This window comes from Salmo salar, chromosome ssa04 (assembly GCF_905237065.1).
Source record: "Salmo salar chromosome ssa04, Ssal_v3.1, whole genome shotgun sequence".
NCBI classification, from domain to species: Eukaryota; Metazoa; Chordata; class Actinopteri; order Salmoniformes; family Salmonidae; genus Salmo; species Salmo salar.
Window position 1 is genome coordinate 86,530,081 of NC_059445.1, and position 72,089 is coordinate 86,602,169.

Here is a 72,089-nt window from a genome sequence, read left to right on the forward strand (position 1 = left end):
TTGACTCTGTACCGGTACCCCCTGTATATAGCCTCCACATTGACTCTGTACCGTTACCCCCTGTATATAGCCTCCACATTGACTCTGTACCGGTACCCCCTGTATATAGCCTCCACATTGACACTGTACCGGTACACCCCCTGTATATAGCCTCCACATTGACTCTGTACCGGTACCCCCTGTATATAGCCTCCACATTGACTCTGTACCGGTACCCCCTGTATATAGCCTCCACATTGACTCTGTACCAGTACCCCCTGTATATAGCCTCCACATTGACTCTTTACCGGTGGCCCCTGTATATAGCCTCCACATTGACTCTGTACCGGTACCCCCTGTATATAGCCTCCACATTGACTCTGTACCAGTACCCCCTGTATATAGCCTCCACATTAACTCTGTACCAGTACCCCCTGTATATAGCCTCCACATTGACTCTGTACCGGTACCCTCTGTATAGAGCCTCATTATTGTTGTTCTTATTGTGTTACTTTTTATTATTACTTTTTATTTTAGTCTACTTGGTAAATATTTTCTTATTCTTGAACTGCACTGTTGGTTAAGGGCTTGTAAGTAAGCATTTCACGGTAAAGTCTGTATTCGGCGCACGTGACAAATAAAATGTGATTTGATATATTATATTATATCAGTATTATATATTATATCTGTATTTTATATCAGTATTACATATATCAGTATTTTATCAGTATTAAATATTATATCAGTATTATATATTATATCAGTATTATATATTATATCAGTATTTTATATTATATCAGTATTTTATCAGTATTATATATTATATCAGTATTTTATATCAGTATTATATGTTGTATTATATATTATATCAGTATTATATATTATATCAGTATTTTATATCCGTATTACATATTATATCAGTATTTTATCAGTATTATATATTATATCAGTATTATATATTATATCAGTATTTTATCAGTATTATATGTTATCAGTATTTTATATCCGTATTACATATTATATCAGTATTTTATCAGTATTATATATTATATCAGTATTTTATATCCGTATTACATATTATATCAGTATTTTATCAGTATTATATATTATATCAGTATTATATATTATATCAGTATTTTATCAGTATTATATATTATATTAGTATTTTATATCAGTATTATATATTATATCAGTATTATATATTGTATTATATATTATATCAGTATTTTATCAGTATTATATGTTTTATTAGTATTATATATTATATCAGTGTTATATATTGTATTATATATTATATCAGTATTTTATCAGTATTATATGTTTTATTAGTATTATATATTATATCAGTGTTATATATTATAAACTACTGGCTCAGAGGTCAATGACTCTACGCTCTTGGAAAAAAAGGTGATAAATATTACTATATAGGTTCTCCACAATCACCTGACCTCAACCCAGTTGAGCTGGGCTGGGAATGAGTTGGACAGCAGAGTGAAGGAAAAGCAGCCAACAAATGCTCAGCATATGTGGGAACTCAGTCAAGACTGTTGGAAAAGCATTCCAGGTCTGAAGCTGGTTGAGAGAATGCCAAGAGTGTGCAAAGCTGTCATCAAGGCAAAGTGTGCCTACTCTGAAGATTCTCAAATATAAAATATATTTTGATTTGTTTAACATTTCTTTGGTTACTACATGATTCCATATGTGTTATTTCATAGTTTTGATGTCTTCACTATTACTCTACAATAAGATTTTTTTTTTTTTTTTTTAAATAGAAAAACCCTTGAATGAGTAGGTGTTCTAAAATGTTTGACTGGTACATAATCCTTATAAGGATCCATTATACCCACAGGTACCTGCACACGTGCGAGCATACACACACACACACACACACACACACACACACACACACACACACACACACACACACACACACACACACCACGTCTGCTGGTTTTCTTGTGGGTTCATAACTTTCTAATTCAGTCTCTCTCTCTCTACCTCCCTTCCCCTCCTCTCCATCGCTTTCCTCTCTCTCTACCTCCCTTCCCCTCCTCTCCATCGCTTTCCTCTCTCTCTACCTCCCTTCCCCTCCTCTCCATCGCTTTCCTCTCTCTCTACCTCCCTTCCCCTCTCTCCATCGCTTTCCTCTCTCTCTACCTCCCTTCCCCTCTCTCCATCGCTTTCCTCTCTCTCTCGCTCTCTCTCGCTCTCTCTCTCTTCTTCCTGCCTTTTTCCCTCTCTCCCTTCCCCCTTCCCTCCCTCCCTCCCTCCCTCCCTCCAGGCGATCCTGTTGAGTAGTGACGGTCAGAACCTGGTGACTGGAGGAGACAACGGGGTGGTAGAGGTGTGGCAGGCCTGTGACTTCAAACAGCTCTACATCTACCCAGGCTGCGACGCTGGCATCCGCGCCATGGACCTGTCTCATGACCAGAGGTGGGCAGGACGGGAGGTTATCAGTCTCTACGTGTTTCTGTTTTGTTTCTGATCCAGACTGACCGGGTCATGCTGGTCTGTCGTGGTCTGTCGTGGTCTCTTTCTTATGTATATTTATGTGGTCCTCTGTTGCTCAGTTGGTAGATCATGGCCTTTGCAGCACCGGGATAGTGGATTAGATTTCCAGGACCACCCATACGTAAAATGTATGCACACATGACTGGAAGTCACTTTGGATTAAAAGCATCTGCTAACTATATTATGGTTTGACGTGGTCTGTCTGTCTGTCTGTCTGTCTGTCTGTCTGTCTGTCTGTCTGTCTGTCTGTCTGTCTGTCTGTCTGTCTGTCTGTCTGTCTGTCTGTCTGTCTGTCTGTCTGTCTGCAGGACTCTGATCACAGGCATGGCGTCTGGCAGCATCGTAGCTTTCAACATCGACTTCAACCGCTGGCACTACGAACACCAGAACAGGTACTGAGGAGGACAAGCACGAGACGAGGAGGGAGGGAGGGAGGGAGGGAGGGAGGGAGGGAGGGAGGAAGAGAGAGAGAGAGAGAGAGAGAGAGGTCAAGCTGTAAACAACAGAAAGCTGGCACTACGAACACCAGAACAGGAACTGAGGAGGACAAGCACGAGACGAGGAGGGAGGGAGAGAGAGAGAGAGAGAGAGAGAGAGAGAGAGAGAGAGGTCAAGCTGTAAACAACAGAAAGCTGGCACTACGAACACCAGAACAGGAACTGAGGAGGACCACCACGAGACGAGGAGAGAGAGAGAGAGAGGTCAAGCTGTAAACAACAGAAAGCTGGCACTACGAACACCAGAACAGGAACTGAGGAGGACCACCACGAGACGAGGAGAGAGAGAGAGAGAGAGGTCAAGCTGTAAACAACAGAAAGGAAGAATAAGAGGTTGGAAAGCCACTAAATCTCTACTTCCTGTGATGATTTCACTTGAGAAGGAAGAGAGAGAGAGCGCATCACAGCTACTGTAGGACATCTTGTCTGCCATTTCAACCCTAACACTACAGCCACACAACACCCACCCCGAAGGAATCCTTATAATAATGAACTAAGATGAATTAAGGAGAAGATCAAATCTACCGCTAGACTTTGACTGGGGTTGAACAGATCCATATTAGGACTTTTAATGTTTGAGAACATTCAGTGTTAATGGCTAGAACGCTTATCGCTTCACAGGACAAAGTAACATTACTAAAAATGGGTTTTGTTGCTTTTGGTTTAGTTATTTTGTTATTTTATTGTTATTTTATTTCTCTTTTGTTAATAATTTTAAAGGGTGGGAGATGTGGTCACTACCACAGAAAGTTCAAACTGGTCGAAACTGTATTGAACTGGTTTAAAACTGTATTGAACAGGTTTAAAACTGTATTGAACTGGTTTAAAACTGTATTGAACAGGTTTAAAACTGAATTGAACAGGTTTAAAACTGTATTGAACTGGTTTAAAACTGTATTGAACTGGTTTAACCCTGGTTTGCACTGGTTTGAAGCAGTACTTCCCATTGAAGAAAACAGATGCTGTTGGCTTAAACTCATATCGAGTAAATTATATATTTTTTGGTTTCATATTATTTTGTTTTGTTTTGATTTAATTTCTTACGTTTTATTTATTTTATTTCAGTTCCTTTTTTTTTGTTCATTTTTTATTTATTTTTACCCCCAGGAGGATGAATATGATTTCTGTAAATACTGTTCTGTTTCCTACTCTTGTCAATGATTGACAAGCAGGAATAGATCACAGTTCTATCACCTTTCATTTATTAATGACTTTCTGTGTAATAATAGCGATGATGATGATGAAGAAATGTTTTGCTAACGCCATCAAACGATGAGATCTACCAGATATCCACAAGACAAGTCTGATTTTCTTTGTATATTTGGTGATTGTTTTGTCAAATATGTACATATAGGTTTCAGGCTACGACGGACAGACGTTCCGAGTTTAATCAACTGAATAAGACTGATAACGAAAACTTCACTCACATTTGTCAGATTATTTAAAGAAAAGAAGAAGAAAAAAAAAAGAATTGAATCGGTGTCAAACGTTTTGTTTTTGTATTCACACTTTACACCAATCACGTATCATTATTTATTAGCCTGGTGATTATTTCCTGTCACATGACCGTTTCGGGTTTTTCTTTTCCGGAATTATTTTTTCTTCTGCAGGATTATTTGTGCATTGATGTTTTGTATTTAAAGACAATGAAATCACGTGTGATTTAATTAATTAATTAAGTTAATTAAGACCAGGGAGAGGGGGAGGAGAGAGAGAGAGGGAAGGAAGTACGAAGGTAAAACATGAGATGTACCGTTAGTGTGTGTTAAAGCCATCTCAGTCAAATACACTCACACAAACTCTAACAACAGGTTCAATTTATGGATCCAAAGAAAAGGTCAAATATTTTTGGATCTATGAAATACCCCCCCCCCCCAAAAAAAAAAAAATAATAATATTGTATTCATGTTTTATTGCAAAGATGTAAAATATGACCATGTGTGAGTTGAAAGTTGGAAGAAAATAAAAATCAAGAAAATACAAATAAAATATGCAAAGAATTTGTTGATCTGCCTTTTCATTTGATAGATTTTTTATTTTGTTAACAAAATAAAACATTTCAGGTTTGTTGCCATTTTGTTCTGTAAATATGGGTCAGTGTAAGCAAATGACAGGGCAGTAAAGCAATTATCTTCATTACCTCATACTCATCACCTTTATCTGTTAATCTTTGGTAAGGAACATTTGATTTTAGATTTTCCAAGGAGTTCCTGTGATCGGCGTTTCATTATGACCATAGACATATTTAGCAGATGTTATTGCGGGTTTAGCGAAATGCTTGTAAATGGATTTATGGCTGGGCGGGACAGCAGAGGACAACTTCCAACAAGAAACATTGAAGGGATTTTATTTGCCTATACATGATGTAGGCCTGTATGTAGAACTGGTAGGATAAAGGTGGTATGAATGTTTCATTAAGCTTTAAACATTATTCTTAAATCTGCCTCTGAAAAACACCCCACAGCATGATGCTGCCACTACCATGCTTCACTGTAGGGATGGAACCAGGTTTCCTCCAGACGTGACGCTTGGCATTCAGGCCAAAGAGTTCCATCTTGGTTTCATCAGACCAGAGAATCTTGTTTCCCATGGTCTGAGAGTATTTAGGTGCCTTTTGGCAAACTCCAAACAGGCTGTCATGTTCCGTTTACTGAGGAGTGGCTTCCATCTGGCCACTCTACCATAAAGGCCTGATTGGTGGAGTGCTGCAGAGATGGTTATCCTTCTTGAAGGTTCTCCCATCTCCATAGAGGAACTCTACCTCTGTCAGAGTGACCTTCGGGTTCTTGGTCACCTCCCTGACCAGGCCTCTTCTCCCCCGATTGCTCAGTTTGGCCGGGCAGCCAGCTCTAGGAAGAGTCTTAGTGCTTCCAAACTTCGTCCATTTAAGAATGATGGAGGCCACTGTGTTTTTTGCTGCAGACATTTTTTGGTACTCTTCCCCAGATTTGTGTCTCGACACAATCCTGTCTCGGAACTCTACAGACAATTCCTTCAACCTCATGGCTTGGTTTTTGCTCTGACATGCACTCTCAGATATAGGACCTTATATAGACAGGTGTGTTCCTTTCAAATTATGTCCAATCAATTGAATTTACCACAGGTGGACTCCAATCAAGTTGTAGAAACATCTTAAGGACGATCATATGGAAACAGGATGGACCTGAGCTCAATTTCGAGTCACATAGCAAAAGGGTCTGAATACTTATGTAAATAAGGTATTTCTGTTTTTATATTTAACACATTTGTCAAAATTAGCTTTGTCATTTTTTGGGGTATTGTGTATAGATTTACAAGGAAAAATAATAATTCAATCCATTTTAGAAGCTGTAACGTAACAAAATGTGTAAAAAAGGTGAAGCGGTCTGAATTTTTTATTTTCTTTTTGTAGATGGTCCATGAATCAGCATATGCAAACAGGTACGGGTAGCTGCAGCCCAATATGGCGACCGGCGAGTGGGCGAGTGGGTGTGGAAAGGAGTATGGAAAGTGAATCGGCTAATTGGGTGAAATTGTTGCCACTTTGACCGTTTTGCGTTGCTGATTGGGCTGCATGAAAAGTCACTAACCCGGCGACCAGTGCACCGGTGTTGTATGAGCATTGCCTGCCGACCTGAGACCTTAACATGAAATAAAATCATTGGAGAAGAAGCCACATTAGGTACCACTGGTGACACAACCTGTCACGACTGTCGAAAGGAGCGGACCAAAGTGCAGCGTGGCTGTAGTTCCACATTTTATTAAATCTGTGAAACTTTGCAAAACATAAATAGCTGAATATGACAAAACAACAAACCGTGACGCAGAGGTGAAACAAACACTACTCAAAATATAATAACCCACAAAACCCAGGAAGAAAAACCCTTACTTAAATATGATCTCCAATTAGAGACAACGAGGACCAGCTGCCTCTAATTGGAGATCAACCCCCCCCCCATAGAAATAGAAAAACTAGAACTTAAACATAGAAATACAAAACATAGAAAAACACAAAACACGCCCTGACCTACTCTACCATAGAAAATAACCACTTACTATGGTCAGGACGTGACACAACCATTATACTCAGCTGGAAGCTTCCGGTTGTGTCGCCGGTGGTAACTAAAGTGGCCATTTTGTTTTTGTTGTTGTTCTCCCATTATTTTATTTCAATTAAGATAACAACCTACACAACAAATACATTCCAATGAGAACCATCTACAGTAGATGTCACCTTGGTGTGGGTATGTGGGAGTTAATGTAATGTAGCTAGGTGCACACCCGTTAGCAACTACGGCCCTTCCAGATGAGTTTAGATTTGTTTTGTGGCCCCTATCAAAGTTGCTCATCTCCGGTCTAACCTAACCTACTGTTGAGATATTAACTGGAATTTGATGTAATTGATGTATTTCGGGTTCAATTACTTGAATTCCATTTTCTTTCTCTTTTCAGTAAACTCAGTCACACAGTTTCTCTAGATGTGTAACGTAGTAGGAACTTGTAGTTTCCTACAGGTCAATAATCTACATAGTTTAGTGGATAAAACGTGGTAATTAACTACAATGACCATAATCCATTGCGTATCTACTTGTTCTTATCTGGGTTTCTATTTGGCCTGCTACTGAAGAGACAAGAATGCGCGATCGTGAGTGGATCGTGAGTGGATATAGTGAACCGCGTTGCTTCGTGATTAATCTGTACCTGAAAACACATGATCAAAGTGATTGATAGTTGACATTCAGCGGTCATAAAAGTGCGCCTTATTTACTTTGAAGAAGTAGAAAATAGAGATTTTGTCAGACGGCGTATACAGCAGCAGAGATGAGCGGATGACTTGGAATGAAATAATAAAGTCAGCAAATAAAACCAATTTAATAAAAACACAACTGAAATATCGTATTAAATGAATGTAAATAAATGATGGTTAATGAGCAGTAATCGGAAGTCACTAACTATGATGGGACTTGTATTAATTGTTTTATTCTGTGTTGTTACAACATTCAACTCAAATAATCAAAACCGAAACTGTGATTACAAAAATAAATGATTAACGGAAACCCCCAAACCGACTCAAAGCACTAATTATAATATAATTGCTCAGCACTACCTATAGCAGAGCTCTTTCCCACCCCCACTCCATTTTCACATTGTCCACGCTATCCAGAATTATTGGGATGGCCTTACCCCATTGAAGTTTACATTTTAAACGGTTAGGGTTAGTTTTAGGTTAGGGTTAAGGGTTAGTTTTAGGTTATGGTTAAGGTTAGGGTTTAGGGTTAGTTTTAGGTTAGGGTTAAGGTTAGGGTTAGGGTTTATGGTAGGGTTTAGGGTTAGGGTTTAGGGTTAGGGTTTATGGTAGGGTTTAGGGTTAGGGTTTAGGGTTTATGGTTTATGGTAGGGACGTGCCAAGGGCCCCTGATAGCACTGATGCTTTCCACACAGAATTCAACCCAAATAATAAAAACATGAATCGAAAACCGTGATTTTTGTATTTATTATAATGAGCCGAAACTAAACCCTGTCCACACGCCCAGTATTTTCCTTTCGACACACCCAGTTGACCATAGTCCAGTCTCCATATTGAGCTGCAGCTAACTACCTCTCTATGTGAACGTGAGTAAATTACCTTGAAAACAACGGCCGGACATCTAGGAAGCAGTCTCCGGTTTGTATTATACCTCGGTGGTGGAAACGGAACAAATATCGACCGGATCTTATTCGGACGACAACAACATGTAATTAAAGGTACAATATGCATTTCCTAGTTGCAATAATGCTAATAGTTGGCCTAATTTCAGGTTATGTGACAAAACAAGCCCTCTGAGTGTAGTGAATCATTGTATTATCTAAACCGTTGTGAAATCCTATTTTAAATAACCACAAATATTATGGTTTCAGATGTTTTGAAGCCGGTGTACAAAACCGAAAGTAAACGACGCAAAGAAGCATAGAAATAGCAGATCTACCGCTTCTCAGACTTGCTTTCAATGAGAAGACCTCGATCTATAAAGGATATTATTATTATTTTATTCTTTATGAAAGGTGTAACCAAGTCTTCTGAGAACACAGAGAAACATGGCTACAGTCTTCATCTGTTCCGTCTGTACCGAGATTTTCACCGGACATATATCGCTGAGCTGCCAACACATCTTCTGTAGTCGATGCCTCCAGAAGAGTGTGGACGCTGGTCGCGTCATCTGTCCAGTGTGCGGAGATCTAATCACGTCGGAGAACTTCAGAGTCAACAGAATACTAAGGGACATGGCAGATGAAGTGAGACGGAGAAGAGTTGATCTCAGAGTGTTGAAGGGGAATGAGGACGTTGATGTGAATATCTGGGAAAGCTACAAGAAGAAGAAGAAGAAGAAGAAGAAAAATGTTAAAATATCAAAGTCCTATATGAAGGAAGGCCTGGCTGTCAGAAAGACAGAGGGGAAGCTGAAGTCTTCTCTGACCACTGGTCCCTGGGAAGGTATACTTTTTGGTATTATGGCCTTTTGTTGCTTTATTTCTGTACTGCCTTGTGTTGTCCTTCCTTGTGTGGAAAATGTGTCTGTAACGATGTCAGGAAATGCAGCCAAGGTGTTCGGATCTCTTTTGGTGTTCATTTCTATGTTTGTTGTCTTCGGAGTTGTTGCTCATTCGGTGGATTTTGTGTTGAAAAAAGTTTAGACTTAAAGGATTTTATTATAGTAATAAGTGATTGATTGCTTTTATGCAGTGTTGGAGAATCACCGGATGCCGCTAAATACCTTTCCCAGAAGTTTGGTGGTAGTTTAACAACTTTTTGAAATGAATTACCTTATTGAGTTGACCACATCTATAGGTTTATGCCCAGTTTATTGTTGCTATAAGTGTAGTAGATTTTACTATCAGTTGTAAAATGATATGTTGTGAAGTTAGCTTTAAACTGCTAACTGGTTATATGGAAGGAAAGGACGATGGGTTTATTGTTGTAAAACTTTCCCCTGTAAATTTACCAGCATTATACTGGTACCAGAGTTGCCAGCGTAATACTGTAATTTTGCTTTACAGCAGAGATGCTGTAATATATTTTACAGTACCTATTTTCCTTACTGTAAAACATATTACAGCATCCCTGCTTTAAATTTACAGCTGTAAGGTTTTACAGCTGTAGTATTCAAAGTTGAGGTTCGTGACCCCCACAACTGCAGTCGTGTTGCCAACAATTTTATTTTAAATTGTTAATATTATTATTTAGTGTTATTCTTTTTTTATGAACAAAAAAATAAAATATTAGACAATATAGAAACATTTTTGAGAAAAGATCATCTGAATTTTTAATTTAAAAAAAATGTATTACACTACATGTATTTATTGGTTTCTTTTCAGTTTGATAACAGATTAAAATGTAATGAATTTAATGTTATTTGTTTATGTAAAAATAGAAATGTAGCTAATTTTAAGGTTGTGTCATTATATTTGGAAATTCTTGCGAAAAAAATGGGGTCCCCGCTGAAAACGTTTAAATACCACTGTTTTACAGTAAGGAAAATAGTACTGTAAAATATATTACAGCATATCTGCTGTAAAGCAAAATTACAGTATTAAGCTGGCAACTCTGGTGCCATTACAATGCTGAATATTTACAGTGAAAAACTACCTGAAATCTAAATACAAAGAAATATATATATACATTTGTACATAAAATACATGAATTCAAATAGCTAACAACATTAACTACAAACTAACAACATAATTGACAATAGAAGTAACAGCAATTAACACGTATGTAACCAAATAAGAGCATCATTACAACACTAATTTAAAACTATATTGTGTGGGGAGGGGGGTGTGTGTGGGGGGCAAAAGAGAGAGAGAGGGAGATTTAGATTAAATTGGGATTGGGTACAATCCTAGATCTATGATCAGGGACTACTCTATTCCGGGTTATTGGGGTTCAGAGGCGGTCAAACACACAGCGGAAAGTCGGCATCATGTGTTCCTCATGGGGCTCCGTAACAAACGTCCTCGGGTTCTGATTGGTCAGCTCTTCTCAACCCTAGGACAAGCATAGAAAAATAAAGAATAGAATGAAAGACGGAGAGCACCAGGGCTGTTACTCTGGGGGTAAATAGAGAGACAGAGAGCACCAGGGCTGTTACTCTGGGGGTAAATAGAGAGACAGAGAGCACCAGGGCTGTTACTCTGGGGGGTAAATAGAGAGACAGAGAGCACCAGGGCTGTTACTCTGGGGGGGGTAAATAGAGAGACAGAGAGCACCAGGGCTGTTACTCTGGGGGGGGTAAATAGAGAGACAGAGAGCACCAGGGCTGTTACTCTGGGGGGTAAATAGAGAGACAGAGAGCACCAGGGCTGTTACTCTGGGGGTAAATAGAGAGACAGAGAGCACCAGGGCTGTTACTCTGGGGGGGTAAATAGAGAGACAGAGAGCACCAGGGCTGTTACTCTGGGGGGGTAAATAGAGAGACAGAGAGCACCAGGGCTGTTACTCTGGGGGGGTAAATAGAGAGACAGAGAGCACCAGGGCTGTTACTCTGGGGGGGTAAATAGAGAGAGGACAAGGGACATATCAAGCTTGTGTTGTGTGTACGTACTTAACTACAAATCTACAGGAGGCATAATCTATTACTGTAAAGAAATTAATACAGAATGTTTTGAGTCATTCCTCCAGGAGGCTTCCAATTACAGTTAATAACAGTATTTTTCAGCATTTTACCCATAATGCAGTGCAATCTATAGCATTAATGCTGTAAACACACGTATGGTAATTTACTGTGCATTCTACAGTGTTTTAATGTTGAAATGACAGTCTTACACTATATAGCTTTTCTCCATTTGAAAAGACACTAACCTATTTGTATTGAAATGTAATAAAAATATAATTCTGTTAAGACGTTTTTTTGTTTTTCCATCACTAATACCCTTTTTCCTTCACTACTTAAATGATAATTGCTCTTGTGTTTGCAACAGAGAGATCCTTTTTAAGAAAAAAACATTATTGTCACAACCTGCTAAAGTGGCTGTTCATCTCTTCAAAGGAGCTCTGCGGTCTAAGGCACTGCATTTTAGTGCAAGAGGTGTCACTGCAGTCCCTGGTTCAAATCCAGGCTGTATCACATCTAGGCTGTGATTGGGAGTCCCATACGGTGGCTGTACAATTGGCCCAGCGTCGCCGGGGTAGGCTGTCACTGTAAATAAGAATATGTTCTTAACTGACTTGTCTAGTTAAATAAAGGTTATAAAATAAAATGTAAAAAAGGAGGTGTTTAACCAATCCAATAACCATCCATTATAGTTCAATACCTCCATGATAATCAAATACATGAGTTCTGGTTTACGATATACAGTACTTCACAGTTAGTTCAGTTTAACTAGGTTAGTCCAGTTTAACCAGGTTAGTCCAATTTAACCAGAATGGGGGGAAATCTGAATAGAACACTACTGTTTGCCAGTGCCAATTATATAGGGGATAGGGTGCCATACTGGACATAGCCAGAGAAAGAAAGTGTGTGTGTGTGTGTGTGTGTGTGCCTCTCCTCACTGCTGCAGTCAGCTACAGAGGAGGAGGATGTAATGATGTTCTCCAGCCTGAGGAGGGTAATGACGAGCAGGAACACCAGCAGGCTCCACGGCTGCCATGGAAACGGAGGTGGGGGAGAACTTCAGGAAGGTTCCGTTGTCAGGGGAGATTCCGGATCCTTGGAGCTCGTCCAATGGGAGGTCCATCCCTGACATCCTGACGATCGGAATTAGACGGATCTTAGGGAGAGGAGAAATAGGTTGTTACAGTAAAGTGAATTCAAAGCCTGGTATGTGGGAACCAATACATTTAGTTTGCAAAGCAAGAACATAATTAAATGCTAAACTTTCAATTTTTTTGTGTGCAAATATTCAGGATCAACTTTTTGCGTACCTTATTGTAGTTCTTGCGTTGCGTACTGCATAGGGTATATTTCAGGCTTTCCTATATCACAAAATATTCCCAGGATATTCCTGATTTCCACGAATCAATCCCGTACAAACCCACAAATTGTCAAAGCTAAAACACCTACCTTGCAGGATTAACAATTCTACTGGGCTCTGCCTATCCAATGGCAATTCTATTATTTATTGTCCCTAGTCCCTACAGATCTGATAGAATCCGCTCTGCCTTACCACTGAGCTAGTATACAGCTAGGGACTGTTCCTCAAACTCAAGGGTCTTACAGTAGAGTGGGCTATCCCCTAGGTCGAGCTCCTATACTACCTCACCCTGCAACCCAGCACCTTCTCAGGATCGTCCAGGCCAGATAGTCGACCTTACGACACTATGAGTGGACACTCTCTCCTGGGTTGGTTTAGTCCAGAATCACCCCTCATATGACTCCTACCAATGCACTCAGTACCTTTAGTTGGGTCTCAGGTTCCTTCATACCAGCAATTCAGGTTCCCGATGGACTAATTAACCAGATGCTATAAATCCTCAATTAATCCAGTGTGTTTCAGAAACCAGGAGTAAAACGACATGCACTCCTATGACTCTTTGATGACACCGAGTTTCAGAACAATAAAACAAGTTTATTCAAAATTCCAGAAACAGGCATTAAAAATCACAGATCAATCAATCAATCATAAATCAATATCCCCAATCGATGATAAGCAAAAATATAACTTGGATTAAATTGAGAGATGCCTTCAGCGCCCATAACTAAACCCTTATCTAAACCCTTATTAGTGTGTGTCAATAAAATATGTTTGGTCTATAACAATTTTATGAGAAGCACAGTGTTCAATAACAAGAAAAACAAGTTCTTACCTTCTACAAATTATAAACAGATTTTTGTCTCCCCCTTCAGGTTTCTCAGTCCCTCAGTTGGTGTCTAAAAAACTAACAGCTACTAGAACACTCCTATCAGTGAGGTAACCTTTAGGGTTCCTCCTAGAATGTACTAGAACATTCCTATCAATGAGGTAACCTTTAGGGTTCCTCCTAGAATGTACTAGAACACTTCTATCAATGAGGTAACCTTTAGGGTTCCTCCTAGAATGTACTAGAACACTCCTATCAGTGAGGTAACCTTTAGGGTTCCTCCTAGAATGTACTAGAACACTCCTATCAGTGAGGTAACCTTTAGGGCTCCTCCTAGAATGTACTAGAACACTCCTATCAGTGAGGTAACCTTCAGGGTTCCTCCTAGAATGTACTAGAACACTCCTATCAGTGAGGTAACCTTTAGGGCTCCTCCTAGAATGTACTAGAACACTCCTATCAATGAGGTAACCTTCAGGGTTCCTCCTAGAATGTACTAGAACACTCCTATCAATGAGGTAACCTTTAGGGTTCCTCCTAGAATGTACTAGAACACTCCTATCAATGAGGTAACCTTCAGGGTTCCTCCTAGAATGTACTAGAACACTCCTATCAGTGAGGTAACCTTCAGGGTTCCTCCTAAAATGTACTAGAACACTTCTATCAATGAGGTAACCTTCAGGGTTCCTCCTAAAATGTACTAGAACACTCCTATCAATGAGGTAACCTTTAGGGTTCCTCCTAGAATGTACTAGAACACTCCTATCAATGAGGTAACATTCAGGGTTCCTCCTAGAATGTACTAGAACACTTTCAGAATAAAAAACCAAGTATATTAAAAATCTAAATGAATCTGAAGTTAAAAAGCTTCAGTAAAAGTCTTTCTCCAGCAGACGACAGGTTCTTCTAGCAAACTCAAAGAGAGTCATTCCCTTCCCATGAAACCTGCTTCCTTTATACCCTTAATGCCTCTTCTGATAAATCATCAGGATGACCACCTGCTCCACTGATGCCTTCGGTGGTTAACACCTAATGAATGCATCCATCTTCTCAAAAGGTGCTTTTTCAGCCCCCACTAACCTCCACGTTTTCCCACCTAGGCAGAACGTACGCTTCAACCTACTTGCTGCTCTGACCTGGGGATTTCCAGATCAAGCTAGCACCCTTAATATACTTCATGAACATCAACTTCTTAAAACATACATTTTTCAAACATGAAACTTTCCTATTCCCTTCACCCTCCTACCTTTAACTAAATTATAGTCTTTCTACAACCTAATTTATTACTCAAGTTATATCTCAATACATCAATATTTTAAACATTTCAACATTATAACATTTTACCATTATAACGTCTCATTATCAACCTCCTAAGGCCTTGTCCTCTAAGCCTAATCAAACACAGTCTATATGATTCACACCTTAAGGAAAACAACATTATATCTCCCAATGTTTAATAACCTGTCTACAGGAAAGAACCTCAGTCTACCTTTGTACATTACCAAACAGGAAAGAACCTCAGTCTACCTCTGTACATTACCAAACAGGAAAGAACCTCAGTCTACCTCTGTACATTACCAAACAGGAAAGAACCTCAGTCTACCTCTGTACATTACCAAACAGGAAAGAACCTCAGTCTACCTCTGTACATTACCAAACAGGAAAGAACCTCAGTCTACCTCTGTACATTACCAAACAGGAAAGAACCTCAGTCTACCTCTGTACATTACCAAACAGGAAAGAACCTCAGTCTACCTCTGTACATTACCAAACAGGAAAGAACCTCAGTCTACCTCTGTACATTACCAAACAGGAAAGAACCTCAGTCTACCTCTGTACATTACCAATCATATTTATGTTGCATTTCTTCTTGTAGACATAAATCATTTACTTTTAAATCATTCAACTAACATCCAGTAAGACGTAGTGTCAGTTAATTCAACTAATCTTGGCAACCCACAGGAGATTATTACAAATCAACCGTATTCTGTCATTATAAGGAATCACTCCTTCTTCAAAAGAACTATCTGCAGAATCAGAACCAGGAAGAAAAGACAAGTAGAAGTGAAGAAAGTCGAGCTGATTTCCTGTTCCTCCCTCAGGGACTGATGTCATGAGTGGCTAACAGGCGTAGCGTGAAGTCCCCTGGCAGCCCTAGTCTGATCAGTTCCTCACGGAGCTGGAAACAGAACACACACAGTGATTATCAGGTAGAGCTGAGGAGAAACCTGTCTGATCTGACAGTGACACTGACCTGCTGAAACACCATGTTTCTGATGTAATTATCTGTCAGTGGGATCAGAGCGGACACTTTTGTCCTCAGTACAACAACGTCTCCTGTGGAAACACAGTTAGTCCACATTATTACAACACACATACACACATTTTATTTTATTTTAATTTGAGACTAGGAGACTAGCAGAACACCAGGAAGGGGATCATTAACCTCTTCCTGTAGTGAAACTGTACCCACCGCTTGTGTTTCCAACCCTGACGATCACACAGCGCAGCTCAGAGTGGTACGTGGAACTGAGAAGATCAACAGAACAACTGTTACACCATTCAGATCTTTGTTAAACAGCATTTAATAAAACATTACAAAACCAAACCAACCACATACCATTGGTTTAATGAAACATGTTAAACCAAACCAACCACAGACCATTGAAGGGAAATGCAGGTTAAAACCTAGTCAGTTCCACAACTGAATGCATTTAACCAAAATGTGTCTGAATGTACATTTAACTGATAGTCTTGATAGTAGACTACAGAAATGATGGATTATGCTAGTTCACTAATCAGGTTAGTCATGCTAGTTAATTAATCAGGTTAGTCATGCTGGTTAATTCATCAGGTTAGTCATGCTAGTTAATTAATCAGGTTAGCCATGCTAGTTCATTAATCAGGTTAGCCATGCTAGTTAATTAATCAGGTTAGTCATGCTAGTTAATTCATCAGGTTAGCCATGCTAGTTAATGAATCAGGTTAGCCATGCTAGTTCATTAATCAGGTTAGTCATGCTAGTTAATTAATCAGGTTAGCCATGCTAGTTAATTAATCAGGTTAGCCATGCTAGTTCATTAATCAGGTTAGTCATGCTAGTTAATTAATCAGGTTAGCCATGCTAGTTAATTAATCAGGTTAGTCATGCTAGTTAATTTTGTGCCTTTATTTAATCAGGTTAGTCATTATGTTGTGCTATAAGTTTCCAGTTGAAGTGGCTGCAGACTGACCTGTCGTTCACTCCCTGAGCGATGAAGCACACAGGATAGTACCCTCCCTCCTCATCCTCAGTGGGCGTCCATCTTAGAAGGTACTCTCCTGGATCAGTGGTGTTCTCTGTGATACCGGAAGGTCCACTCACCAACAGCTCTGAAACCCTTAAACACACAGGGAGAAAAAAATACAGTCATTTTAATTTTTTATTATGAACCCCATTAGCTGTTGCTGAAGCAGCAGCTACTATTCCTGGGGTCACACAAAACATAAAACATGACATTATACGTTACATTAATAGACAAGAAAAGCTCAAGGACAGAAATGCATCACTTCAAAATCTGAATAAAATAAACAAAAATCTCCTTTCTTGAAATGGAATGTGTTAAAAATGTCTTGAATAAAGTTGACATGTCAGTTTATGTATTGACTGTAGATGCCAGATCAGGAACCATATCAGTTTATGTATTGACTGTAGATGCCAGATCAGGAACCATATCAGTTTATGTATTGACTGTACATGCCAGATCAGGAACCATATCAGTTGATGTATTGACTGTATAGTTGTATTTGTGTTTATTATGGATCCCCATTAGATGCTGCCTAGGCTTCACAGTCCCGCTGTTCCATAAGATGTATTTGTATCTGTTTTTTAAATCTAATTCTACAGCTTGCAAGGGAGGAGCGAAAACCCGCTGACACACTGGTTCGTCTAACTATTGCGTTTAAAACCCCTGATTTAGTCTATACCTATCTGCTATGTGTTCCCACGTTTCCTTTCTCTTACGTGGAGTTGGTAGCCTGTGCTCTGACAGTGATTTCCAGGGGTTGGTCTGCAGAGGCGTACAGCAGTGCACCCTGGGCTGGTGTTGGAGACAGGAACATGGGTAGGTACAGCCCCTCCATACAGGATGTCACCGGGGGGTCCACTGAGAGACAAACCATGGAGTTGAGATACAACACATAGCGTCATGTTTTTCAGTATAAATCATTACCACAACTCCTCTACTATGCTACAGGGTTGGAAACTGCATAAAATGTAATGACAATCAAATTCACTACTTCTAATACTACTGAAAACAAGCCATAGGCATTATCTTATTCTCTACAGAGAAACGACTTATTAGAAACTACCTAGATATAAAGATAAACTACCTAGTTATAAAGAAACTAGCTAGATATAAAGATAAACTACCTAGATATAAAGATAAACTACCTAGTTATAAAGATAAACTACCTAGTTATAAAGATAAACTACCTAGATATAAAGATAAACTACCTAGTTATAAAGATAAACTACCTAGATATAAAGATAAACTACCTAGTTATAAAGATAAACTACCTAGTTATAAAGATAAACTACCTAGTTATAAAGATAAACTACCTAGATATAAAGATAAACTACCTAGATATAAAGATAAACTACCTAGATATAAAGATAAACTACCTAGATATAATACCTAGATATGAAGATAAACTACCTAGATATAATACCTAGATATGAAGATAAACTACCTAGATATAATACCTAGATATGAAGATAAACTACCTAGATATAATACCTAGATATGAAGATAAACTACCTAGTTATAAAGATAAACTACCTAGATATAAAGAAACTAGCTAGTTATAAAGATAAACTACCTAGATATAAAGATAAACTACCTAGTTATAAAGATAAACTACCTAGATATAAAGATAAACTACCTAGATATAAAGATAAACTACCTAGTTATAAAGATAAACTACCTAGATATAAAGATAAACTACCTAGTTATAAAGATAAACTACCTAGTTATAAAGATAAACTACCTAGATATATAGATAAACTACCTAGTTATAAAGATAAACTACCTAGATATAAAGATAAACTACCTAGATATAAAGATAAACTACCTAGATATAAAGATAAACTACCTAGATATAAAGATAAACTACCTAGTTATAAAGATAAACTACCTAGTTATAAAGATAAACTACCTAGTTATAAAGATAAACTACCTAGTTATAAAGATAAACTACCTAGTTATAAAGATAAACTACCTAGTTATAAAGATAAACTACCTAGATATAATACCTAGATATGAAGATAAACTACCTAGATATAATACCTAGATATGAAGATAAACTACCTAGATATAATACCTAGATATGAAGATAAACTACCTAGATATAATACCTAGATATGAAGATAAACTACCTAGTTATAAAGATAAACTACCTAGATATAAAGAAACTAGCTAGTTATAAAGATAAACTACCTAGATATAAAGATAAACTATCTAGTTATAAAGATAAACTACCTAGTTATAAAGATAAACTAGCTAGTTATAAAGATAAACTACCTAGATATAAAGATAAACTACCTAGATATAAAGATAAACTACCTAGTTATAAAGATAAACTACCTAGATATAAAGATAAACTACCTAGTTATAAAGATAAACTACCTAGTTATAAAGATAAACTACCTAGTTATAAAGATAAACTACCTAGTTATAAAGATAAACTACCTAGTTATAAAGATAAACTACCTAGTTATAAAGATAAACTACCTAGTTATAAAGATAAACTACCTAGATATAAAGATAAACTACCTAGTTATAAAGATAAACTACCTAGTTATAAAGATAAACTACCTAGTTATAAAGATAAACTACCTAGTTATAAAGATAAACTACCTAGATATAAAGATAAACTACCTAGTTATAAAGATAAACTACCTAGTTATAAAGATAAACTACCTAGTTATAAAGATAAACTACCTAGTTATAAAGATAAACTACCTAGATATAAAGATAAACTACCTAGTTATAAAGATAAACTACCTAGTTATAAAGATAAACTACCTAGTTATAAAGATAAACTACCTAGTTATAAAGATAAACTACCTAGTTATAAAGATAAACTACGTAGTTATAAAGATAAACTACCTAGTTATAAAGATAAACTACCTAGTTATAAAGATAAACTACCTAGATATAAAGATAAACTGTATAGATCATATATGTACCTCTCACTGCAAACTGAACAGGCAGTTTGCAGAGTGTATTGTTTGAGGTCCTGTTAGATTGAGATCCGTCAGTATAGGAGAGAGAGATGGACTGAGTCGGGAAATCCTCCATCACCATCTGAACTACATATGTTCCAGTGGTATTACTGTTGCCCCAAAATGACAAGGTGCAGTTCTGAGGGAGACAAGATAAAAACAAGATTAAAGGGGCAATATGTTATTGCTACATCCATTTTTTACTTTAAAATGATGTATTTAAACCCATAGATTCTTGAAGGATGTAAATTGTCAATGCCTTATGAAATGTTCAAGAAAGTCAATAGGTAGTCTAAGGCTCTCCTATCAGAATGGAAGCCTGCTGCTACCTGGTTCTCCTATCAGAATGGAAGCCTGCTGCTAACTGGTTCTCCTATCAGAATGGAAGCCTGCTGCTAACTGGTTCTCCTATCAGAATGGAAGCGTGCTGCTACCTGGTTCTCCTATCAGAATGGAAGCCTGCTGCTACCTGGTTCTCCTATCAGAATGTGAGCCTTCTGCTAACTGGTTCTCCTATCAGAATGGAAGCCTGCTGCTAACTGGTTCTCCTATCAGAATGGAAGTCTGCTGCTACCTGGTTCTCCTATCAGAATGGAAGCCTGCTGCTACCTGGTTCTCCTATCAGAATGGAAGTCTGCTGCTAGCTTTAGCTAGCTAATCTGATCTGCATCTGAAATAAAGTGTTTTCATCAATAACCAAATACCCCTTACGGGGAAAAACCTGAATTTCACATGATTTAAAATGTGACAACGTGATAACATGACAACTTTTTTTCCCCAAGATGGCGTAGCAGTGCAGACGTGGTTTGTCATCCTCTTGTTTACTTTTTGTCTTTTTTTTGTCTTTTTTGTATATATTTCAAATTTTTTCAATATTTTTATTCCATTTTTAATTGAAATATACCTTCTGGTAACCCGCCTCACTCAATGTGACACGAATCCACACATTTTTTAATATTTTTTTTTAGACCTTATAGTCAGAACCTCCATCACCAGCTAGCCATCTGGAGCTAACCAGCTAATTAACTACTACTTGGTTCACTCCAGACCTGACTGCCCTTGACCAGCACAAAATTATCCTATGGCGGACTGCAATAGCATCAAATAGTCCCCACGATATGCAACTGTTCAGGGAAGTCAGGAACCAATACACGCAGTCAGGAAAGCAAAGGCTAGCTTTTTCAAACAGAAATTTGCATCCTGTAGCTCTAACTCCAAAACGTTTTGGGACACTGTAAAGTCCATGGAGAACAAGAGTACCTCCTCCCAGTTGCCCACTGCACTGAGGCTAGGTAAAACGGCCACCACCGATAAATCCAAGATAATCAAAAATGTCAATAAGCATTTCTCTACGGCTGGCCATGCTTTCCTTCTGGCTACCCCAACCCCGGCCAACAGCTCCGCACCCCACGCAGCTTCTTCCCCAAGATTCCCCAGCTTCTCCTTCACCCAAATCCAGATAGCAGATGTTCTGAAAGAGCTGCAAAACCTGGACCCATACAAATCAGCTGGGCTAGACAATCTGGACCCTCTCTTTCTAAAATTATCTGACGCCATTGTTGCAACCCCTATTACCAGTCTGTTCAACCTCTCTTATGTATCGTCCGAGATCCCTGAAGATTGGATAGTTGCCGCGGTCATCACCCTCTTCAAAGGGGGTGACACTCTAGACCCAAACTGTTATAGACCTATATCCGTCCTGCCCTGCCTTTCTAAAGTCTTCGAAAGCCAAGTGTCAAGTCCTGACCATAGTAAGTTATTATTTTCTATGGTAGAGTAGGTCAGGGCGTGACAGGGGGTGTTTGTCTATGTTTTGTATTTCTATGTTAAGTTTCTAGTTTTGTATTTCTATGTTGGTTTTGTTTGGTATGATCTCCAATTAGAGACAGCCGGTTGTCGTTGTCTCTAATTGGAGGTCATATTTAAGTTGATGTTTGTCCCACCTGTTTTTGTGGGTGATACATTTTTGAGTAGTGTGTTTTCTCTCTGTGTCACGGTTTGTTGTTTTTGTGTATTCAAGTATTTATTGTATTGCATTTAGTTTCACGGTAAATAAAATATGTGGAACTACGAACACGCTGCATTTTGGTCCGATCCTTTGAACAGCCGTGACACCAAATTAATAAACAGATCACTGACCATTTCGAATCCCACTGTACCTTCTCCGCTGTGCAAATTCCTGAGCTGGTCATGGGTGCACCTCAGCCACGTTCAAGGTACTAAACAATATCATAACCGCCATCGATAAAAGACAGTACTGTGCAGCCGTCTTCATCAACCTGGCCAAGGCTTTCGACTCTGTCAATCACCACATTCTTATCGGCAGACTCAATAGCCTTGGTTTCTCAAATGATTGCCTCGCCTGGTTCACCAACTACTTCTCAGACAGAGTTCAGTGTGTCAAATCGGAGGGCCTGCTGTCCGGACCTCTGGCAGTCTCTATGGGGGTACCACAGGGTTCAATTCTCGGGCCAACTCTATTCTCTGTATATATCAATGATGTTGCTCTTGCTGCTGGTGATTCCTGATAAACCTCTACGCAGATGACACCATTCTGTATACATCTGGCCCTTCTTTGGACACTGTGTTATTTGGAACAAAACCAACATTTGTTGTTTAAGTAGAAGTCCTGGGAGTGCATTCTGACGAAGAACAGCAAAGGTAATCCAATTTTTCTTATAGTAAATCTGAGTTTGGTGAGTACCAAACTTGCTGGGTGTCAAAATAGCTAGCCTGTGATGGCCGGGCTATCTACTCAGAATATTGCATAATGTGCTTTCACCGAAAAGCTATTTTAAAATCGGACACCGCGATTGCATAAAGGAGTTCTGTATTTATAATTCTTAAAATAATTGTTATGTTTTTTGTGAAAGTTTATCGTGAGTAATTTAGTAAATTCACCGGAAGTGTTCGGTGGGAATGCTAGTCACATGCTAGTCACATGCTAATGTAAAAAGTTGGTTTTTTATATAAATATGAACTTGATTGAACAAAACATGCATGTATTGTATAACATAATGTCCTAGGATTGTCATCTGATGAAGATCATCAAAGGTTAGTGCTGCATTTAGCTGTGGTTTTGGTTTTTGTGACATTATATGCTAGCTTCAAAAATGGGTGTCTGATTATTTCTGGCTGGGTACTCTGCTGACATAATCTAATGTTTTGCTTTCGTTGTAAAGCCTTTTTGAAATCGGACAGTGTGGTTAGATTAACGAGAGTCTTGTCTTTAAAATGGTGTAAAATAGTCATATGTTTGAGAAATTGAAGTAATAGCATTTCTAAGGTATTTAAATATCGCGCCACGGGATTCCACTGGCTCTTGACTAGGGTGGGACGCAAACGTCACACCTAGCCCAGAGAGGTTAACTAACCTCCAAACGAGCTTCAATACCATGCAACACTCCTTCCGTGGCCTCCAACTGCTCTTAAACGCTAGTAAAATCAAATGCATACTCTTCAACTGTTCAATGCCCGCGCCCGCCCGACTAGCATCACTACTCTGGATGGTTCTGACCTAGAATATGTGGACAACTACAAATACCTACGTGTCAGGCTAGACTGTAAACTCTCCTTCCAGACTCATATCAAACATCTCCAATCCAATATCAAATATAGAATCGGCTTTCTATTTCATAACAAAGCCTCCTTCACTCACGCCGCAAAACTTACCCTAGTAAAACTGACTATCCTACCGATCCTCGACTTCGGCGATGTCATCTACAAAATAGCTTCCAATACTCCACTCAGAAAACTGGATGCATCTATCACAGTGCCATCCGCTTTTTTTTACCAAATCACCTTATACCACCCACCACTGCAGCCTGTATGCTCAAGTTGGCTGGCCCTCGCTACATATTCGTCGCCAGTCCCACTGGCTCCAGGTCATCTATAAGTCTATGCTAGGTAAAGCCCCGCCTTATCTCAGCTCACTGGTCACCATAACAACACCCACGCATAGCACACGCTCCAGCAGGTATATCTCACTGGTCATCCCCAAAGCCAACACCTCCTTTGGCCATCTTTCCTTCCAGTTCTCTGCTGCCAGTGACTGGAACGAATTGCAAAAATTGCTGAAGCTGGAGACTTACATTTCCCTCACTAACTTTAAACATTAGCTATCTGAGCAGCTAACCGATCGCTGCAGCTGTACATAGTCCATCTGTAAATAGCCCACCCAATCTACCTACCTCATCCCCATATTGTTTTTATTTACTTTTCTGCTCTTTTGCACACCAGTATCACTACTTGAACATTATCATCTGCTCATCATCATCTGCTCATCTATAACTCCAGTGTTAATCTGCTAAATTGTAATTACCTCGCTACTATGGCCTATTTATTGCCTTACCTCCTCACGCCATTTGCACACACTGTATATAGACTTTCTTTTTTTCTGTTGTGTTATTGACTGTACGCTTGTTTATTTCATGTGTAACTCTGTGTTGTTGCTTGTGTCGCACTGCTTTGCTTTATCTTGGCCAGGTCGCAGTTGTAAATGAGAACTTGTTCTCAACTAGCCTACCTGGTTAAATAAAGGTTAAATAAAATGTTTAAAAAGTTAAAATATGTAAGTTGAAAATATCATGATAAAAGCACTCTGTGTGTGCCATGACACCTACATTTTGTGTTCACATGTGAAGAGTTCCAAAACCAAATGTTCTCAAATGTTTTCACATGTGACTTTCCACATGACATCATGTGGTTTTTCTGTAAGAGCCCAGTGACTACTGAAGCACCCTCAGCATGGTATTCTGTAGTAACATGGCGCCGGAGCAGAAGGCAGATGTTTTAGGTGCCCCCAAACGATTGTGTTTTTATGTATTTTATCTGGTTTGTAACTTATTTGTTTACTCATTTTGTACATAATGTTGCCGCTACCGTCTCTTATGACCGAATATAACTTCTGGACATCAGGACTGCTATTACTGCTATTACAGGCCCCGACCTCCGTGATCTGCGTGAAGAGGAGGCGGAGAAAGAGGAAGCGGAGAGCGAGCTGCCTGCTGAGAAGTCGAAGGCGATCAAATAAACCCCCACTTCCCTCAATTCTGCTAGCAAATGTGCAATCTTTGGAGAATAAAAATTGTAACATCTTAATGCTTCACGGAGTCATGCCTGAACGACGACAACATCAACATACAGCTGGCTGGTTATACGATGTACCGGCAGGATTGAACAGCGGCATCTGGTAAGACCAGGGGCGGCGGACTATGTATTTTTGTAAATAACAGCTGGTGCACGATATCTAAGGAAGTCTCGAGCTATTGCTCACCTGAGGAGGAGTATCTCATGATAAGCTATAGACCACATCACCTACCGAGTGTAACGCCCTGGCCATAGAGAGGGGTTTTTTGTTCTTTATTTTGGTTAGGCCAGGGTGTTACATTGGTTAGGCCAGGGTGTTACATTGGTTAGGCCAGGGTGGGCGTTCTATGTGCATTTTTCTATGTTGGTTTGTTTCGTTGATTTTGGCCGTGTGGCTTCCAATCAGGCACAGCTGTAGAGTGTTGTTGCTGATTGGGAGTCACACATAAGTGCCTGTTTTTCCGTTGGGGTTTTGTGGGTAATTGTTTCTGTTTAGATCATTTCCGAATAGGACTGTTTTGCTGTCGGTTATCTTGTTTTTGTATAGTGTTCTTACGTTAATTAAATACAATCATGATGAACACTAACTCCGCTGCGCCTTGGTCTACTCTCTCTCCTGACAGCCCTTACAGAATTACCCACCAACAACGGACCAAGCAGCGGAGGAAGGAGAAGCGCCAGGACAGGAGCGTTCAGGATTCGTGGACTTGGGAGGAAATCCTGGATGGGAAAGGACCATGGGCTCAAGCTGGGGATTATCGCCGCCCGCAGTGGGAGATAGAGGCGGCGAGAGCTGAGAGGCGCTGGTACGAAGCAAGGGAGCGCAACAGGCACGAGAGGCATTGGGGGAGCACACGGGGAGTGTGGCGGAACCAGGAAGGAATTCTGGGCCAACTCCCCGTGCTTACGGCAGGCAGCGCAGTACTGGTCAGGCACCGTGTTAGCGGTAAAGCGCACGGTGTCTCCAGTGCGTGTGCATAGCCCGGTGCGTTATAGGCCAGCCTCCCGCAAGTGCAATGCGAGTGCAGGCATCGAGCCAGGGCGGATGGTGCCAGCTCAGCGCGTCTGGTCTCCAGTACGCCTCCTCGGTCCAGGTTATCCTGCGCCGGCGCTGCGCACTGTGTCTCCAGAGCGCTGGGAGGGCCCAGTTCGCCCAATGCCTGCGCTCCGCCCGTGCCGGGCCAGAGTGGGCAATCAGCCTGGAGTGTGGATAAAGAGCGTCCATACTAGAACTCCAGGGCTCCCCCACAGCCCGGTTTATCCTGTGCCTCCTCTTTGGACCAGGCCTCCAGTGGATCTCTCCAGCCTGGTCCGTCCTGTGCCACCTCCCAGGACTAGGCCTCCAGTGGGTCTCCCCATCCTGGTTAACCCTGTGCCTCCTCCTCAAACCAGGACTCCAGTGGGTCTCCCCATCCTGGTTAAGCCTGTCCCTTCTCCACGGACTAGGCCTCCAGTGGGTCTCCCCATCCTGGTCTCACCTGTGTCGCCTCCACGGACCAGGCCTCCAGTGGGTCTCCCCAGCCTGGTGAGTCCAGTGCCTGCGCCCAGAGCCAGGCCTCCTTCATGTCTCCCCAGCCTGGTGAATCCTGGGCCAGAGCCGCCAGAGCTGCCCGCCTGTCCGGAGCCGCCAGAGCCGCCCGCCAGTCCGCAGCCGCCAGAGCCGCCCGCCAGTCCGGAGCCGTCAGAGCCGCCCGCCAGTCCGGACCCGTCAGAGCCGCCCTCCAGTCTGGAGCCGCCAGAGCCGCCCGCCTGTCAGGAGCCGCCAGAGCCGCCCGCCTGTCCGGAGCCGCCAGAGCCGCCCGCCAGTCCGGAGCCGCCAGAGCTGCCCGCCAGTCCGGAGCCGCCAGGATCGCCCGCCAGCCGGGCGCAGCCAGGGTCACCCACCAGTCCTCCGGCGCAGCTAGGTGCGCCACCTAAGTGGCCGAAGCCAAGGGTGGAGCGGGGTCCACGTCCCGCACCCGAGCCGCCGCCATAGGAAGGCCCACCCGGACCCTCCCCTTCAGAGTCAGGTTTTGCGGCCGGAGTCCGCACCTTTGGGGGGTACTGTAACGCCCTGGCCATAGAGAGGGGTTTTTTGTTCTTTATTTTGGTTAGGCCAGGGTGTTACATTGGTTAGGCCAGGGTGTTACATTGGTTAGGCCAGGGTGGGCGTTCTATGTGCATTTTTCTATGTTGGTTTGTTTCATTGATTTTGGCCGTGTGGCTTCCAATCAGGCACAGCTGTAGAGTGTTGTTGCTGATTGGGAGTCGCACATAAGTGCCTGTTTTTCCGTTGGGGTTTTGTGGGTAATTGTTTCTGTTCAGATCATTTCCGAACAGGACTGTTTTGCTGTCGGTTATCTTGTTTTTGTATAGTGTTCTTACGTCAACCTCTTACATCTAGACATTCCGCTAGCGGAACACCTGCTCCAATATCCAATGATAAGCGTGGCGCGAATTACAAATTCCTCAAAAATACAAAAACTTCAATTTCTCAAACATATGACTATTTTACACTATTTTAAAGACAAGACTCGTTAATCTAACCACACTGTCCGATTTCAAAAAGGCTTTACAACGAAAGCAAAACATTAGATTATGTCAGCAGAGTACCCAGCCAGAAATAATCAGACACCCATTTTTCAATGTCACAAAAACCAAAACCACAGCTAAATGCAGCACTAACCTTTGATGATCTTCATCAGATGACACCCCTAGGACATTATGTTATACAATACATGCATGTTGTTCAATCAAGTTCATATTTATATCAAAAACCAGCTTTTTACATTAGCATGTGACGTTCAGAACTAGCATACTTCCAGTGAATTTACTAAATTACTCACGATAAACGTTCACAAAAAACATAACAATTATTTTAAGAATTATAGATACAGAACTCCTCTATGCACTCGCATGTCCGATTTTAAAATAGCTTTTCGGTGAAAGCACATTTTGCAATATTCTAAGTAGATAGCCCGGCATCACAGGGCTAGCTATTTAGACACCCACCAAGTTTAGCCCTCACCAAAGTCAGATTTACTATAAGAAAAATGTTATTACCTTTGCTGTTCTTCGTCAGAATGCACTCCCAGGACTTCTACTTCAATAACAAATGTTGGTTTGGTTCAAAATAATCCATAGTTATATCCAAATAGCGGCGTTTTGTTCGTGCGTTCAAGACACTATCCAAGGGTGACGAAGGGTTACGCGTCCGACGCGTTTCGTGACAAAAAAATTCTAAATATTCCATTACCGTACTTTGAAGCATGTCAACCGCTGTTTAAAATCAATTTTTATGCAATTTTTCTCGTAAAAAAAGCGATAATATTCCGACCGGGAGTGGTTGTTTTCGTTCAAAGAGAGAGAAAGTAAACATGGAGTCGACTCGTGCACGTGCCTCAGTCTCATAGTACTCTGACCGACCACTATCCAAACGCGCTAATGTTTTTCAGCCAGGGCCTGCAAAGCCACCATTCAGCTTTTTGCCGCCTTCTGAGAGCCGTAGGAAGTGTCACGTAACAGCAGAGATCCCCTGTTTTGGATAGAGATGATCAAGAAGGCCAAGAAATGGTCAGACAGGGTACTTCCTGTACAGAATCTTCTCAGGTTTTGGCCTGCCAAATGAGTTCTGTTATACTCACAGACACCATTCAAACAGTTTTAGAAACTTTGGAGTGTTTTCTATCCAAAGCTAAAAATTATATGCATATTCTAGTTTCTGGGCAGGAGTAATAATCAGATTAAATCGGTAAGTTTTTTTATCCGGCCGTGAAAATACTGCCCCCTATCCATAACAGGTTAATTAAATACAATCATGATGAACACCAACTCCGTTGCGCCTTGGTCTACTCTCTCTCCCGACAGCCGTTACACCGAGAGAGTTTTCATCTGTATTCTTTGTAGCTGTTTACATACCACCACAGTCAGAGGCTGTGTGAACATTGCTGTATTCCGCCATAAGCAAACAAGAAAACGTTCACTGAGGCGGTGCTCCTAGTAGCCGGGGACTTTAATGCAGGGAAACTTAAATCCGTTTTACCAAATTTCTATCAGCATGTTAAATGTGCAACCAGAGAGAAAATAACTCTGGATCACCTATACTCCACACACAAAGAACCATACAAAGCTTGCCCTCCATTTGGCAAATCTGACCAAATTCCACCCTCCTGATTCCTGCTGACAAGCAACAATTCAAGCAGGAAGCACTAGTGACTAGATCAATAAAAACTGGTCAGATGAAGCAGATGATAAGCTACAGGCCTGTTTTGCTAGCACAGACTGGAATATGTTCTGGGACTCCTCCAAAGGCGTTGAGGAATACACCACATCTGTCATCGGCTTCATCAATAAATGCATCGATGACGTCGTCCCCACAGTGACCGTACGTACATACACCAACCAGAAGCCATTGATTTCAGGCAGCATCCACACTGAGCTAAAGGCTAGAGCTGGCTCTTTCAAGGAGCAGGACTCTAACCCGGAAGCTTATAAGAAATCCCGCTATGCCCTCCGACGAATCGTCAAACAGGCAAAGTGTCAATACAGGACTAAGATCGAGTCGTACTACACCGGCTCTGATGCTCGTCGGATGTGGCAGGGCTTGCAAACCATTAGACTACAAAGGGAAGCACAGCCGAGGGATGCCCAGTGACAGGAGCCTACCAGACGAGCTAAACTACTTCTATGCTCGCTTCGAGGCAAGTAACACATGCATGAGAGCACCAGCTGTACCGGAAGACTGTGTGATCACGCTCACCACAGCCGATGTAAGATCTTTAAACAGGTCAACATTCACAAGGCCGCAGGGCCAGATGGATTACCAGGACGTGTACTGCGAGCATGCGCTGACCAACTAGCAAGCTTATTCACTGACATTTTCAACCTCTCCCTGTCCGAGTCTGTAATACCAATATGTTTTAAGCAGACCACCATAGTGCCTGTTCCCAAGAACACTAAGGTAACCTGCCTAAATGACTACTGACCCGTAGCACTAACATCTGTAGCCATGAAGTGCTTTGAAAGGCTGGTCATGACTCACATCAACACCATCATCCCAGAAACCCTAGACTCACTCCAATTTGCATACCGCACCAACAGGTCCACAGATGATGCAGTATCTATTGCACTCCACACAGCCCTTTCCCACTTGGACAAAAGGAACACCTATGTGAGAATGCTATTCATTGACTACAGCTCAGCAATCAACACCATAGTGCCCTCAAAGCTCATCAATAAGCTAAGGAACCTGGGACTAAACACCTCCAACTGCAACTGGATCCTGGACTTCCTGATGGGCCGCCCCCAGGGTTTAAGGGTAGGTAACAACACATCTGCCATGCTGATCCTCAACACAGGGGCCCCTCAGGGGTGCGTACTCAGCCCCCTCCTGTAGTCCCTGTTCACTCATGACTGCACGGCCAGGCACGACTCCAACACCATCATTAAATCTGCCGATGACACAACAGTGGAAGGCCTGATCACCGACAGCAACGAGACAGCCTATAGGGAGGAGGTCAGAGACCTGGCCGTGTGGTGCCAGAACAACAACCTCTCCCTCAACGGGATCAAGACAAACGAGATGATTGTGGACTACAGGAAAAAGAGGATCAAGCAAGCACGCCCCCATTCTCATCAACGGGGCTGCAGTGGAGCAGGTTGAGAGCTGCATGTTCCTTGGTGTCCACATCACCAACAAACTAACATGGTCCAAGCACACCAAGACAGTCGTGAATCGGGCAAAACCTATTCCCCCTCAGGAGACTGAAAATATTTGGCATGGGTCCTCAGATCCTCAAAAGGTTCTACAGCTGCACCATCGAGAGCATCCTGACTGGTTGCATTACTGCCTGGTATGGCAACGGCTCGGCCTCCGACCGCAAGGCACTACAGAGGGTAGTGCGAGCGGCCCAGTACATCACTGGGGCCAAGCTTCCTGCCATCCAGGATCTCTATACCAGACGGTGTCAGAGGTAGGCCCTAAAAATTGTCAAAGACTCCAGCCACCCCAGTCATAGACTGTTCTCTCTACTACCGCACGGCAAGCTGTACCGGAGCGCCAAGTCTAGGTCCAAGAGGCTTCTAAAAACTTCTACCCCCAAGCCATAAGACTCCTGAACATCTAGTCTGATGGCTACCCAGACTATTTGCAGTGCCCCCCCCCTCTCTACACCACTGCTACTCTCTGTTGTTATCATCTATACATAGTCACTTTAATAACTCTACCTTCATGTACATACTACCTCAACTAACCGGTGCCCCCACACATTGACGCTGTACCGGCACCCCCCTGTATATATTGTTCTTTGTTACTGTTGCTCTTTAATTACTTGTTACTTTTATCTCTTATTCTTATCAAACATTTTTTTAAACTGCACTGTTGTTAAGGGGCTCGTAAGTAAGTGTTTCACTGTCAGGTCTATATGTAAGGTCTACATTGTTTTCGGTGACTGTGGAAGCACCCTCAGCATGTTCTATAGGTTCTGTCAGGGCCCTGTTGAAGCACCCTCAGCATGTTGTTCTATAGGTTCTGTCAGGGTCCTGTTGAAGCACCCTCAGCATGTTGTTCTGTCAGGGTCCTGTTGAAGCACCCTCAGCATGTTGTTCTATAGGTTCTGTCAGGGTCCTGTTGAAGCACCCTCAGCATGTTGTTCCATAGGTTCTGTCAGGGTCCTGTTTAAGCACCCTCAGCAGCATTGCTGACCAAACTGTTGTTCAATAGGTTTTTGAGCATCTATGTAAAGTATTTCCAGATGTTATTAGACAGACAAACAGAGCAGCATATAGCAGGGAGGTCCAATATGATCAGACAACTACACACAGGTTATTTAGATCACTGAAAACCACTGGCCATATTTTGTTTTACTAGTCATCTCAGTGACGCTTCTGGTCTACGTCACACAGAAGTAGTTTCTGGTTTTACTCCTCACTAAACAGTCAATAGATTAGAAATCAGAAAATAAGAAAAAAAAATAGGACATCACTAAATACTTTACAATAACAACACAAATGTTAATTTTCGTGGAATTGACCTGTAAAAAGTCTTTAAAATATAGTTTTGATATCATGGACCCACTGGGCACAGATGTCAATTCAATGTCTATTTCACTTTGGTTCAACGTAATTTCATTGAACTAACTTTGGACCGCCACCTCTGGACAAGAGGAATACCTATGTAAGAATGCTGTTCATTGACTATAGTACAGCATTCAACACCATAGTACCCTCCAAGCTCATCATTAAGCTTGAGGCCCTGGGTCTGAACCCCTCCCTGTCCTACTGAGTCCTGGACTTCCTGATGGGCTGCCCCAGGTAGTGAAGGTAGGAAACAACCACTCCACTTCGCTGCTCCTCAACACTGGGGCCCCACAAAGATGTGTGATCATCACCCTCCTGTACTCCCTGTTCACCCATGACTGTGTGACCACGGACGCCTCAATCATCAAATTTGCAGACGACACAACAGTAGTAGGCTTGATTACCAACAATAACGAGACAGCCTACAGGGAGGAGTTGTGGGCCCTGTGAGTGTGGTGCCAGGAAAATAACCTATCACCCAATGTCAACAAAATAATGGAGCTGATTGTGGACTTCAGGAAACTGCAGAGGGAGCACCCCCCTATCCACATCGACTTGACCGCAGTGGAGAAGGTGGAAGGAAAGCTTCAAGTTCCTCTGCGTACATATCACTGACAAACTGAAATGGTCCAACTACACAGACAGTGTGGTGAAGGCGGCGCAACAGCGCCTCTTCAGCCTCAGGAAGCTAAAGAAATTTGACTTGTCACCTAAAACCCTCACAAACTTTCACAGATGCATATTTGAGAGCATCCTGTCAGGCTGTATCACCGCCTGGTATGGCAACTGCATCGCCGGCAACCGCAAGGCTCTCCAGAGGGTTATGCGGTCTGCCCAACACATCACCGGAGGCAAACTAACTGCCCTCCAGGACATATGTATATACTGTATTCTATACTATTCTACTGTATCTTAGTCTATGTAATACTCATCTCATGTGTATATACTGTATTCTATACTATTCTACTGTATCTTAGTCTATGTATTACTCATCTCATATGTATATACTGTATTCTATCCTATTCTACTGTATCTTAATCAATGCCGCTCTGACATTGCTCGTCCAAATATTGACATATTCTTAATTCCATTCCTTTACTTTAGATTTTGTGTATTGTTAGATATTACTTGTTAGATAATAACCTGTTAGGGCTAGGGGGCAGTATTGACACGGCTGGATAAAAAACGTACCCGATTTAATCTCGTTACTACTCCTGCCCAGTAACTAGAATATGCATATAATTATTGGCTTTGGATAGAAAACACCCTAAAGTTTCTAAAACTGTTTGAATGGTGTCTGTGAGTATAACAGAACTCCTATGGCAGGCCAAAACCTGAGAAGATTTCAAGCAGGAAGTGGCCTGTCTGAGAAGTAGTGTTTCATCTTGGCTCTTTTTGTTGAAGACTCAGGATCTGTGCAATAACGTGACACTTCCTACGTCTTCCATAGGGTCTCAGAGCCCGGGAAAACGTTGAACGATATCGAGGCAGGCTCTGGCTGAAACACTTTATCGCTTTTGGCAAGTGGCCACTCAGAGTACTATGGGCTTAGGCGCGTGCCCGCTTCGACCGAATGCTTTCTTTTCCTTTGTCTGTTTATCTAAACGCAGATTCCCGGTCGGAATATTATCGCTTTTTATGAGAAAAATGGCATAAAAATTGATTTTAAACAGCGGTTGACATGCTTCGAAGTACGGTAATGGAATATTTAGAATTCTTTTGTCACGAATTGCGCCATGCTCGTCACCCTTATTTAGCCTTTAGGATAGTGTCTAGAACGCACGAACAAAACGCCGCTGTTTGGATATAATGATGGATTATTTTGGACCAAACCAACATTTGTTATTGAAGTAGAAGTCCTGGGAGTGCATTCTGACGAAGACAACAAAGGTAATAACATTTTTCTTATAGTAAATCTGACTTTGATGAGTGCTAAACCTGCTGGGTGTCTAAATAGCTAGCCCTGTGATGCCGGGCTATCTACTGAGAATATTGCAAAATGTGCTTTCACCGAAAAGCTATTTTAAAATCGGACATATCGAGTGCATAGAGGAGTTCTGTATCTATAATTCTTAAAATAATTGTTATGCTTTTTGTGAACGTTTATCGTGAGTAATTTAGTAAATTCACCGGCAGTGTTCGGTGGGAATGCTAGTCACATGCTAGTCACATGCTAATGTAAAAAGCTGTTTTTTGATATAAATATGAACTTGATTGAACAAAACATGCATGTATTGTATAACATAATGTCCTAGGGTTGTCATCTGATGAAGATCATCAAAGGTTAGTGCTACATTTAGCTGTGGTTTGGGTTTATGTGACATTATATGCTAGCTTGAAAAATGGGTGTCTGATTATTTCTGGCTCGGTACTCTGCTGACATAATCTAATGTTTTGCTTTCGTTGTAAAGCCTTTTTGAAATCGGACAGTGTGGTTAGATTAACGAGAGTCTTATCTTTAAAATGGTGTAAAATAGTCATATTTCTGAAAAATTTAAGTAATATCATATCTAAGGTATTTGAATAACGCGCCACAGGATTCAACTGGCTGTTGAGTAGGTGGGACGCAAGCGTCCCACCTAGCCCATAGAGGTTAATTCACAGTCGGAGCTAGAAACACAAGTATGCATCTGCAAAACACATTTATTTGACCAATAAAAAATCTACCTGGAACATTATAGCAATCACATGATTGTCATTCAACCATCAACTAACAATGTACTATAGAACACTTAACACTAGACGCGCCGAGACAGTCATTTTGAACCACTGTTCTTCTGCACTCCAGAAGTGAGCACAAGGCAGCAGATACATAAACTAATGAAAATGCTACTGTTATCTTAGAAATATATATATTTTTGTATTCTAATGTCACCCAAGACCTTCATAAACACACCTACGGTGTTTTTTCCCCCAGATAGAATATGGACGTGACTGGACGGCGTGCGCTGTTATGATTCTGAACAGTCAGATAGCTCGTAACAACGACAAGAAGCTGCCATGTGGGGAATCATAGATGGCTCGTTTCAGCTCGTTGTATCTTATTATAAATACCATGTCGTGTTTTGATGTGTTTTGACTGATGTCATGTATATGCTAATATGGCAAATAATTGCTAGCTATCTAACCAAAAACTGTAATGATAATTTGAGAGACAACAAGCGCTCATTGAGAAAGTGTATTTATGTTTTCAATAAACATTGGAGAGTAAATATAGTTTACATGTTGTCAACAAGCTAAGCCAACCCCGTCGGTTTTGCCCCATAGCTGTGTATTGTCAGTTTTGTTGCTAAACAACCAACCCATCAGTTTTGTTGCTAAACAACCAACCCATCAGTTTTGTCGCTAAACAACCAATCCGTCAGTTTTGTTGCTAAACAACCAACCCATCAGTTTTGTTGCTAAACAATCAACCCATCAGTTTTGTTGCTAAACTACCAACCCGTTAGTTTTGTTGCTAAACAACCAACCCGTCAGTTTTGTTGCTAAACAACCAACCCGTCAGTTTTGTTGCTAAACAACCAACCCGTCAGTTTTGTTGCTAAACAACCAACCCGTCAGTTTTGTTGCTAAACAACCAACCCATCTATATGGTAATAATTCAGAAAGTCATATTTATGTTAACTAGGGTCGGCGGGACGAAATCGTCCCACCTACGTAACAGCCAGTGGAATCCTGTGGCGCGTTATTCAAATACCTTAGAAATGCTATTACTTCAATTTCTCAAACATATGACTATTTTACACCATTTTAAAGACAAGACTCTCGTTAATCTAACCACACTGTCCGATTTCAAAAAGGCTTTACAACGAAAGCAAAACATTAGATTATGTCAGCAGAGTACCCAGCCAGAAATAATCAGACACCCATTTTTCAAGCTAGCATATAATGTCACAAAAACCCAAACCACAGCTAAATGCAGCACTAACCTTTGATGATCTTCATCAGATGACACTCCTAGGACATTATGTTATACAATGCATGCATGTTTTGTTCAATCAAGTTCATATTTATATCAAAAACCAGCTTTTTACATTAGCATGTGACGTTCAGAACTAGCATACCCCCCACAAACTTTCGGTGAATTTACAAAAAATGTACTAAATTACTCACGATAAACGTTCACAAAAAGCATAACAATTATTTTAAGAATTATAGATACAGAACTCCTCTATGCACTCAATATGTCCGATTTTAAAATAGCTTTTCGGTGAAAGCACATTTTGCAATATTCTAAGTAGATAGCCCGGCATCACAGGGCTAGCTATTTAGACACCCAGCAAGTTTAGCACTCACCAAAGTCAGATTTACTATAAGAAAAATGTTATTACCTTTGCTGTTCTTCGTCAGAATGCACTCCCAGGACTTCTACTTCAATAAGAAATGTTGGTTTGGTTCAAAATAATCCATAGTTATGTCCAAATATCCTCTGTTTTGTTCGTGCGTTCAAGACACTATCTGAATGGTAAAGAAGGGTGACGAGCACGACGCATTTCGTGACAAAAAAAATCCTAATATTCCATTACTGTACTTCGAAGCATGTCAACCGCTGTTTAAAATCAATTTTTATGCCATTTTTCTCGTAAAAAAGCGATAATATTCCGACCGGGAATCTGTGTTTAGGTTAAAAGACGAAAGAAAATAAAAGCATGGGGTTGACTCGTGCACGCGCCTCAGCCCATTGTCCTCTGATAGAGCACTTACCAAAAGCGGTAATGTGTTTCAGCCTGGGGCTGGAATTACATCATTCAGCTTTTTCCCGCCTTCTGAGAGCCTATGGGAGCCGTAGGAAGTGTCACGTTACAGCAAAGATCCTCAGTCTTCAATAAACAGTCAAGAAGCTCAAGGAATGGTCAGACAGGCCACTTCCTGTAAGGAATCTTCTCAGGTTTTTGCCTGCCATATGAGTTCTGTTATACTCACAGACACCATTCAAACAGTTTTAGAAACTTTAGGGTGTTGTCTATCCAAAGCCAATAATTATATGCATATTCTAGTTACTGGGCAGGAGTAGTAACCAGATTAAATCGGGTACGTTTTTTATCCGGCCGTGCAAATACTGCCCCCTATCCCCAACAGGTTAATCTAACATTGCCGTTATGACAGATACCTGCTTTGGCCAACTTGTTGCTGCCTTGGCATGTTAAATGACAGATACCTGCTTTGGCCAGCTGGTTGCTGCCTTGGCTGTCACACCCTGATCTGTTTCTCCTGTCTTTGTGATTGTCTCCACCCAGGTGTAGCCCATCTTCCCCATTATCCCCTGTGTATTTATACCTGTGTTCTCTGTTTGTCTGACAGTTTGTTTTGCTTCGTCAAAACAAAAGTGAAGGTTTCTTCACTTTTCAGACAGTTCTTGAGTCTTATCTCCTTTGTGTCACCAATGGTGTTTCATGATTGCGGGGGAATCTGTGAACATTTTCATGCAGTTTGGGGTAGTCACTTAGCTGTTGTTGTCAGAAGAATTAATGTGGTCTTCCAAAATGGATTGTTAGAATATCACAGTCAAAATGGCTGCTCATTGGCATGGTAAGGGGGCAGCGAGGACTGGCAGTTTAAGTTTTAATTAGCTATTCACTACTATCTTCATCACAGTCCATCGTTGTCTGTGTTGTTCTACTTGGATACTAACCTCTCGTAGAGTGAAGTCATTAGGAAGGTCACTTGATGTGTAACACTCATCCGTTGGTACTGCGTATCTGCATCTGACCATATCCCCATCTGGATCAAACAGCAACAGGTTGAAATCTCTTTGACAATTAGCAGGGACACTGAGAGAGAGAGAGAGAGAGAGGGAGAGAGAGAGAGAGAGAGAGAGAGAGAGAGAGAGAGAGAGAGAGAGAGAGAGAGAGAGAGAGAGAGAGAGAGAGAGAGAGAGAGAGAGAGAGAGAGAGAGAGAGAGAGACTATTATTGCAGTGTTTCAGACCTGTTTTATATTGACTGAATGCAACACACAGATTTATAAATTCACTTGTTCATTGAACTAAATCACTTAACACTGATAAGTAGGAGAATTTACCTCATCAGAGGTATGACAGTGGTCTGTGGAGATCGGTTGACTGTCCCCGTGTCAGACCTGACCCCAAGATCCACATGAGTCAACAGCCTCCAAAAATAAACATCATTATCATTGTCTATCCAGCAACAGCTATCCAATCTGTAATGATTTAGAGACAAAGGTGAAAGGTGAGTCCACATCCTAAACACTGTTGTTGTTATGGTGTTCATCATGTACAGTACTGTGTGTATTAACTAATGTGTGTTTTCTCCTTCCTGTTGTAATGGGGCATGTTGGACATATTCTCTATAACTACTTAGGTAACCAGGATGCAATAACTTATCTGTTCCCTGTTAATACAAATCAGGTTCATAATGATACTGGTAATGGATGGAAGATTTGAATAGAAAAGAAACACTCACCGCAGATCAAAAGTCTGTGTGTTAATGGAGACGTGTCTAGTCATGACTCCTTCTGTCTGACACCAGTCCTCAGATATCCCCTGGTCCACTCCCTTAACCACTAGACTGGTCTCATTCCCACAGTCCCCACTGACACACCACCAGGTATCAGAAAGACAGATGGAATAGTGGAAGGCTGTCTTGTAACGAAGGTCCACCTGCAACAACCCACTTCATTAAACCACCATTTCAGACACATTTCTAGACTGCTGTCTTTAACAAGTGTGGAACAAAGACAAATGTTCTCTTTGGTAAGGAGGGTAAGAGAACCAGGAGGAGCAAGGCATTCTTCATATAGCTAAATGCCTTTATCATTATGGTACGTTCAATAGTACAGAACATTCTAAACTCTGATTCATTTCATCCTTTGTCAGGGATTACAATGATACAACAAGCCTTCTGTAGAGAACAAACCATGTTCCAACAAAGACTGATTGAAGAGGAAGTGGTTAGGCACAACATAATCATTGGTGGACAACGCTTAGTTATCAACAATAGATACTATCAATTCAAAATAACACTTAGTTATCAACAATAGATAATATCAATTCAAAACAACACTTAGTTATCAACAACAGGCAAAATCAATTCAAAATGGTGAAATAGATACAGTATATAATGCCTAGTGAAAGTCTACACATCCCTTCCTTGCACAGTTTGATGCCTTAAAGTTACATCTAAATATGGATGAAATTACATTGTTTTTCTATTCATCTACACAGCCTACTTCACATTTATAAAATTAAAAGATAAATTGTAAAAGCATTTCCAGATTCATATAGAAAACACACCATAAAAACAAGATGACTTGGGGGGTGGTAATCTAATGTAGTCCCTTGTAGAAGTAATTTTAAGGCAGCACATTTTGAAGACTGTGCAAGGGGTGTGTAGACTCTCAATAGGCACTATATTATCATAATGCATATTAAAGCCTGAAATACTGAGAAGACATGAATAGGGGTGGGTATAAGTAGTGAATAGGAGTGGGTATAAGTAGTGAATAGGAGTGGGTATAAGTAGTAAATAGGAGTGGGTATACATAGTGAATAGGAGTGGGTATAAGTAGTGAATAGGAGTGGGTATAAGTAGTGAATAGGAGTGGGTATAAGTAGTGAATTGGAGTGGGTATAAGTAGTGAATAGGAGTGGGTATATGTAGTGAATAGGAGTGGGTATATGTAGTGAATATGAGTGTGTATAAGTGGTGAATAGGAGTGGGTATAAGTAGTGAATTGGAGTGGGTATAAGTAGTGAATAGGAGTGGGTATAAGTAGTGAATAGGAGTGGGTATACGTAGTGAATGAGAAAAGGACATACATGACAAAGAACACTAGAGGGCAGCAAACACAGTCCAAAGAACACTAGAGGGCAGCAAACATGCACCACAGTCCAAAGGGAAACGTTGTGTCTTCCATTTCTACCATTCTCTAGTCTAGAGTCTATTTTACAAGCCTGTTGAGCTAAGAATAGGTTTCCAAAACCCCCGGTAATTTACATATTGATGGGTTATATTAAGGATCATGTTTTACAGCTTTGTTTTAAAGATTTGTGATGTACATTTTTTTTTTATATATATTTTTCCGTGTTTGGAAAACTCCTTGAATGTTTTCAACATTCTGGTATCTTACTGGTAAATGTTGGTAGTTTACTGGTACATTTAGAAAGTTACCAGTAAATCTCCAACCCCTATGAAGAACCTATTTTTCAAGATGACAGCAAGAACAAATAAGCATTAGTTAAAGAAAACACTTAAGACCTGCAATATGTAGAAATGTGAGCTATAGATCTGTCTTTTTGTGTCTTTTACTTTTGGTTTTGTAGACTTTTTCAATAAAAATAAATAAATATATGCCTTAATTTAACCAGGTAGGCCAGTTGAGAACAAGTTATCGTTTACAACTGCGACCTGGCCAAGGTAAAGCAAAGCAGTGCGACAAAAACAACACAGTTACACATGGGATAAACAAACGTACAGTCAATAACACAATAGAACAATCTATATACAGTTTGTGCAAATGTAGAAATACTGGGGTGTAAAAGAGCAAAAATAAATAACAGTATGGGGATGAGGTAGTTGGGTGGACTATTTACAGATGGGCTGTGTACAGGTGCAGTGATCGGTAAGCTGCTCTGACAGCTGATGTTTAAAGTTAGTGAGGGAGATATAAGACTCCAGCTTCAGTGATTTTTGCAATTCGTTCCAGTCATTGGCAGCAGCGAACTGGAAGGAAAGGCGGCCAAAGAGGTGTTGGCTTTAGGGATGACCAGTGAAATATACCTGCTGGAGCGCGTGCTATGGGTGGGTGTTGCTATGGTGACCAGTGAGCTAAGAAAAGGTGGGGCTTTACATAGCAAAGACTTACAGATGACCTGGAGCCAGTGGGTTTGGCAACGAATATGTAGCGACGGTCAGCCAACGAGAGCATATAGGTCGCAGTGGTGGGTAGTATATGGGGCTTTGGTGACAAAACGGATGGCACTGTGATACACTACATCCAATTTGCTGAGAAGAGTGTTGAAGGCTATTTTGTAAATGACATCGCCGAAGTCAAGGATCGGTAGGATGGTCAGTTTTACGAGGGTATGTTTGGCAGCATGAGTGAAGGAGGCTTTGTTGCAAAATAGGAAGCCGATTCTAGATTTAATTTTGGATTGGAGATGCTTAATGTGAGTCTGGAAGGAGAGTTTACAGTCTAACCAGACACCTAGGTATTTGTAGTTGTCCACATATTCTAAGTCAGAGCTGTCCAGAGTAGTGCTGCTAGTCGGGCGGGCGGGTGCAGGCAGCGATTGGATAAAGAGCATGCATTTTGTTTTACTAGCGTTTAAGAGCAGTTGGAGGCCACGGAAGGAGTGTTGGATGGCATTGAAGCTCGTCTGGAGGTTAGTTAACACAGTGTCCAAGAAAGGCCAGATGTATACAGAATGGTGTCGTCTGCGTAGAGGTGGATCAGAGAATCACCAGCAGCAAGAGCGACATCATTGATGTATACAGAGAAGAGAGTCGGCCCAAGAATTGATCCCTGTGGCACACCCATAGAGACTGCCAGAGGTCCGGACAACAGGCTCTCCGATTTGACACACTGAACTCTATCTGAGAAGTACTTGGTGAACCTGGGAAGGCAATCATTTGAGAAACCAAGGCTATTGAGTCTGCCGATAAAAATGCTGTGATTGACAGAGTCGAAAGCCTTGGCCAGGTCGATGAAGACGGCTGCACAGTATTGTCTTTTATCGATGGCGGTTATGATATCTTTTAGGACCTTGAGCATGGCTGAGATGCACCCATGACCAGCTCGGAAACCAGATTGCACAGCGGAGAAGGTACGGTGGGATTCGAAATGGTTGGTGATCTATTTGTTAACTTGGCTTTCGAAGACTTTAGAAAGGCAGGGCAGGATGGATATAGGGCTGTAACAGTTTGGGTCTAGAGTGTCTCCCCCTTTGAAGAGGGGGATGACCGCGGCAGCTTTCCAATCTTTAGGTATCTCAGACGATATGAAAGAGAGGTTGAACAGGTTAGTAATAGGGATTGCAAGAATTGCGGAAGATAATTTTAGAAAGAGAGGGTCCAGATTGTCTAGGTCAGCTGATTTGTACAGGTCCAGATTTTGCAGCTCTTTTAGAACATCAGCTATCTGGATTTGGGTGAAGGAGAAGCGGGGGGGGGGGGATTGGGCAAGTTGCTGTGAGGGGTGCGGAGCTGTTGGCCGGGCTAGGGGTAGCCAGGTGGAAAGCATGACCAGCCGTAGAAAAATGCTTATTGAAATGATCGATTATCGTAGATTTATCGACAGTGTTTCCTAGCCTCAGTGCAGTGGGCAGCTGGGAGACAGTGCTCTTATTCTCCATGGACTTTATAGTGTCCCAAAACCTTTTGGAGTTAGTGCTTCAGATTGCAAATTTCTGTTTGAAAAAGCTAACCTTTGCTTTCCTAACTGCCTGTACATATTAGTTCCTGACTTACCTGAAAAGTTGCATATCACGGGGGTTATTCGATGCTAACGCAGAACGCCACAGGATATTTATGTGCTGGTTAAGGGCAGTCAGGTCTGCAGTGAACCAAGGGCTATATCTGTTCTTAGTTCAAAATGTTTTGAATGGGGCATGATTATTTAAGATGGTGAAGAAGGCATTTTAAAAAACAACCAGGCATCTTCTACTGACGGGATAAGGTCAGTATCCTTCCAGGATACCCGGGCCAGGTCGATTAGAAAGGCCTGCTCGCTGAAGTGTTTTAGGGAGCGTTTGACAGTGATGAGGGGTGGTCGTTTGACCCTGGACCGATTACGGACGCAAGCAATGAGGCAGTGATCGCTGAGATCCTGGTTGAAGACAGTAGAGGTGTATTTAGAGGGCAGGTTGGTCAGGATGATATCTATAATGGTGCCCATGTTTACGGATTTATTAATATTGATAATTTGTGTGAGATTGAGGGCATCTAGCTTAGATTGTAGGATGGCCAGGGTAATAAGCATATCCCAGTTTAGGTCACCTAACTGTACAAACTCTGAAGATAAATGGGGGCAATTAATTCAAATATGGTGTCCAGGGCACAGCTGGGGGCTGAGGGGGGTCTATAATAGGCAGCAACAGTGAGAGACTTATTTCTGGAAAGGTGTATTTTTAAAAGTAGAAGCTGGAACTGTTTGGGCATAGACCTGGATAGCATGACAGAACTCTGCAGACAATCTCTGCAGTAGATTGCAACTCCACCTCTTTTGGCAGTTCTATCTTTGCGGAAAATGTTGTAGTTGGGGATGGACATTTTCAGAATTTTTGGTGGCCTTCCTAAGCCAGGAATCAGACACGGCTAGGACGTCCGGGTTGGCGGAGTGTGCTAAAGCAGTTGTCATGACGTGACCCTTTCTGGGTATAGATCGTGGCATTCCTCTCTCCCTCTCCTACACCCAGGTTCTGTAATCTCAGGTCATAAATTCTTGGAGGAGACCCTCTCGGCCATGCAGAAAGAGACACATAGAACTTGAGAACTGAACAATATCCATGTTTTGGAGAATGTGTAAACGGTCGGTGGAGAAGCCAGCTACGACCCGGTCCGTTTTGTTTCATGTTTGTGACCTCATGAAAGATATTACCATAACTCTGTTTATACAGGAGTCTCCGTTATGAGGTTTGCGTCTAATTATTGTATAAAATGAATTAGTTTGTGAAATGATGTAATGATGTTAATGTGAGAGAATTGTATTCCCTTTAAAGTCAAGGTTTGAGTAGAGACCACAAAAACCTCAGTATAAGCTAAGGTTGTAATGGTTGTTGAATTCCTAACCACATGGAGAATTGGATACACGGACGGAAATGGTTAACTTCTTATGGGCAGGTGGGACAGTAGCGTGAAATTTGCAGAGCGTGAAATTCAAACAACAGAATTGTAAATATTTAACTTTCATGAAATCACAAGTGTAATACATCAAAATAAAGCTTCTTGTTAATCCAGCCACTGTGTCAAATTTCAAAAAGGCTTTACGGGGAAAGCACACCATGCGATTATCTGAGGACAGCGCCCAGCATACAAAAGCATGAAAAACATATTTCAACCAGGCAGGTGCACCACTAAAGTCAGAAATAGCGATATTATAAATGCCTTACCTTTGATGATCTTCTTCTGTTGGCACTCCAAAAGGTCCCAGATACATCACAAATGGTCCTTTTGTTCGATAATATCCTTCTTTATATCCATAAAAACTCAGTTTACCTGGCGCGCTTCAGTCATAAATCCACCCAGTTTCCCTCCATCAAAATGCATACAAAATGAATCCCAAACGTTACTAATAAACTTTTCCAAACCAGTCAAACAACATTTATAATCAATCCTTAGGTACCCTAATACGTGAACATCGGGGCCTCACTGCGGTGGCGGTCGGCGCTCGCCTTCTGCCGCCTCACGGCCCGTTGCAGGTGCACATGGGCGGCGTCCCAGGTCTCCTCTGAGCGCTTAAACCATTCGTCCACCGCAGGAGCTTCGATCTGGCTCTGATGCCAAGGTGCCAGAACCGGCTGATACCCCAGGACGCACTGGAAGGGAAAGAGGTTAGTGGAGGAGTGGCGGAGTGAGTTTTGGGCCATCTCTGCCCAGGGGATGAACGCCGCCCACTCCCCCAGCCCGTCCTGGCAATATGACTGCAGAAACCTACCCACATCCTGGTTTACTCTCTCCACTTGCCCGTTACTCTCTGGGTAAAAACCTGAGGTGAGGCTGACCGAGACCACCAGACGTCCATGAACGCTCTCCAGACTCTGGACGTGAACTGGGGACCCCGATCAGAGACTATGTCCTCAGGCACCCCGTAGTGCCAGAAGACGTGAGTGAACAGGGCCTCCGTCAGTCTGTAGGGCCGTAGGGAGACCGGGCAAAGGGAGGAAACAGCAAGACTTAGAAAACCGATCCACAATGACCATGATCGTGGTGTTACCCTGTGAGGGAGGAAGATCCGTCAGGAAGTCCACCGACAGGTGCGACCACGGGCGTTGTAGAACGGGTAGGGGTTGTAACTCCCCTCTGAGCAGGTGCCTGGGAGCCTTGCACTGGGCGCACACCGAGCAGGAGGAAACATAAACCCTCACGTCCTTCCAAGGTGGGCCAACAGTACTTCCCACTAAGGCAACGCACCGTCTGACCGATGGCAGGGAAGAGGGTGACGTGTTGTGGCCCAATAGATCAAACGGTCGTGGACAGCAGACGGAACGTACAGACGCCCAGCTGGACACTGGGGGGGAGTGGGCCCTGTGCGTAACGCCCGCTCTATGTCCACGTCCAGCTCCCACACCACCGGTGCCACTAGGCAAGAGGCCGGAAGTATGGGAGTGTGATCCATGGACCGTCCTCTGTGTCATACATCTGGGACAGTGTGTCTGCCTTAGCGTTCTGGGAACCTGGTCTGTAAGACAGAGTGAAAACAAAATGGGTAAAGTACATGGCCCACCTTGCCTGGCGAGGGTTCAGTCTCCTCGCCGCCCGGATGTATCCCAGATTGCGGTGGTCAGTCCAGATGAGGAAAGGGTGTTTAGCCCCCTCAAGCCAATGTCTCCACGCCTTCAGAGCCTTGACAACAGCCAACAGCTCCCAGTCCCCCACATCATAGTTTCGCTCCGCTAGGCTGAGCTTCTTCGAAAAGAAAGCACAGGGGCGGAGCTTTGGTGGCGTGCCCGAGCGCTGAGAGAGCACGGCTCCTATCCCAGCCTCGGACGCGTCCACCTCCACTATGAACGCCAAAGAGGGATCCGGATGGGCCAGCATGGGAGCCGAGGTAAACAGCCTTCAGATGACCAAAAGCCCTGTCCGCCTCAGCTGACCACTGCAGCTGCACCTGTCCCCCCTTCGGCAGTGAGGTAATGGGAGCCGCTACCTGACCAAAACCCCGGATAAACCTGCGGTAGTAGTTGGCAAACCCTAGAAACCGCTGCACTTCCTTTACCGTGGTGGGAGTCGGCCAATTACGCACTGCTGAAATGCGGTCACTCTCCATCTCCACCCCTGAAGTGGAAATGCAATACCCTAGGAAGGAGATGGACTGTTGGAAGAACAGACATTTCTCAGCCTTGACGTACAGGTCATTCTCCAACAGTCCACCAAGCACCTTGCGCACCAGGGACACATGCTCGGCGCGTGTAGCGGAGTATATCAGAATGTCATCGATATACACCACTACACCCTGCCCGTGCAGGTCCCGGAAAATCTCGTCAACAAAGCCTAGAAGACTGATGGAGCATTCATCAACCCGTGCGGCATGACGAGTTACTCATAGTGCCCTGAGGTGGTACTAAATGTCGTCTTCCACTCGTCCCCCTCCCAGATACGTACCAGGTTGTAAGCGCTCCTGAGATCCAATTTTGGGAAGAAGCGCGCCCCGTACATTGACTCGATCGCACTGGCGATAAGAGACAGTGGGTAGCTGTACCTCACAGTGATCTGATTGATACCCCAATAGTCAATACACGGGCGCAAACCTCCATCCTTCTTCTTCACATAAAAGAAACTCGAGGAGACAGGTGAAGTGGAGGGCCAAATGTATCCCAGCCCCAGGGATTCGGAGACATATGTTTCCATAGCCCCCGTCTCCTCCTGTGACAGAGGATACACGTGACTCCTGGGAAGTGCTGCGTTTACCAGGAGATTTATGAGTAAAGAAAGCAATTTACTCAATATAAACACAATACACGTAATATAAATACAAGGCCACACAATATGGACCGCAATACAATAAACAATTACTCACAAACAAACATGGGGGAACAGAGTAATTGGGGAATTGAAACCAGGTGTGTAAAGACAAAGACAAAACATATGGAAAATGAAAAGTGGATTGGTGATGGCTAGAAGGCCGGTGACGTCGACCGCTGAACGCCGCCCGAACAAGGAGAGGGACCGACTTCGGCAGAAGTCGTGACAGCGCCAGGGGAATAGGTCTAGTACTGGGGCTACAGGGCCTGGGTTAGCCTCTACATCACCAGAGGAACAGAGGAGGAGTAGGATAAGGGTACAATAGCCACTCGGTTGGAGCTAGCAAGCTGTGATGATCCAGAGTAATGGTCCAGAGCTTGCGGCAGGATTCCGGTGATGTGGTAGAGAAAAGCACTCCGATATGCTCTGGGTTGATATCGCGCTGTGCAGACTGGAAGGTATTGTCCGAGCTAAAGCTGGCTGGTGTCTGAGCTAAAGATGAAGATACCACATTGAGTGAGGCGGGTTGCAGGAAAGCTTAATTAGTTTGTAGATGGAAAGTGAGATTACAATATATGCGAAAGAAATGGAAAGCAGACTATTTACACGGGACAAGAAAAACACACGTCCGACTGCTGCGCCATCTTGGATCCATAAGCTTCAAACAGCTGAAAATATTATGTTTTTGGTTATTGAAAAGATATTTCACAGCCGTTTAGATCTATTTATCTATCTGTAAACTAGTTTACTGGTACATTCTGGTAGTTTACTGGTACATTCTGGTAGTTTACTGGTACATTCTGGAGGTTTACTGGTACATTCTGGAGGTTTACTGGTACATTCTGGTAGTTTACTGGTACAATCTGGTAGTTTACTGGTACAATCTGGTAGTTAACTGGTACATTCTGGTGGTTTACTGGTACACATGGTAGTTTACTGGTAGTTTACTGGTACATTCTAGTGATTTACTGGTACATTCTGGTGGTTTACTGGTACACATGGTAGTTTACTGGTAGTTAACTGGTACATTCTGGTGGTTTACTGGTACACATGGTAGTTTACTGGTAGTTTACTGGTACATTCTAGTGATTTACTGGTACATTCTGGTGGTTTACTGGTACATTCTGGTAGTTTACTGGTACATTCTGGTGGTTTACTGGTACATTCTGGTGGTTTACTGGTACATTCTGGTAGTTTACTGGTACATTCTGGTGGTTTACTGGTACATTCTGGTGGTTTACTGGTACATTCTGGTAGTTTACTGGTACATTCTGGTGGTTTACTGGTACATTCTGGTGGTTTACTGGTACACATGGTAGTTTACTGGTAGTTTACTGGTACATTCTGGTAGTTTACTGGTACATTCTGGTGGTTTACTGGTACATTCTGGTAGTTTACTGGTACATTCTGGTGGTTTACTGGTACATTCTGGTGGTTTACTGGTACATTCTGGTAGTTTACTGGTACATTCTGGTGGTTTACTGGTACATTCTGGTGGTTTACTGGTACATTCTGGTGGTTTACTGGTACATTCTGGTAGTTTACTGGTACATTCTGGTGGTTTACTGGTACATTCTGGTGGTTTACTGGTACATTCTGGTAGTTTACTGGTACATTCTGGTGGTTTACTGGTACATTCTGGTAGTTTACTGGTACATTCTGGTAGTTTACTGGTACATTCTGGTAGTTTACTGGTACATTCTGGTGGTTTACTGGTACATTCTGGTGATTTACTGGTACATTCTGGTGGTTTACTGGTACATTCTGGTAGTTTACTGGTACATTCTGGTGGTTTACTGGTACATTCTGGTGGTTTACTGGTACATTCTGGTAGTTTACTGGTACATTCTGGTGGTTTACTGGTACATTCTGGTGGTTTACTGGTACATTCTGGTAGTTTACTGGTACATTCTGGTGGTTTACTGGTACATTCTGGTGGTTTACTGGTACACATGGTAGTTTACTGGTAGTTTACTGGTACATTCTGGTAGTTTACTGGTACATTCTGGTGGTTTACTGGTACATTCTGGTAGTTTACTGGTACATTCTGGTGGTTACTGGTACATTCTGGTGGTTTACTGGTACATTCTGGTGGTTTACTGGTACATTCTGGTGGTTTACTGGTACATTCTGGTAGTTTACTGGTACATTCTGGTGGTTTACTGGTACATTCTGGTGGTTTACTGGTACATTCTGGTAGTTTACTGGTACATTCTGGTGGTTTACTGGTACATTCTGGTAGTTTACTGGTACATTCTGGTAGTTTACTGGTACATTCTGGTAGTTTACTGGTACATTCTGGTGGTTTACTGGTACATTCTGGTGGTTTACTGGTACATTCTGGTAGTTTACTGGTACATTCTGGTGGTTTACTGGTACACATGGTAGTTTACTGGTAGTTTACTGGTACATTCTAGTGATTTACTGGTACATTCTGGTGGTTTACTGGTACATTCTGGTAGTTTACTGGTACATTCTGGTGGTTTACTGGTACATTCTGGTGGTTTACTGGTACACATGGTAGTTTACTGGTAGTTTACTGGTACATTCTGGTAGTTTACTGGTACATTCTGGTGGTTTACTGGTACATTCTGGTGGTTTACTGGTACATTCTGGTAGTTTACTGGTACATTCTGGTGGTTTACTGGTACATTCTGGTGGTTTACTGGTACACATGGTAGTTTACTGGTAGTTTACTGGTACATTCTGGTAGTTTACTGGTACATTTTGGTGGTTTACTGGTACATTCTGGTAGTTTACTGGTACATTCTGGTGGTTTACTGGTACATTCTGGTGGTTTACTGGTACATTCTGGTGGTTTACTGGTACATTCTGGTACTTTACTGGTACATTCTGGTGGTTTACTGGTACATTCTGGTAGTTTACTGGTACATTCTGGGAGTTTACTGGTACATTCTGGTAGTTTACTGGTACATTCTGGTGGTTTACTGGTACATTCTGGTGGTTTACTGGTACATTCTGGTGATTTACTGGTACATTCTGGTAGTTTACTGGTACATTCTGGTGGTTTACTGGTACATTCTGGTGGTTTACTGGTACATTCTGGTGGTTTACTGGTACATTCTGGTGGTTTACTGGTACATTCTGGTAGTTTACTGGTACATTCTGGTGGTTTACTGGTACAATCTGGTAGTTTACTGGTTATAGTTAAAGATCTGTCTTTTTGTGTCTTTTACTTTCTGTTTTGTACAACAGTTTCAAACAGCTGAACATACTATATTGTTGGTTATTGAAAATATATTTCACAGCAGTTTAGATCTACGCTATACATGCTTGTTTTGTCACAAACTGAAATTAGACAAACTATTAGAATTGTAGCAACCAGGAAATGACAGAGTGATTTCTGCATATTGCAGCTTTAATAGGAAGCATCATCATTGTGCTTTGGTCTCACCCTGTAGGTCCCATCTGGGTTGGTCCCTCTGGGGTTGAAGGTCATGGTTCCTCCTAAGAAGTGGGAGGCCCAGGAGCAGGAGACCATCAGCAGCAGCAGTAGGGAGGACTGGGAGGGAGACATGGTGTCTGTCTGTCTGTCTGTCTGTCTCTCTGTCTGTCTGTCTGTCTGTCTGTCTGTCTGTCTGTCTGTCTGTCTGTCTGTCTGTCTGTCTCTCTGTCTCTCTGTCTGTCTGTCTGTCTGTCTGTCTGTCTGTCTGTCTGTCTGTCTGTCTGTCTGTCTGTCTGTCTGTCTGTCTGTCTGTCTGTCTGTCTGTCTGTCTGTCTGTCTGTCTGTCTGTCTATCTCTCTGTCTCTCTGTCTGTCTCTGTCTCTCTCTGAGTACTGACTCTGCTTTAATAGACACATGTACAGTAGAGGCACATGCGCATATTAACCTGCAAGCACACTGAACTGCCCCCACACACACACACGTAAGAACGTTAGCACACACACACACACACCTGCCAGTGGAGGCTGGTGGGAGGAGCTAGAAGGACGGGCTCATTTTAATGTCTGGAATGGAATTAATGGAATGGTATGAAAAACATCAAACATATGGTAACCATGGAAACCACAGTGAGTCTTTTCCATCTATTCCATTCCAGCCAGTCCTCCTATAGTTCCTCCCACCAGCCTGCTCTGACACACACATGCACCCATCTACACACATGTAGTCATGTACAAACACATACACACACACACACACACACACACACACACACACACACACACACACACACACACACACACACACACACACACACACATATTTACAGAAGCATCTCCCACTGCGCGTTATGAGTCACACTCAGAAGTACACTAACCTGTTTTAATCACCAGACTGACTATGGAATCCCGGCCTGCTAAAGATTGTTGTTTGTCACTTGAAAAGTGAGATGATGAGTCAGATTCAAGGCAGGATTCCTTGAAGGCATCCTGGCAGCCCACTGGGCACACATCGGTTGAATCATCGTTGTTTCCACATTGGTTCAATGAAACGACTTTGAATTGACGTCTGTACCCAGTGGGAGGTGGCTGGGTCCTGGAACACAGTCAGGAATTCCATAAAAAATACACTTTATTTTGTTGCAAACTTTGCATTACATAGATTCATCACAAACACAACATAAAAAAAAGAGATCATTACAATAATAAACAACTTACATTGCCTTGCAAAAGTATTCACCACCCTTGGCGTTTTTCCTATTTTGTTGACTTACAACCTGTCATTTAAATAGATTTTTATTTGGATTTCATGTAATGGATATAGACAAAATAGTCCAAATTGGTGAAGTGAAATAAAAAAACTAACTTGTTTCAAAAAATTCTAAAACATTAAAACCGTAAAAGTGGTGCGTTCACCCCCTTTGCTATGAAGCCCCTGAACAAGATATGGTGCAACCAAGTATCTTCAGAAGTCACATGACTAGTTAAATAAAGTCCACTTCTGTGCCATATAAGTGTCACATGATCTGTCACATGATCTCAGTATATACACCTGTTCTGAAAGGCCCCAGAGTCTGCAACACCACCAAGCAAGCGGCACCATGAAGACCAAGGAGCTCTCCAAACAGGTCAGGGACAAAGTTGTGGAGAAGTACAGATCAGGGTTGGGTTATAAAAAAATATCAGAAACTTTGAACATCCCATGGAGCACCATTAAATCCATTATTAAAAAATTTAAAGAATATGGCACCACAAAAAACCTGCCAAGAGAGGGCCGCCCACCAAAACTCACGGACCAGGCAAGGAGGGCATTAATCAGAGAGGCAACAAAGAGACCAAAGATAACCCTGAAGGAGCTGCAATGCTCCACAGTGGAGATTGGAGTATCTGCCCATAGGACCACTTTAAGCAGTACACTACACAGAGCTGGGCTTTACGGAGGAGTGGCCAGAAAAAAAAAAGCAAACATGTTTGGTGTTCACCAAAAGGCATGTGGGAGACTTCCCAAAAATATGGAAGAAGGTACTTCTTAGATTTTTGTCTATCAACGAAAACGCTATGTCTGGTGCAAACCCAACACCTATTATCACCCTGAGAACCCCATCCCCACAGTGAAGCATGGTGGTGGCAGCATCATGCTGTGGGGATGTTTTTCCATCAACAGGGACTGGGAAACTGGTCACAATTGAAGGAATGATGGATGGCGTTAAATACAGGGGAATTCTTGAGGGAAACCTGTTGCAGTCTTGCAGAGATTTGAGACTGGGACGGAGGTTCACCTTCCAGCAGGACAATGACCCTAAGCATATTGCTAAAGCAACACTTTAGTGGTTTAAAGGGAAACATTTAAATGCCTTGGAATGGCCTAGTCAAAGCCAAGACCTCAATCCAGTTGAGAATCTGTGGTATGACTTAAAGATTGCTGTATACCAGCGGAACCCATCCAACTTGAAGGAGCTGAAGCAGTTTTGCCTTGAAGAATGGGCAAAAATCCCAGTGGCTAGATGTGCCAAGCTTATAGAGACATACCCGAAGAGACTTGCAGCTGTATTTACTGCAAAAGGTGGCTCTACAAATTATTGACTTTGGGGGGCTGAATAGGTATGCACGCTCAAGTTTGCATCTTGCATCTTCAAAGAGGCATGTTGTGTAAATCAAATGATATAAACCCCCCCAAAATCCATTTTAATTCCAGGTTGTAAAGCAACAAATGGGAAAAATGCCAAGGGGGTGAATACTTTCTCAAGCCACTGTACGTAACATCTTACAATGTTACATGTACAGGGAAGATTGTTAACAGTCAACATCTGACCAATACCGTACAGAAACCCAGTAGCAGACAGTAGCAGACATCGGATAAGACTCAACTACTTTCTCCTTCCCCCTTTCTGACACTCAGGTGGCAAAACGCATCTCTGCGTGCCTGGCAGAAATCTCAGTTTGGATGTCAGCCCACCACCTCAAGCTCAACCTCGACAAGACGGGGCTGCTCTTCCTCCCAGAGAAGGCCTAACCGCTCCAAGACCTCTCCATCACGGTTGAAAACTCCACGGCGTCCCCCTCCCAGAGTGCAAAGACGTTGGCGTGACCCTGGACAACATGCAAGCATCCCACCTTGCCCAGGGAGGCTAGACATCCTGTGCAGACTGCTGTAAACAATCAGGGAACTTAAATCAAGAATACTAATATCTCTCTAATGGACTCTTATCCTCTTCTCTATTTTGCTAAATGCATTCCTGATAATCGGTGACATTTCCCCTCATTTGTTTCAGTGCGCTTTTAGACCGGTTTCTGACTCTCCCAGCTAATTGTGGCTTCTGTTGTCCAAGCCTGAGGCATTGTGCATCTTCACAGGTTACACCCTGGCAGAGATCGGGCCCACCCTTGCTAACTATTTAATGTCCTGCAGTTCTACACACTTTGCAATGCTGCATAGAATGTTGACATTTTTCCACACGGGGCAGATAAACATTTGCAGTTTTCAAATGAATTTCATGTGATTCTACACACTTTTCCATGGGGCAATTAAATCTAATTCCTTCACCTTTACATTTTTGCCATGTTCATAAGATATCTGAGTGGGTGTGACTAACAACGAGGGCATGAGTACCATGATTACTTCAAGGTTTAGATAACATGTTATAGATTACTAGCCAAGTGAAGAGACATGGGCAGTGACTAGGAGGAGCTGATGAATAAACACATTGCACCTTGTGTACTCTACTCTCCAACCTGGTGTGTGTGTGTGGAGGGGTTACATAAATAAACAGATATTCCAGTCCTGTATGGACTACAGTATTTCATGTCCTGGCGCTTAAAAATAGGTGGTCGCTTATTGGATAGTGCCGTCACTGTTCACACTGGAAACACAGCATTGATGTTTGATTTGCCCATACTTCCCTTCTGTATTAGACTTGTAAAGTTATGGAAAGGTCGTTCCACTACTCTACGGATTATTTGAAGGGAAGAAATGGATCCAGACGATTAGCCTTCCCTCCAGAGGGGTATAATACATAGCAGGGTCAATGCGTTAAAACCAGTTCACTTTAAGCAACCAGAACTTTACGGTTTCAAAGCCGAACTTCTGTTTCGGAAGAGCATAACGGCAAAACGACGGTGGTTTTGCGAAACAATTTTTTTTTGGTACCAAATGTATTTTGACTGATTGCAGAGCTTGTTAATCGGACTTTGAATTGAAGGATTCTGGGTGTTGAGATCTCTTCCTGGTCTCCTCAAGCGCAGGTATTGGTTCAAGGTTGTCCGACGTCTTCCATCTGTTTTCTGTAAACAAGTGCTGTAAACATGCAATATGTCTGTGAACCTGAAACGTATATAGGTCTGTAGTAATTTAACCTTGGGTTTTTATTCGTTATTTCTCGCTGGTATGAAAGATACGTTGCTTATGTTAACAAACCAGTACAGCAGGTAATGCGTGTTCATGTGTAAAGCAGGCGTTAGATCCCCCCCCCCCCGGGTTACAAGATACTTTCGTCAGTTGTCTGAATGGGGAGCCTCATGATTAGCCTACTTCCCAAACTGTTAACCTAAGTCTAGCTGTAGGTAGCATGAGTTACGTGTTGATATTTTAATATCAAATTAGAGATTTGAATCTTGTGGTTTAAAATAGCACCATGTCATTCTCTTTGATAGTGTATATTAACTGCAGGTTTCAGTTACAACAGTCCTACACAAGTCACAAACCCTTCAACTCTACTTCTCTCCCCTTCAAGTCCCCTTCAACTCTACTTCTCTCCCCTTCAACTCTCCTTCTCTCCCCTTCAAGTCCCCTTCAACTCTACTTCTCTCCCCTTCAAGTCCCCTTCAACTCTACTTCTCTCCCCTTCAAGTCCCCTTCAACTCTACTTCTCTCCCCTTCAACTCTACTTCTCTCCCCTTCAACTCTCCTTCTCTCCCCTTCAACTCTACTTCTCTCCCCTTCAAGTCCCCTTCAACTCTACTTCTCTCCCCTTCAACTCTCCTTCTCTCTCCTTCTCTCTCCTCTGTCTAGATCTCCAGCCTGCAGTGAGGCATGTCTTTGGCAGAGCCAGTAGTTGCTGCTGATAAGGGACCAGTATGACCGTGCGTTGTCATGTCTGACCCAGGGGTCTGGTGGCCTACCAGGCCGGATTGTGGCCACAGAACTATACAGAAGGGTCTGGCAGCACCTTACTCTGGGCCTGGAGGTCCCTTCCCGGGGTTCAGGTAACCAGGGAGCCCCCTGGGACACGGCCAGGCAGCTTCAGCAGAAGATGAGACTTACTAACATCACCTGGCTCGCTAACATGGAGGCAGCAGGGGTGGGGACAGAGGCCCTGCGCTGGTGGATCTCTCTGCCCAGTGCCTCTACCCCACCCTGGGGCCGTTGGTGTCACCGGTGCTGCAGCCTGGTTCCTCCAACCCCCTGATCCATCTCACTTAGGGCTACCCCCACAGACAGCATCACTGCCAGGGCTACCCCCACAGACAGCATCCCTGCCAGGGCTACCCCCACAGACAGCATCACTGCCAGGGCTACCCCCACAGACAGCATCCCTGCCAGGGCTACCCCCACAGACAGCATCCCTGCCAGGGCTACCCCCACAGACAGCATCCTTGCCAGGGCTACCCCCGCAGACAGCATCCCTGCCAGGGCTACCCCCACAGACAGCGTACCTGCCAGGGATACCCCCACAGACAGCATCCCTGCCAGGGCTACAGGCACCACCATGGACCCCCCCCCACTGTACTGGTGGTGAAGACTGTACACTGACCTACAACACTGTACAGGTGGTGACTAGGGCTGGCTGGAGTCCGTAGGGGGCAGTGTCCTCAATGTCCCTCCCCACAGGATGTAAAGGAATCCAACAGAACCCACCATATTAGCCATGTTTACCCACTATTTGTTCACACACACACACACACACACACACACACACACACACACACACACACACACACACACATTTTACATTGTGTTTTTATTGTAACCAAAACCCTTTTGTGAACATGAGGACAAAATGGCTACTGCATTAATGCAAGTTTGATTTGAATTCCGACCATGGCTCGTCATCTACCCACCCATAGAGTAGCAGGTACTGTAGGTGTCATGGATGGGATATGAACCCTGGTCCCCCTGTCTAACAGGTACTGTAGATGTCATGGACGGGATATCAACCCGGGTCCCCCCTGTCTAACAGGTACTGTAGGTGTCATGGATGGGATATGAACCCGGGTTCCCCCTCTCTAACAGGTACTGTAGGTGTCATGGACGGGATATGAACCCCTGGGACTCCTGTCCTCTACATTGGCCTACAGGTGTAGTGTGTTTCTCTCTCACCACCTGAATAGCAGCATTGTTGTTTTTAGAAGCTGAACAGTTGAACATTTTTGTTGTTATTGTTGGTGGAAACATACTGGTCCTGCTCAGCTCAGCTACAGTAGTCTACAGATTACTGGAATGTGTCCAGGCTGGATGAGGTGGCTCTAATGACATATACCGGTACAACTAGCTGGGCTGGGAATGATAACTGCAGTTTTACCTTGGCCCATATTGACATAGAGTCTCAGTAGGAGTGCTGATCTAGGATCAGGTCCCCCTGTATTATTTATTATGATTTAAAAGTCTAAACTGATCCTAGATTAGGCCTTCTCTAAGAAGCTTTATGCCAGGGATGGGTAACTCCTGATTGGTGTCGTACTCCCCCCCCCCCCTCCGCTGGGGACAAAAACAATGTGACACCAATCAGGCCCTCCGAAAACTGTAGTTTGCCCATCCCTGCTTTATGGATACGGGCCCAGGATAGGTGGGTCACATGATCAAGGAAAGTCTCCTACATACGAAACACAAAGACTGAAGACGCTGCTTTTTTCTGGATCAATGAAAGTCCGTGAACTCAGTGGATCAGACCCAGCTGCTATTGTATGGGTATCTATGGGGAGAGACATCCAGTTGAGTAGAGGTGAGGACTCGAGTCACTTGATTGAATGACTTGAGACTTGGACCTGGAGCCTTAAGACTCGGGACTGGACTTTGACTTGAAATGATCTAGCCAGGTTGTTTAAGTTTTTGTCCCCCATTTTGTGGCACAGAATCTCTGGATTATTCTCCACTCAGCCAGAGTCTCTGGATTATTCTCCACTCAGCCAGAGTCTCTGGATTATTCTCCACTCAGCCAGTCTCTGGATTATTCTCCACTCAGCCAGTCTCTGGATTTATTCTCCACGCATCCAGAGTCTCTGGATTATTCTCCACTCAGCCAGAGACTCTGGATTATTCTCCACTCAGCCAGTCTCTGGATTATTCTCCACTCAGCCAGAGTCTCTGGATTATTCTCCACTCAGCCAGAGTCTCTGGATTATTCTCCACTCAGCCAGTCTCTGGATTATTCTCCACGCAGCCAGAGACAGTAGTCGCAGCGTCACACTTGCAACGTACAACAGATTGGTTAGTGAAACGCATACTCAGTTCTCTGATTGGGCCAGCAAACTGTCAATCAACACAGGTCGGGTGAGCTACTGTACAGCTCTAGGAACGGGTGTAGCACACACATGAAAAATAAATACATATGCAGCTCCAAAAATGGTTTGGTGAACAAGAATATGAACTGTTTACTTTGCAAGCTGACCAGCAATGGGGCAACAAGCAACAGTTCCTATCATAGGCCTACTGCTCCAAATTGCTTGAAATTGATAATTTACTTATGAAGCCTGCATTCAGAATTTGTTAAAATTAATTATTACATTATGAAAATATGTTGTAGACAAAATATTGAAAAGGTCTGGTGGCCTCAATAAAATAGACAAAGATTTATAGTTGAACAAGTCATTGCATATATATATATTGTGGCAAAGAAGGGGGTCGAGTGATAAATGGCAGATATGGGAGGGCAGAACTAATAAACGGGCTCTGCCCGATCACTAAAATGGCCACCCCGATCAGAACTACAGATCACAAAATGGCCGACTGCCAAAACTACAATTCCCAGAAGCAAGGGGAACCCTCAGAAGGTGGAGCCGACCCACAGATAAAAGGTCAAGAAAAACCAGGAAGAGAGAGAGAGGGCGGGAAGGATCTATGAACCATAGAGAAAGAGACAATCTACATTGGCTGGATTTACCGTGTACGAGCTGGACTGTTTTGGACTTACCTGTTGGCGTTTAGACCTGGACCTACCGAGAACCAGATTTGTGTACCGAACCCTGCTATCCTTGACCTTACCTGCGGCCTGGGTGGACCAGGACAGCGAAACAAACACACAGGTACTGTCATGTTCGAAAGAACTTTCATTCTGGGCTGACTTTGGTGACAGTTTCCCACTTAATTTGTGACAAACGCTCCTAACTTTGAAGAGGTTTGCCACACGTGGTGGAGAATGTGGGCAGTAGATTAACCATACCGCTGGTTAGGTAGGGAAAAAAAAACCAAAAAAAGTTTAGTTAGCACTCCAAAGGGGAGTCAGGTTTTTTTTTGTGGCTTTGTTTGGTTAGGACAGTTTTTTCAGGAAAATGAGTATGGAGGGAGCCATACAGGCCCTGTTACAAGCGGCGGCCGCCCAACAAGAGGCAACTAGAGCTCAACAAATAGCTCATCAGGATGCAATGCGAATGTATGAGGACACGTTACAGGTCCAGCACCGCACCAACCAGCTGCTCAGAGAAGAGCAAGAGAGAAACACCCCGGAGTTAAGAGAAGGCCTAAAGGGGCTAGCGGACCAAATTGGGGCTCAGTTACCAGCTGTAAATACCCAAAGGTGGGCCAATCATTTTCTTCAAAAAATGACAGCGCAGGATGATGTGGAAGCATATCTTACCACCTTCGAAAGGACGGCAGAGAGGGAGAAGTGGCCGAAAGAAGAATGGGCAGGGCTTCTGGCACCATACCTGGCAGGGGACGCTCAAAAAGCATATTTCGACCTGGAGTTGAAGGATGCACAGGATTACGATAAACTAAAGGGAGAGATTCTGACTAGACTGGGAGTGACCGATACCGTGAGGGCACACCGCTTCCACCAGTGGTCCTACAGACCGGGACAAACCCCCCGAACACAGATGTTCGACTTGATTCACCTGGCACGGAAATGGTTGCGACCGGAGACCCGTTCGTCCGCCGAGGTCGTCGAGACCATCGTACTCAACCAGTTTCAGCGAGGTCTACCCCAAGAAGTGTGACGATGGGTTGGCCAGAACGATGTACTTTCCGCCGACCATCTCGTGGGCCTGGTTGAACGGTATTGTACGGCAGGAACAGCTGAGCAGGCGCAGGAGGAAAGATTCCCATTCTCCAGGCCTGGGCGAACCAGCGGACAGGGTAAGACTGTCCCAACAGGTGGAGGGGGAGGAGAGCAGCGTGGGGCCATGAGGAAAGAATCAGAATCGTGCTGAGACACTAAGGGAAAAAACGGAAACCGGGACTGGGGGTCGAGGAGGTCTCCCCCCCGAAACCTTATTATCTGTTACAATTGTAATCGACCAGGACATATTGCAGCCTACTGCCCTATTAAAGAAGAGCCAATGCAATGTAACCTCGGTGAAAAAGATGAGATACGGTATGCATGTCCCGTGGTAACCACTGTACTTGAAAGATCAAGAAACAAACATATGTGCAGGGTGAAGGTTGAAGGGAAAGAGGTTGAAGCACTACTGGATTCCGGCAGTATGCAAACCCTGGTCGTTGCAAACCTAGTGCCGACGCATAAACTGGATACAAGTCAGGATATCAGTGTTACGTGCATTCATGGGGATACCCGTCTGTACCCCACAGCCTTAGTGAGCATACAAACAGAGGACGGTCTGCTGGATTATGAGGTCGGCGTGGTCCCAAAGATGCCATATGATGTAATATTGGGTAGATACTTTCCTAACTTTGCGAAGTTAGGCCAAAAGAACAGCATATTTGAGAAGCCAACAACCCTGACCAAGCAGGAAGAAGCATGTGGCCGTCAAAAAAGGCCAAGAAAAGAGGTCTCCCAGGGGCCAACCTCACAGGTACTAGTAGGGGAGGATGAGGATGAAGTGGCAAACCTCGTTGATAATGAACAGCCCAGTACTAGTGGGGCTGGGGTCGATCTGAATCCAGAGGATGACTATCTAGAACCAGCAGATCTGGCAGGGTCCATGACTAATTTCGGGACGGCCCAACACCAGGATCCAACCCTGCAGCAAGCCAGAGCAGACGTGCAGGTCGTAGATGGTACTCCCATAAATGATAGGATGATGCCTAATAGTTTTCCCCACTTCATCATGAAAAATGGTTTGGTGTACAGAGTCACAAAAATAGGGGTTGATGTGGTGGAACAGTTGTTGGTCCCCACCCGGTACAGGAAGACAGTACTGGATCTAGCTCATGGGCACATTCTGGGTGGACACCTTGGTATCGATAAAACCCGAGACCGGATTGTAAGGAGGTTTTACTGGCCAGGAATTCAGGCTGAAGTGGCTCGGCATTGTGGAGAGTGCCCGGAGTGCCAGGTAACAGCTCCCCGACCAGCGTTTAGAAGCCCGTTAGTGCCACTCCCCATAATCGAAACGCCATTTGAGAGGATAGCGATGGATATAGTGGGCCCACTACCCAAATCTGCCAGAGGGCACCAATACATTCTGGTCATTCTAGATTATGCCACTCGCTACCCAGAAGCCATTCCCCTTCGGACAATGGCTTCCAAAAATATCGCCAAGGAACTAGTGCTATTGTTCACCAGGGTCGGGGTCCCAAAGGAGATCCTTACTGACCAGGGGACCCCCTTTATGTCCCACCTTATGGCGGACCTTTGTAAATTGTGGCAGGTGAAACAGTTGAGGACATCGGTTTACCATCCACAGACGGACGGGCTGGTTGAGAGATTCAACCGGACCCTGAAGTCAATGCTCAGGAAGGTAATCGACAGGGATAGGAAAAACTGGGATTGCATGTTGCCATATCTGATGTTTGCCATTAGAGAGGTTCCTCAAGCCTCGCTGGGGTTTTCTCCCTTCGAGCTGGTATATGGGAGGCACCCCCGGGGAATCTTAGACATCGCCCGGGAAACCTGGGAACACCAATCCACCCCGTATACTAGTGTCATAGCGCACGTCACGGCAATGCAAAACAGGATAGCCACAGTCATGCCCATCGTCAGAGAGCACATGAGACAAGCACAAGAGCACCAGCGGCACACTTATAACCAGCAGGCTACCCTGAGGGTATTTCAACTGGGAGATAAGGTGTTAGTGCTGATCCCCACGGTAGAGTGCAAACTACTAGCCACATGGAAAGGACCATATGAAGTACTGGAGAGAATAGGAGAAGTTAATTATCGGATCCGACAGCCAGGTCGACGGCCCCAGGAACAGATATATCACATAAACCTGTTAAAAGCATGGAGAGAGAGAGAAACACTAATGGTCACGTACCCCACACACACTCAGGAGACAGCCAAAGTAAATATTTCACCTACTTTGTCCCCAGCACAAGTACAGGAAGTAAAGACCCTGATCCAGAAAAACAGAGATGTGTTTTCAGAGGTACCCGGCCGAACTGAGGTTACAGCTCATGATATCGTTTCCCTACCAGGGAGAAAAGTGAGCATGAGGCCATATCGGGTACCCGAGGCTCGACAGGCAGCGATTAGAGCAGAGACGGAGAAAATGTTGACAGCTGGAGTGATCGAAGAGTCACATAGTGTGTGGTCTAGCCCAATTGTGATGGTCTCCAAGCCCGATGGGTCTTTGCGGTTCTGTAACGACTTTCGGAAGGTAAATGAAATCTCCAAGTTTGATGCCTACCCCATGCACAGAGTAGACGAACTACTGGAGAAAATTGGTAAAGCTCGGTACATTACGACCCTGGACCTGACAAAAGGGTACTGGCAAATTCCTCTGACCCCCAGGGCCAAAGAAAAGACAGCCTTTGCAACCCCTGATGGTTTGTTTCAATACACCGTCATGCCATTCGGCCTACACGGGGCCCCAGCCACCTTTCAACGGCTCATGGACAAGGTCCTAAAACCGCACCAAGCATACGCTGCAGCTTATTTAGATGACGTGGGGATCTACAGCCCAGATTGGGAATCCCACTTACCCCGGGTACAGGCGGTGTTAGACGCCCTTAGAAAGGCAGGGCTCACAGCGAACCCTGCCAAGTGTTATGTGGGGTTAGAGGAAACTGAGTATCTGGGATACACAGTGGGAAGAGGATTAATCAAACCCCAACGTAAGAAGGTGGAGGCAATTAGAGAATGGCCGAAACCAGTAAATAAGAAGCAGGTTCGAGCCTTCCTAGGGCTGACCGGGTACTACCGGAAGTTCATCCCAAGTTATGCCACAGTGGCCGCCCCACTCACCGACATGACTAGAGCCAGAGGGCCAAACATGGTCAAGTGGGATGAAAGGGCCACCAAAGCATTTAGGACATTACAGGAGGCCCTCTGCTGTAATCCAGTGTTGGTGGTACCAGACTTTGAGAGAGAGTTTGTGGTTCAGACGGATGCTTCAGAGGTCGGCTTGGAGCAGTGCTGTCCCAAGAGATAGAAGGGGTGGAACACCCCATCCTGTTTTTAAGCAGGAAGCTGGAACCACGGGAAACCAACTACTCAGTTGTTGAGAAAGAGGCGCTGGCAGTAAAGTGGGCTCTGGAAAGCCTGAAATACTACCTGCTGGGGCGCCACTTCACCCTCATCAGTGACCATGCACCACTCACCTGGATGCATAGGGCTAAAGAGAAGAACGCTCGGGTGATGCGGTGGTTTTTGAGTCTCCAACTGTTTCACTTTGACTTGAAACACAGAGCAGGAAAGGAAATGGGAAATGTGGATGGGTTATCCCGCAGGCACGCATATATATATATATATATATATATATATATATATATATATACAATGACTCAACCCGTTCTACCTGGGACTCGAGATTTGGACCTTGAGACTTGCTTGTGACTGGAATAATAGAGACTTGGTCCCACCTCTGCAGTTACAGAGCCTTCAGAAAGTACTCATACCTTTAACCTCTATGGGCTAGGTGGGACGCTTGCGTCCCACCTACGTAACAGCCACTGTCAGCCTGTGGCGCGATTTTCAAAACCTTAAAAATCCTATTACTTCAATTTCTCAAACATATGACTATTTTACAGCCATTTAAAGACAAGACTCTCGTTAATCTAACCACACTGTCCGATTTCAAAAAGGCTTTACAACGAAAGCAAAACATTAGATTATGTCAGCAGAGTACCAAGCCAGAAATAATCAGACACCCATTTTTCAAGCCAGCATATAATGTCACCAAAACCCAGAAGACAGCTAAATGCAGCACTCACCTTTGATGATCTTCATCAGATGACAACCCTAGGACATTATGTTATACAATACATGCATGTTTTGTTCAATCAAGTTCATATTTATATCAAAAAACAGCTTTTTACATTAGCATGTGACGTTCAGAACTAGCATACCCCCCGCAAACTTCCGGGGAATTCGCTAACATTTGACTAAATTACTCACGATAAACGTTCACAAAAAGCATAACAATTATTTTAAGAATTATAGATACAGACCTCCTCTATGCACTCGATATGTCCGATTTTAAAATAGCTTTTTGGTGAAAGCACATTTTGCAATATCCTAAGTACATAGCCCAGGCATCACGGGCTCGCTATTTAGACACCCGGCAAGTTTAGCACTCACCATAATCATATTTACTATTATAAAAGTTTGATTACCTTTTGTTGTCTTCGTCAGAATGCACACCCAGGACTGCTACTTCAATAACAAATGTTGGTTTGGTCCAAAATAATCCATCGTTATATCCGAATAGCGGCGTTTTGTTCGTGCGTTCCAGACACTATCCGAAATAGTAAAGAAGTGTCACGCGCATGGCGCAATTCGTGACAATAAAATTCTAAATATTCCATTACCGTACTTCGAAGCATGTCAACCGCTGTTTAAAATCAATGTTTACGACATTTTTCTCGTAGAAAAGCGATAATATTCCGACAGGGAATCTCCTTTTCGGCAAACAGAGGAAAAAAATCCCAAAGGCGGGGCGGTCGGGTCACGCGCATAAGCCCAGTGTCCCTTGATCGGCCACTTGAGAAAGGCGATAATGTGTTTCAGCCTGGGGCTGGAATGACGACATTCTGTTTTTTCCCGGGCTCTGAGCGCCTATGGACGACGTGGGAAGTGTCACGTTAGAGCAGAGATCCTTAGTAAATGATAGAGATGGAAAAGAAGTTCAAGAAATGGTCAGACAGGCCACTTCCTGTAAAGGAATCTCTCAGGTTTTGACCTGCCATTTGAGTTCTGTTATACTCACAGACACCATTCAAACAGTTTTAGAAAATTTAGGGTGTTTTCTATCCATATGTAATAAGTATATGCATATTCTAGTTACTGGGTAGGAGTGGTAACCAGATTAAATCGGGTATGTTTTTTATCCAGCCGTGTCAATACTGCCCCCTAGCCCTAACAGGTTAATAATAGAGACTTGGTCCCACCTCTGCAGTTACAGAGCCTTCAGAAAGTACTCACACCTTTTGACTTATTCCACATTTTGTTGTGTTAGTCTGAATTAAAAAATTCTCACCATCTACCCCATAACAACAAAGCAAAAAACATTGTTTTTAGAAATATTTGCACATTTTTTGAAAATGAAATGCAGATATGTCATTTACCTTGTATTCACACCCCTTTGCTAAGACACTCCAAATTGTGCTCAGGTACATACAATTTCCAAGCGCACAGTGCTCTCCATTATCAGGAAATGGAAAAAAATATGGAACTACCCAGACTCCCTAGAGCTGTCCGTCCGACCAAACTGAACAACCGGGCAAGAAGGACCTTGGTCAAGAAGGTGACCAAGAACCCAATGACCACTCTGACAGAACAACAGATTTCCTTTGCTGAGATTTGAGAACCTGCCAGAAGGACAACAGTCTCTACAGCACTTCCCCAATCTGTGCTTTATGAGAGAGTGTCCAGACGGAAACCACTCCTGAGAAAAGGCACATGACAGCACATCTGTAGTTTGTAAAAGGTGAAAGACTGAGATCATAACGCACAATATTCTGTGGTCTGATGAGACAAAAAATATAACTCTTTGGCCTAAATGCAAAGCACCATATCTGGAGAACCAGGCACAGCTCATCACCCCACTAACACCATCCCTATCGTGAAGCATGGTGGTGGCAGCATCATGCTATGGGGATGCTTTTCAGGTACTGGGAGACTGGTAAGGATAGAGGGAACAATGAATGGAGCCAAATACAGGCAAATCCTTGATGAGAACCTGCTTCAGAATGGGATCAACCTTAGACTGGGGTGAAGATTTTCGTTCCAACAGGACAATGACCCCAAGCATACAGCCAAAGCATCGCTGGAATGGCTTCAGAACAATGACCCCAAGCATAGAGCCAAAGCAACGCTGGAATGGCTTCAGAACAAGAATGTGAAAGTTGTTAAGTGGCCCAGCCAAAGCCCTGACTTGAATCCCACTGAGAATCTGTGGAAAGACTTGAAGATTGCTGTTCACCGCCGCTCCCCATCTAACTTAACAGAGCTTGAGAAAATCTGCAAAGGAAGAATGAGTGAAAATCCCTAAATCCAGATGTGCGAAGCTGATAGACATACCCAAGATGACTCAAAGCTGATACAGACATACCCAAGATGACTCAAAGCTGATACAGACATACCCAAGATGACTCAAAGCTGATACAGACATACCCAAGATGACTCAAAGCTGATACAGACATACCCAAGACGACTCAAAGCTGATACAGACATACCCAACATGACTCAAAGCTGATACAGACATACCCAACATGACTCAAAGCTGATACAGACATACCCAACATGACTCAAAGCTGATACAGACATACCCAAGATGACTCAAAGCTGATACAGACATACCTAAGATGACTCAAAACTGATACACACATACCCAAGATGACTCAAAGCTGATAGAGACATACCCAAGATGACTCAAAGCTGATACAGATATACCCAACACGACTCAAAGCTGATACAGACATACCCAAGATGACTCAAAGCTGATAGACATACCCAAGATGAGTCAAAGCTGATACAGACATACCCAGGACGACTCAAAGCTGATACAGACATAGCCAAGACGATTGATTCAAAGCTGATACAGACATACCCAAGACGACTCAAAGCTGATACAGACATACCCAAGATGACTCAAAGCTGATACAGACATACCCAAGACGACTCAAAGCTGATACACACATACCCAAGATGACAAAGCGGATAGACATACCCAAGACGACTCAAAGCTGATAGAGACATACCCAAGATGACTCAAAGCTGATACAGACATACCCAAGATGACTGACACAATACTGTATTTCAATTCAATACATTTACAAAAAAAATGTCCACTTTGACACTATGGTGTATTGTGTGTAGATCGGTGAGAAACATTCATTTTTTATTCTGACTGTAACACAACAAAATGTGGAATAAGTTGAGGGCTAGGAAAACTTTCTGAAGTAGACTAGAACTATTTAAAGGGTGTAACTGTCCACTAGGGTGCAGTGTTTATCTGTATAATATGTACAGTGAAGATTTTTTTTAAATGTATATATTTCACCTTTATTTAACCAGGTAGGCTAGTTGAGAACAAGTTCTCATTTACAACTGCGACCTGGACAAGATAAAGCAAACAAACAACAACACAGAGTTACACATGGAATAAACAAACGTACAGTCAATAACACAATAGAAAAGTCTATATACAGTGTGTGCAAATGCAGTAAGATTAGGAAGGTAAGGCAATAAATAGGCCAAGATGATGTATACTAATGTGATGTAGCTGTTGAACAGAGTGGTAATAGTTCCGCTCTTATTATCAGGATCTGGAAATGATCCAGTGTGGTGGAATTGTTCATATTTCCAAACACTGAAATGTCAGTTTGAAAAAAAAGACTGTTTTCCATTATGTTGTGAAACCCCCTCCCTCCCCCCCCCCCTGCAAGTGTACCGTCGCTGAGTAAGGGGTTTGTGCGTGCTGCAGAGACCACAGCTAAGGCCACCCATAAAGGTGTTCTCTCCACATAGACACTGATCACCCCAGAGAACATCCCAGCTGAGGTTAGGCCCAGAGGTCAGGCCCAGAGGTCACCAGGCAGTGTCAGAGGAAGGCCCTAAAACTTGTCAACGACTCCAGCCATCAAGTCATAGACTCTCAACTACCGCACGGCAAGCAGTAACGGATTGTCAAGTCCGGAACCAAAAGACTCCTGAACAACTACCCCCCAAGTCATTAGACTGCTGAACAGCTTCTACCCCCAAGCCATCAGACTGCTGAACAACTACCCTCAAGCCATCAGGCTGCTGAACAGCTTCTAGCCCCAAGCCATCAGACTGCTGAACAACTTCTACCCCCAAGCCATCAGACTGCTGAACAGCTTCTACCCCCAAGCCATCAGACTGCTGAACAGCTTCTACCCCCAAGCCATCAGACTGCTGAACAACTTCTACCCCCAAGCCATCAGACTGCTGAACAACTTCTACCCCCAAGCCATCAGACTGCTGAACAGCTTCTACCTCCAAGCCATCAGACTGCTGAACAGCTTCTACCTCCAAGCCATCAGACTATGTAGATGAAGGGAAGGAGACAGGTTAAAGAAGGATATTTAAGCCTTGAGACAGTTGAGACATGGATTGTGTATGTGTACCATTCAGAGGGTGAATGAGCAAGACAACATTTTTAAGTGCCTTTGAACGGAGTATGGTAGTAGGTGCCAGAAGCACCGGTTTTGAATGTGTCAAGAACTGCAACGCTGCTGGGTTTTTCACGCTCAACAGTTTCCTGTGTGTATCAAGAATGGTCCACAAACCCAAAGGACATCCAGCCAAGGAGATCTGCTTCATCTCCTAACGTATTGCACACGTTGACTGCAGATATTTACTTAAAAAGTAGCTACAAATATTAAAATGTATTGAAAAACTTCTAAAGAAATAGTTTCAACGGTATTTATAATTTTGAAAATCCATCCCGTGGTTATTTCCAGATTCCCCGGTATACGGTACTGTATAGACGGTATACCGACCAAACCATTCAGCCTGGAACTTAAGCACTTGGTCTAGACTAGAGATATTGGATAAACCCTGTTATTATGGCCTAGGACAACACAATGGAAATGGACTATAGGAACTCTGGAACCAACAAGCACCAGGTTTAGCCCACAGTGGAAAAAGGGGGCTAGTGACTCCTACAGATGCTGTATCATAATTTGATCATCCTGTTGTTGCAGGAATTTTCCAGCACAGCAGAAAATGCAAATGTATAGTTGATTTAAGGTTTAAAAAAAGGATTCTAAAGTTTGTAATGAAAAATGTATCAACACTTATAAAAAAAATCCACATAACAATGCACATTTCCTCTTGCTGTAGGATTATTTACTGCTGTGTGAAACTGTATCAAATAAAGATATGGCATCTGTATGTTAGTATCTGGTTTAACTCTCTGGGATAAAAAAAAAGGATTGAATTAGTTCCAATAAATGTGTACAGTATATCCCTAGTGTTCCAGATGAGGTTGTCTTTAGACCAGATCCTGTCACCGTGTGTGTGTCTGTGTGTGTGTGTGTGTGTGTGTGTGTGTGTGTGTGTGTGTGTGTGTGTGTGTGTGTGTGTGTGTGTGTGTGTGTGTGTGTGTGTGTGTGTGTGCGCGCGCGTGTTTGGTATACTCAGTATATATAGGCAGTATATATAAAAGGAGAAGGTGTATATACACAGCAGTAGGTATGTATGAGCTATTTTGAGAATATATAAAGTATATACAGTAGGGCTCCAAAATTACTCGCACCCCTGACTGGCAATGCACAAACAACACTTTAAACATTATAAACAATATAATTATAGAGATGAACTCAATATACCATCATGTGAGAAATACTGTACTTTATTAATGTTTCAATGGAACCAACCAAAATAATTTATTGATTTAATTAAAAATCAATGTCCTCCAAATCAAGGTTTCACATTTAATGACACTTTTACAGATTATTGTAAATAACATCTACCACAATTAAACCAGGAATTAAATTCCACTTATTTAAGTTTATCTAAGTCTTAAGGAACTATATTGAGCCATTACATCACTTCCTGTTTCACTAGGGTACAAAAATGAGGTAACACGCATTCAATATCCCCTTTGTCATCCAACACCATGAAGAAAAGAACTGGCAGTTCAAAAAGGGACAGATGGTCGTAGACCTTCATAAATCTGGTGATGGTTACAAGAAGATCCACAAACGATTGAATATACCAACATACCAATTGTTAAAACATTCAAAAGTTATGGAACAGTTGAAAACCTCATGGGTACAGGACGCAAATGCATTTTGCTCCCCAGGATAGGGAGGAGGATGGTGAGAGAAGCAACAAAATCCCCCCCCAAAAAGCACCATCAGACGTCACCTCCACAACCACGGGCTCTTTGGTTTCCAGAAGAAAGTCCTTTCTGACCCCAAGACACAGACGCAAGCGCTTGGAGTTTTCCAAACGTCATTTAAATTATGACTGGAAGAAGGTGCTCTGGTCAGATGAGACCAAAATTGAGCGTTTTGGTCAGATACAGCATCGGCATATTTGGCGTCGAAACAGAGATGCATACAAGGAGAGGCACCTCACACCCACAGTGAAATATGGTGGTGGGTCAGTGATTGTTTTTCCTAGCCACCGTGCTTCTACACCTGCTTTGCTTGCTGTTTGGGGTTTTAGGCTGGGTTTCTGTACAGCACTTTGAGAATATCAGCTGATGTAAGAAGGGCTTTATAAATACATTTGATTTGATTTCATTGTTTTGGGGCTGTTTTAATTCCAGAGGTCCAGAGGCACTGGTTAAGATTGATGGCATAATGAATTCCACCAAGTATCAGGCAATTTTTGGCTGACAATCTGGTTGCCTCTACCAGAAGGCTGGGACTTGGCCATAGGTGGACTTTCCAACAAGACAATGACCCAAAACATACGTCAAGATCCACACAGAAATGGTTCTGTGACAACAAACTGAATGTTCTGCCATGGCCATCTCAGTCGCTGGACCTCAGTCCAATAGAAAACCTGTGGGCTGAGTTGAAGAGGGTAGTTGATAAGCACAAACCCAAGAATGTGAAGGATCTTGAAAGGATCTGCATAGAGGAATGGTCCAAAATCTCTCCAAATGTGTTCCTTAACCTTGTCAAACATTACAGGAAAAGACTCCATGCTGTTATCCTTACCAGAGGTGGTTTGCACTAAGCACTAAATGAGGAGTGCCAATAATTATGAAACCTTTTGGTGAAACCTTTTGGTGAAATGTATTTAGTATTAAATTGTTTTTTGGTTGGTTCCATTGAAGCATTAATTCCATTGAAGCATTAATAAAGTACAGTATTTTTCACATGTTGGTATTTTGAGTTTATCTCTATAATTATATTGTTTATATTTTTTTAAGTATTTTTTGTGCATTGCCAGTCAGGGTTGACTGTAATTTTGGAGCCCACTGTATATTATACCCCCCCCCCCAAAATGCTAACTTCCCCTGTTATTGTAATGGTGAGAGGTTAGCATGTCTTGGGGTTTTGATATTTGTTCGTCTGTAACTTGAAACTCATCATTATTCACGATTCATTCAGGACTATCCGTAACCATGGTAGCGTCCACATTAATGTAGAAGTGTTTAGAAACATATTCTATTCTTATTTACAATAAAAATTACTCCAAAATGACACAATACATTATTTACTATTAATGTCTATTGGGCTCAAAATAATCTGAAACACAACCAAAACAAACAGCAAATGCCTTCAACAAGTTTGTAGAGTCACAAGCTTCATGTAATCACTGCATGTTAGGAAACATGGGACCAAATACTACACTTTTGACTACTTTAATACACATAAAAGTGAATTTTGTCCCAATACATTTGGTCCCCTAAAATGGGGGCATTATTTACAAAAAAGTGCTTTAATTTCTCCATATAAGTTAAACCGTTTAGAAATTAGAGCACTTTTTGTACATACTGCCCCCATAAGGTACATGGCAGAGTACCAGGCAGGAACTGGCTAGCTATTCATCTTTTTAACAGTCCAATGGCCTGGAGATAGAAGCTGTTTTTCAGTCTCTCTTTTCCAGCTTTGATGCACCTGTACTGTCTCCTCCTTCAAGATGGTAGCAGAGTGAACAGGCCGTGGCTCGAGCGGCTGAGGTCCTTGATGATCTTCTAGATGGTAGCAGAGTGAACAGGCCGTGGCTCGAGCGGCTGAGGTCCTTGATGATCTTCTAGATGGTAGCAGGGTGAACAGGCTGTGGCTTGGGTGGCTGAGGTCCTTGATGATCTTCTAGATGGTAGCAGAGTGAACAGGCCGTGGCTCGAGCGGCTGAGGTCCTTGATGATCTTCTAGATGGTAGCAGGGTGAACAGGCCGTGGCTCGAGCGGCTGAGGTCCTTGATGATCTTCTAGATGGTAGCAGGGTGAACAGGCCGTGGCTCGAGCGGCTGAGGTCCTTGATGATCTTCTAGATGGTAGCAGGGTGAACAGGCCGTGGCTCGAGCGGCTGAGGTCCTTGATGATCTTCTTGGCCTTCCTGTGACAGCGAGTGTGGTAGATGTCCTGGAAGACAGGCAGCGTGCTCCAGGTGAGAGACATGCTGTTGAGGGCAGTACAGTCGCCGTACCAGGCGGCGATGCCCAACAGAATGGTCCCAGTAGTACATCGGTAGAAAGTTGAATTTCTTCAGCCGCCTGAGGTTGAAGAGGCGGTGTGGTGGGAACAAGTCCTCAGTGATGTACACGCCTAGGAACTTGAAGCCCGTCGATTTGGATGGGGGCATACTCCTTCTGCTGTCTCCTGTAGTCCACAACCAGCTCTTTTGTTTTGTTGACGTTGAGAGAGAAAGGTTATTTTCCTGGCAACACTCTGCCATGACTCTAACCTCCGCCCTGTAGG

The 72,089-nt window shown here is 42.9% G+C and overlaps 2 protein-coding genes and 1 long non-coding RNA gene across 8 annotated transcripts in view; 2 read left to right on the top strand and 1 right to left on the bottom strand.

Annotated features, from left to right (window-relative positions):
* Positions 1 to 2,927, top strand: part of LOC106574788 (neurobeachin) — a 306,741-nt gene extending 303,814 nt beyond the window's left edge. For 2 of the 3 annotated variants that reach the window (XM_045717439.1, XM_045717440.1), the window contains exons 38-39: positions 2,261 to 2,412; positions 2,799 to 2,919. In XM_045717439.1, the coding sequence (XP_045573395.1) occupies positions 2,261 to 2,412; positions 2,799 to 2,889 (243 nt within the window). In that variant the 3' untranslated portion in view covers positions 2,890 to 2,919. Of the gene's footprint in view, positions 1 to 2,260; positions 2,413 to 2,798 lie in introns of all 3 variants that reach the window. The other variant, XM_045717441.1, reaches the window with a different exon arrangement.
* Positions 2,928 to 8,358: 5,431 nt separating this feature from the next.
* On the top strand, positions 8,359 to 11,106 carry LOC106604028 (uncharacterized). The gene is made up of 2 exons (XR_001328566.2): positions 8,359 to 8,711; positions 8,865 to 11,106. It is a non-coding gene; the product is annotated as an uncharacterized lncRNA (long non-coding RNA).
* Positions 11,107 to 13,487: 2,381 nt separating this feature from the next.
* On the bottom strand, positions 13,488 to 50,410 carry LOC106604029 (integrin beta-like protein A). Of its 4 annotated transcripts, none has more exons than XR_001328567.2 (11): positions 50,203 to 50,410; positions 38,571 to 38,767; positions 38,170 to 38,307; positions 37,782 to 37,920; positions 19,970 to 20,144; positions 17,744 to 17,885; positions 16,974 to 17,120; positions 16,214 to 16,269; positions 15,995 to 16,077; positions 15,572 to 15,919; positions 13,488 to 15,533 (listed from the first exon to the last, which is right to left on the bottom strand). XR_001328567.2 is itself a non-coding variant. In XM_014198360.2 (10 exons), exons 1-10 carry the CDS (start codon positions 50,323 to 50,325, stop codon positions 15,839 to 15,841), a joined length of 1,281 nt encoding a protein of 426 aa, XP_014053835.2. In that variant the 5' UTR covers positions 50,326 to 50,410; the 3' UTR covers positions 13,488 to 15,838. The 4 variants fall into 4 exon arrangements, 1 of the variants encoding a protein (XP_014053835.2); XR_006769695.1 differs by having other exon boundaries at positions 13,488 to 14,314; positions 14,519 to 15,919; XR_006769696.1 differs by having other exon boundaries at positions 13,488 to 13,855; positions 13,958 to 15,919.
* Between the last annotated feature and the right edge of the window lie 21,679 nt (positions 50,411 to 72,089).

Coding starts and splice junctions, on each gene's coding strand:
- LOC106604029 (XM_014198360.2), bottom strand. CDS start 50,325: ATGTCTCCCTCCCAGTCCTCCCTACTGCTGCTGCTGATGGTCTCCTGC. Junction 38,768..50,202: donor ACCCAGATGGGACCTACAGG/GTGAGACCAAAG, acceptor GGGTTGTTGCAG/GTGGACCTTCGTTACAAGAC. Junction 20,145..37,781: donor ATGACTTCACTCTACGAGAG/GTTAGTATCCAA, acceptor TGTCTCCCTCAG/AACTGCACCTTGTCATTTTG.